Consider the following 72,089-nt stretch of genomic DNA (forward strand, 5'->3'; position numbering starts at 1 on the left):
TGACACCTCTCCATCATTATAACATTAGAGAGAGTAGTTTCGTTGCCCTAAAAATCCTCTGTGCTCTGGCTATGCATCATCTCCTTCCCTGCTCACCCCCACTCCTGCCAACCACTAATCCTTTTACATTTTTTATGTTTTTATTTTATTTTATTTTATTTTATTTTATTTTATTTTTTGAGAGAGAGAGAGAGCGAGAGCGAGAGCGAGCCAGGGAAAGGGGCAGAAGAAGAGAGAGAGAGAATCTTACGGCTTCATCCCACAACCCTGGGATCATGACCTGAGCCAAAATCTAGAGTTGGACACTCAACTGACTGAGCCACACAGGCACCCCTGATCCTTTTATTGACTCTAATTTTGCCTTTGCTTGAGTGTCATATAATTGGAACCATACAGTACATAGCTTTTCCACATTGACTTAGTAAATATCCATGTAAGTTTCCTCCATGTCTTTTCTTTTTTAAAAATTTTTTTTAATATATTTTTTTTAACGTTTATTTATTTTTGAGACAGAGAGAGACAGAGCATGAACGGGGGAGGGACAGAGAGAGAGGGAGACACAGAATCGGAAGCAGGCTCCAGGCTCTGAGCCATCAGCCCAGAGCCTGACGCGGGGCTCGAACTCACGGACCGCGAGATCGTGACCTGAGCTGAAGTCGGACGCTTAACCGACTGCGCCACCCAGGCACACCCCTCCATGTATTTTCATGGCACAATACTGCATTTCTTTTTAGCACTGACTACTATTTTATAGTCTGGACGTACTATTGTTTCTTTACCCCCTCACTTACTGAAGGACATCTTTAAGGGCTTCTGAGTTTGAGCACTTGTGAATAAAACCGCTATCCACATCAATGTGCGGACCTTTGTGTGGATATAAGTTTTCAACTCCTTTGTGTAAATACCAAGGAACCGATTGTTAGGTCGTATGGTAAGAGTATGTTTTGTTTTGTAAGAAGACGCTGAGCTGTCTTGCACAGTGGCTGCCGCATTTTGCATTCCCACCAGCAATAGATGAGAGTTCATGTTGTTCCACATCCTTACCAGCATTTGGTGTTATCAGTGTTCCCAAATTTTGGCCATTCTAGTAGGTATGCAGTGGTATCTCATTGTTGTTTTAATCTGAACTTCCCCAATGACATATGATGTGGACCATCTTTTCATATGCTTATTTTTCCTCTGGGCATCTTCTTCGGTGAGGTGTCTCTGAAAGAGTTTGGGCCACTTTTTAATGAGGTTGTTTGTTTTGTTATTGTTGTGTCTTAAGAGTTCTTTATATATTTTGGCTAACAGTTCTTTATCAGATGTGTCTTTTGCAATTTTCTCCCAGTCTATGGCTTGTCTTCTCAACTCTCTTGATATTGTCTTTTGCAGAGCAGAAGTTTTAATAAAACCCAGCTTATCAATTATTTCTTTCATCATTTGTATCTTTGGTGCTGTATCTGAAAAAGCAACACCACACCCAAGGTCATCTAGATTTTCTCCTATAGTATCTTCTAGAAGCTTTATGGTTCTTCATCTTACATTTAGATCCATCATTCATTTTGAGTTAATTTTTCAAAAGGGGTAAGTTCTCCCAAAAAACAAATAATCCAGTGAAGAAATGGGCAGAAGACATGAATAGACACGTTTCTAAAGAAGACATTCAGAGGGCCAACAGGCGCACGAAAAGATGCTCAAAATCATTCTTCATCAGGGAAATACAAATCAAAACCACACTGAGATATCACCTCACGCCCACCAGATTGGCTAAAATGAACAAATCAGGAGACTATAGGTGCTGGCGAGGATGTGGAGAAATGGGAACCCTCTTGCACTGTTGGTGGGGATGCAAACTGGTGCAGCCGCTCTGGAAAACAGTGTGAAGGTTCCTCAAAAAATGAAAAATAGAACTACCCTATGACCCAGAAATAGCACTGCTAGGAATTTACCCAAGGGATACAGGAGTACTGATGCAGAGGAGCACTTGTACCCCAATGTTTATAGCAGCATTTGCAACAATAGCCAAATTATGGAAAAAGCCTAAATGTCCATCAACTGATGAATGGATAAAGAAGATGTGGTTTATACATACAATATAATACTACTTGGCAATGAGAAAGAATGAAATCTGGCCATTTGCAGCAATGTGGATGGAGCTGGAGAGTGTTATGCTAAGTGAAATAAGAGAAAGACAGTTACCATATGTTTTCACTCATATGTGGATCATGAGAAACTCAATAGAAGACCAGGGGGGAGAGGAGGGGGAAAAAAAGTTACAGAGAGAGAAGGAGGCAAACCATAAGAGACTCTTAAATACTGAGAACTGAGAGTTGATGGGGGGTGGGGAGAGGGGAAAGTGGGTGATGGGCATTGAGGAGGGCACCTGTTGGGATGAGCCCTGAGTGTTGTATGGAAACCAATTTGACAATAAATTTCATATATATATATGTATATATATATATATATATACATATATATACAAAATTATATACATATATAATATGTATAAATATAAATATACATATATATGCATATATAAATATACAAATATATAAATAAATTATATGAAATAAATTTCATATATATATATATATATATATATATATATATATATAAAAGAAAGGGGTAAGGTCTGTATCTAAATGTATTAATTTGCATGTGGCTGTCCAACTGTTCCAGACCATTTGTTGAAAAAACTTTCTTTGCTCTATTGAACTATTTTTGCTCCTTTATCAAAGATCAGTTGCATATACTGTGTGGGTCTGTTTCTGGGCTCTCTGTTCTGTTCTATTGATTTGTCTATTATTTCATCAATGCCATACCGTCTCGATTATTGTGGCTGTCTAGTGAGACTTGAAGCTGGGTATTTATCGTCAGTCCTCCAACTTTGTTCTTCTCCTTCAATATTGTGTTGGCTATTCTGGCTTTCTTTCTTTTTTTGTAAGTTAAGATTATTTATTAAAAAAAATAATTACAAAACTTTTCATGCATATTATGATAAACTCCTATAAAGAGTCACATCAAATTTTTTGCAATATGATTATCCTTGGGGAGCTGAACTAGGATGGGTGATTTTTCATTTGACAATTTTATAGTCTTTGCTTTTATTGTATTTTAAATAGCTTTGTTGAGGTGTAATTTACTTACAAAAAAAAAAAAGACTGGATTCACCCAGTTCCCCCTGAAAGCATCCATAAATAAAATGTACGTCCTAGGTAATAGTCCCATAGCCCACTTAAATCAAGGTATAAATTTTTAGCAGTATCTGGAAGTAAGATCCTGGGGGAAATTTGTCCTTAATGGTAGTCAGAAGTGGACGGTGATATTTAGAGCATTGATATAAATAGGTCACCTTTCTAATCACATGAAAATAAATCCTGAATATCCTGACCAGCTCTGTAAATATTTGTGCCTGATTAAAACAGGGTCTGCTTTGGATGAAGCAACCAGTGACCAGTTATAGTTATGGATGTGCTCAGTCAATCTGGTCTCTACATCGTTCTATTGCATGGAGGGAAGGTACAGTATCCTTAATAAATACAAACTCCTTCATCTTTCCGTGATATTAGAAATTTCTCAATGTCTACTCTGACCGTGAGGTGTTCCCTAAAGGCTGGGTGGAGTTCTGGGCTTCTCCAGGGCTTGTAAGGAGGGGTTTGGCCAACTCTCAGAATGAACATGACATCTTATGGACCAAGGGTCCTCGAGCAACTGGTGGGCCATCCACATTGATGGTCTCTAGGGCTGCTAAGTGAGTAGATTAAGTCTTTGTATGTTTCATGCAACACGGACCCCAAATCTGTCGTTCTTTCTCACCATGTCGCTAGAGCATGTGCACTCAGCTAGGTTGTCTGAGTCCCTCCACCCCTTTCCCATCTGCAAGCCAGTGTTGCCATATCTGAATTTTACAACATGAACCCTGACACCCTAGCCTCTCTTCCTGAGGATTAGACATATGGAACTTGTGTAATGGCACGTCAAAATGAAGCAAGAGTAGGAAAAGTAGGTAGACATCCCTCCAAGTGCAGACTTTGCTGGAGTTTGCCAATGTAGCTCTAAAATGAGCAACCATCCTTCTTCAGGGGACACAGAGAGGAAGATTGTCCAATCTTATCTTAATGAAGACAATGTTTGTATTGGTTTTCTGGATATCTGGGACATGTCTACCTCCCAGTGCTAGGACACCAGTGTTAGGATAGATGGTCAAGGGGAAAAGGGTAGTATTGGCTTAAGCACTCAGAAAAAGTCATGTGCTCCTCAAAGAACACCCATGTCTCTGTTTCAAGGGTCCATGATAAGCTCCATCCATATGACAGAGAAGCCTGGGACATAGTGAGATTCAGTGAATACTAGTTTCCTTTCCCCTTAGTTATTGTCTTCTTTGAACTATAAAAACGAAACTGAATTCATGCTTGCAAAAATACAAATACAAAGAAGTTTCTACTCAGACTTCCTCCATGCCTATTGTGAACTGATTTATTTATTTCATTGCAATGGAATTACTTTTATTCCAGCTTAACTGTGAACTACAAGAGTTGGAATAATTGCTTTGTCATCAGTAATTCATTTTCATTCTTGGGCACTTAAAGTTTGAGCTAAAGTAGAACAGTTACACACACTGAAACCATGCTTTAGAAGGAGATAAATTCCACATATTCTAAAATTCACCAGGCGAAATAATGCACTACTTAATTCCTACAGCTCTTGAATGCCATTTCAGAGGAAAAGAGGAAAATAAATCAGAGAATATTACCCTTGATTTCAAAGACACCTGAAAAGACTCTGAGTTCGCCGCCTCTTGTAAGCCAGCGAATGGCAGGCACTGTAGAGAGAGGTGAAGGTGACAGGAGGGTAGGTTCCCACCACAGACTTGAAGTTGCCAATATTTCTCTTCCAGAACCACACCCGTTTCCTGACTAAGGAAACACTCCTGCTTGAACGCATCGTCTCCCAAAGTTAGTCTGGGACTGACCAGGTGGCTTTACTTCCAGCTAAAAAAGATTAATTGTTTATTTTAATCACTTTAGATAATTATTCCCCGTCACTCTTGACTTATTTTCCTCTTATCAAACCAAATCTCCATAATCTTTGCAGAAACTTTGTACTGACAATAAGTTCTATAATGACACACTTTATGCTTGTAGCTTTAATAATCTGACAGTAAAAGACAGGATCAAATTAATACCTGTAATGAGTCAGTTTACTGTGGGTGATTAATAAAGGGATTGGAAATCAAATATTCAAAACATGACATTTGAAATAACATCATTTTATTCTTTGGGAAAAATTAGCTGTCATAACTTAATATGTTTGTTATTAGGATAATCAGTCAATTATCTAGGTGAACGTAAGACCTCATACATTCTTCTGCTGCTTATATAGGTTGCGATGTGCGTTGGAAATCAGCATCGATACAGCTGGAAAGCTTTGGGCTTTAGGAACTTTGCACTCCCGTGGGGTGAGAGTGGCCCGACCTGTACGAAGGCTTCCCAGGGTACTTCTCCTCTATTTGAGAATTTTTAATTTGAATCTTCCATGATTCAGCTCCAGGTCTGCCATGGGGAAGGCTAGGGGTCGGAGGCTGTGGCCTGCGTTTTACTACTGACTCCATTTAGAATGACAGGTGCATGGTGACTAGAAACAGACTAACTTTTGGTTGGTTTTATGGTTGTTGCCGGATTCTCTACAGTCAAAGCACCCCTTCTTGCCCTCAGTAGGATGGGTAGTCCCCACCCCCCACCCATCCCACCAGGGATGCCATACTGTGTGCAAATCCCAACCCGCAAAGTGAGCCCACGTTTTAGGATGAAGGTAGTCATAACAAGGCACTTTCTGCCCCATTTCGAAGCATAATCTGAGTTTCCAGGCTCAACCAGGTTGTCTGTTTCCTGAACTAGGAGGAAAGCTGTCCTATATTTGTAACAACCAAGGGCAGATTTAAGGACAGCAATATCTCGTTTATCTGCAGAATGAATTTTTTCAGTATCACTTCCCTGCTTACAAATTTAAATGAAAAAACAATGTGTTCTTCTAACCATTAAAAGAACGTTGTTGTGAACAGTATTGTAGTCCTCATGCAACAAAAATGTTTCCATTTTAACATTTTGTTAAGATGCACTGACACTCGTCTGGGCAATATGGCAGTCATTCATAGAAGATGAATTTAATTTTTTTTTCAACGTTTATTTATTTTTGGGACAGAGAGAGACAGAGCATGAACGGGGGAGGGGCAGAGAGAGAGGGAGACACAGAATCGGAAACAGGCTCCAGGCTCCGAGCCATCAGCCCAGAGCCCGACGCGGGGCTCGAACTCACGGACCGCGAGATCGTGACTTGGCTGAAGTCGGACGCTTAACCGACTGCGCCACCCAGGCGCCCCAGAAGATGAATTTAAATGAGATAATGCATTTTTTTAAAGAACTATGTAAACTCTGAAATGTTATATAATGGAAAGTGCTGTGATTATATAAAGTGAACATCTAAGCACCTAATTTTACCCACAATGATAGCAGACCTTGGTAATTTGAGGGGAATTGGTTCTATTTTGTGAATGGGGAAATCCTGTGGATATTTAGACGTGAATGGAGAAGGAGGAGCTGCTGAGCTCCTGAGATTATATTCTTCTGTTTTCTCTTTTCTTTTAAACCTACTTTTAATATATCAATTCACGAATTAATTTACTTTTTCTGACAAACACAGTATAAGCCCTACTGTGTCCTTGGTACTGTAGATCAAGGAAAATGCTAACATTTGGTCAGATTGCCTTTGGGGACATCTGAGCAGACATTAATGGGGACATTTTGTTTTAGGAGGTTGGATATCACTGCTTTCCCCCTTCCTTAAGATGTCTCTACTCAAGAAGAATTTCTTCATGCTACACCTTGCTGTCCATAACCCCCAGAGCTTTTGAACTCAGTGCTTCAACACCCATTATCAATATTTCCATCATCGGCGCATATCAATATAATGGTATTCTCCAGTTCCATTGACTTTTACCGACAACGTGAAGATGAATTTACAATACAATTTTTGTTTTATTGCAGAAAAAAATGTGGAAGTTATCTTTGAGCAGTTGAAGTTAACTACATGTTCCACTTCAGACAGCGTATTCACATAAAAAAATAAAATAAAATGATATGCTAATGTTCTTCTTGTTACCGATTTCAAATGGCCAGGCACACAGACTTAGCCCAGGTAAAAACTGTGGAAAATGGGGATTGCAGCCCAAGCAAAATTACACCAGATAAAATCAGATCAGCATCAAAGTGCGGAGCAGAACAGAAAGTTCAGTAGATGCAATCACGGAAGGTGGCGTTTGGCTGAAAATCAGTCTATGTTTTTAGATCTGATGTGCCAGAATGTACAATGTCTTGAAGAGCTACAAGAAAGGATAAGGAGGTGAGGTGAGCATGCTCAGAATCATATCAAGACGACTGGAAAGATCATTAAAGACACAGTGACAGGGAGAAGCAAAAAGCAGAGAATCCTGACATTTGACAAGAAAGATGCTAAATGATGCTGTTGCAATAATCACAAAAATATTTATAATATAGTATTTTGCATGTGTGTCACATTAAGTGAATCGCTGGGTAGATTTCAAGCAGTTTGTTTACTCTCCGGTTCCCCGTACTTACCAAACTATAAAACGGATTATACACATGACAACCAAAGCGAAATAGGCAAGATTCAATAAAGAAACATAAAGACATGAGTTAAGTGGAAAGACAGAAGTCAAGTGTATTATAATGGGAATACATTATGTGGATAACCTTTTTCAAAGTGGCCCCATCTCATTGAATTCAGATCCATTTTTTCAGTTCTGGCATCCACATCTTTCTCCAGTGGATCAGAAACCATCCCAAGCATACTCTAGGTCCAGCTGGCCTTGACCCTCTTTACTCTGCTGAGGGAAATACAGCCAGTGCAGGCCTGAGATCAGGGATCCAGGACTATCAAAGCTCCGTGTTCTTACAGGCACTAGAAGATCGATCGGCAAGACTGTGGATAATTAACTTGTAATAAACCCAAGCAAGTGGCTTGCATTGTTATTGTTGAAAACCTGATTTTATTTACATAGGATGCTGTTGTTATCCAGTTAGACACGGAGCACTGGCCTTTCCCTATGGTGAAAGATGCCGCAGACCACAGGTCTACACTGAACAGTTTTGATACTTCTTTCTTATTATCGTTTTTTTCCCCATAATTCTGACAATGATCATTGCTACGAATGGCGTCAATGGCACAAAAGTAGCCTGACTACTTTTGTTGGATCTTCAAAAGCGCTGAAACACTTGTTGGTATTGTAGTCTCAGAATTGTCAATGAGCCAACCGCCACTGTTACTGCTTGTACGTTGTTCTAGAAGATGCCAAAAAAAAACAAAACAAAAAAAAGTGTGGCTCTTTGATCCAAGAGTCTGCAGTTTAATAAGACCGTCTTTAGTAATAAAAGTAATATTTACAATGTAAGATTTATAGCCTTGGATGCTCATATGGGTAGAGAATTTGACTTTGGAAGGGGCAACTATTTAGGGTTGAATTCAAAAGCAAACGCATGATGGACATTGGTGAGGATGTTCGTTTCTGTAATGCTATGAACATGGTGGCCATCATGTCTCCTTTCTAGCACCCAGCCTTGAAGTTGATTCCCCCTATGGAGGGATTAAATTCTGTATCTCTATACCTGTGTCCTGTTGAAAAAGCAGAAAGTTAGCCTGGTCAATGGCCCTGAAATCTGTTGAGAAAAGCTTTACGAGGCTAAGCTAGAAAAGTCACAGATGTCTGATATCAGTGAAGTTACCCATAGAGCCAAAAATCAGTTTAAAAATACCTGGGAGACTTTGATGGCAAAGATAGATAAAGAGCATCAGTTTTCGTCAGCTTTAGTTGTCATTATCCTATGTAGCAAAAAATCTGGAAATATTCAGGGTCTCGTTGCTTTTGAATGACATTCGTCTTTCTCGTAGAATCCCCTATGGAACCATGGCTACTCTGATGGAAAACAATGCCTCTCTTCTCTCAGGATTAGGCAGACCCTCCTTACCCACCCTGACCTTCAGTCTGGGGTGCTCATTCAACTTGTAAGAATAGGTTAGCCAGGGCCAAAGTGATTGGCACGTTTGATCTCTTTAGCTTAGATACTGCACTCAGAGGAAGGTGACTTCCAATATTGATACCCTACCTCCAAAAAATGTCCGAGTAGTTGGAAATACTAGCAGAGAGTAAGATTCCAATTACCAATGATAAAATTTCCATGTAAGCAAGGAAAATACCGGAACTGTAGTCCAGGAGCCTGATGGACACATCTGAGGAGAAGCAGAGGGTCAAGATGTCTTCCAAGAATAAGCTTGAACTGTGAGCATCCAACCAGAAGGCCACAGTGGGAAGATGTCTAAAGCAATGGACATATGGCCTCTGTCCTCTAAAGGTCAACCACTGAGTGGGGAACACAGACTAAACAAGAGACACTTAGAATAAAACAAGATGTGGTTCACTTGATTCTATCCTAAAAGGGGATCAAACACAGTGGAAGGTAATTTGGAATGATAGAGTCAAGGGTTGAGCTGGCTTGGAAAGAAGGAAACTGAGGTTTCTCCGTGAGGTACAGTATTAAGATGAGGGCAAAGAAGAGGGAAGGTAATTGCCATTAGAATTGGAATCTTCTTATCTTCCTTCTATTTTCTGATTCTTTGAACTAAGTTCTCAAGTAGTATTTGATATTTATATTTTTTCCTAAATTTTAACTAGACTGGAGTTTTATTGTATTTTTTTGCTAGAGTTTTATTCTATGCCAGTTTGTATATTGATGTTAACTATATATGCCTACAGTAATTATTTTCTTGATGAAATTGAATTTAGTGTAGAAAATGAAATATTTGACAAGTTCAACACGAAAAGACTAAGTAAGTAATAATGAATCTTTGTCAGGGACATATATGTCCTTGCCCTGAACACAACAATAGTTTTGACCTCTATCGGTTTAGGAACTTCTAGTATGGTAATAATCTGCTTTGTAAATATATGATTAAAGTTACAAGTATTGTAATATTGTATGATGCATTGTACATAGAGTCCCAATGGCTCAAAGGGTTTTATTTTAACATTAGCTTTTTAGGAGAGAGATTAAATGCAAATCCTCTTATGTCTCTATCTGAGAAAGGTTAAACCCATTTACCAAACGGCACATCCATTCACTTAGAAGATTGCTGTTAAGAACAAAGGAAGGGAAATTCAGCTCGGTCGTTAGTGGTGGGTAAACAATGCTTTCAATATGATTTTAATCCCCTTCATGTGCTAGTGATGTCTCTAGATGAGGCATAAAGATCACAACCTTTTCAGGCTGTTCTGTAATCCTCAGTCTATTCCACAGTCCACTGACAGTGATCTGTTGAAATGCATTTCCAGCCCTTGGCCAGTCGTGTTATGAATAAACTGACTTTTGAGCCCCAACTCTGAGTATCTGGATTTTAAAGAGTGAAGAATTTACTCAGCTCTGCATGTTGACGCCATCTTGGAGATGTCAGAGTGCAGTGGCAAAGTCTTCCAGGCTCTTTGGTTTTTGGCAGAATCATTCCCTTGCAGCAGCATGCACTGAGGTCCTTGTTCTCTTGCTGGTTGTCAACCGGGAACTGTGCTCCACTGTTAGAGGATGCCCATGGGTCCTTGCCACACAGCTCCCCCCTCTCACAACATGGATGTGAGCTTCCTTTCAAGGCCAGTAGGATAGCATCTTTCTGTCATCCTACAGTCCTTCAAAAGCTCACCTGATTAGGCTAGGCCCAACCGGAACAATCTCTCTTCTGATGAACTCAAAGTCAATTGGTTAACCTCCTGACCATGGGAGTGATATTCCATTGTGGTTATTTGCTCCGTCCATAAGGAGAGGTGATTCTATTGATATGTACACCAGGAGGTGGGAATCTTGAAGATCATCTTAGGATACTGGCTACCACAGGCTGATTTTTCCAAAGGTCTCTCTACAGCTCTGCATTTCTTAGATTCTGGGAAGAGCTTCGCAGCACAAAAGATTGGGCAATCTTACAGTCGGGCGGCTTTTTTCTGCTATGCCTGGAAGTCTGGTACTGACCTTTGCCCAAGATAAGCATGAGCAGGACAGGCTAGAGAATCTTAATGTGCTGCTTAAAGCCTGAAACCTCCCTGGAGGCACCCAAGGTTAGTGTCTCTACATTTTTCAGAAATGTATTGATTGAGGGTTTTACATCCGTGAACACCAGGTTATCCAGCCTGGTTTTGCTCTAAGACCAGTGGGATATATATATATAAGGCCTCAACTAGAAACTTTTGCCTGGGGTTTTCTAAAGGCAGGGGTCCTCACGCGTATCTGGATGGCTCATAATCTGAAGGGAAAGTTTGTAATTGCCAACAAGGATATCTGGACTTGAGAATTTCCTAGAGTTTCAAGTGTTAACACTGGGAAAGCCCCAGGAAAAGTAGACCCACTGGTTACCGGGAAGGGTGTCCTATGCATCTGAGAAAGGACCCTGGGGAGTGAAGAGGACACTTGTAATTCTACACCTTGCCTGCTTCACTGATTTTTCTCTCTAGCCTTTATCTCTACTTACCCATTACACGAGTTCTTTGTTTGAAGTCTTGTGAGGGCTTTCAGTGACCCTACTCTAGGAAACAGATGTGGAGTTAGAAGTTTTTAAACATCAATGCTCTAAGGAGGAGACAAAGGTAAGAATTGTGTTTTTTGGAGATTTAATCCCATGCCCCTGTGAAGACTACTGAGCAGAAATATCCCTCCTTCTTCCAGAACACTATAAATCTCAACATTAAGGATGACATGATAGGGCTGGGACCAAAAAATGAAGTGTGAGAGGCATGAATGTGACTTGCCATGCAGTCCCCTGAATACTTAATGCTGAATGTAGATCATGTGCCACACACTTATCTCAAAAAAATGTCCTCATGAATTGAAGTAGGGAAACCACTCAAGAAAAGAATCCTTTTTGACTGCCCGCCCACAGGCCAGCTTTTCAGCTGCACTCCCTACTTACGGCGTTATGAATATAACAGTATCATATTGGTATTACCATCAGGTAGTGTTCTTACGTTTGCTCATGGTTTACCAACGTTTGTCTTGCACATTTTCGAGTTTGATTTTCACAATGACCGTATGAGGTAAATGGGGGAGCCACCTCCTTTTTGCGGTGAGGAAATGGAGTTACAGGTGCGGGAAATGCATCCTACCATTGAGGGACAGGATGGAGTAGACTCCCGATTCAGACTTTGTTTGGTGGCCTTCTTATAAAACCCCTCGGTGTTCTGCACAGAAGTATGGTTCTGATATTACGTCATGGATCTTACCATGCGCTCCCAATTCATTATCCAAGTGGAACGTGATTCAAACTCCAACTTAGGCTGAGAGAAGAGGAAGGAAGTCACTAGCAGTATGTCTCAGGGCCAGTTTTTGTAAACCGTGCAGAGAATCTTACTTTAATGTCAGAAATTTGATAGAAGATGGAAAGATACAAATGTTATTGGCACATTTACCAGGGGTAGGGAAGTAAGCACCTTTTTCAGTTTGGTACAGCCTGTAAAGTTACTTCCCTTTGTTCTCAAAGACATGCTGTCTTTTTTTTTTTTAATGTTTATTCATTTTTGAGAGGAGAGAGAGAGAGAGAGAGAGAGAGAGAGAGAGAGAGAGAGAGAGAGAGAAAGCATGAGCAGGGGAGGGGCAGAGAGAGAGAGGGAGACACAGAATCTGAAGCAGGCTCCAGGTTCTGAGCTGTGAGCACAGAGTCCGATGTGGGGTTTGAACTCATGAGCTGAGCTGAAGTCGGATGCTTAACTGAATGAGCTACCCAGGCACCCCTCAAAGACGTGCTTTTGATGGAGGTGGTTTCCTAAGACCATAATATTGGGCAGTTTGAAAGGACTTTAAAATCTGGCTGATTAAAATTCCAACTATATTCATAATCTATTTGACACACGTGTTGGGAAGTATTTTTTTTTTCTTCTGTAACTTCTCTTCATGGGGGGGCACTTTATTTGTTCAAAGTTTGCCCTTTCAAATTGTCTCCCTTTAACCCATAGATTGACTGGAGTTCTAACCTGCATATTCCCCATATATCAATTCTAAACGCAAGTACATATAATCATTTTCAAAACCTGGGAAACGCCTTCCATGTGCCTTCAAGTCCTATCTTCTACAAGCTATCTATTCAAGTTCCTTTGACTTCCATTAAGACTCCATTTCTAGACTATTCCCCATTGGAGTTCCTCTGGATCCAATCCTTTGTGTCAGTGTATCTCCTCCCATGTGGTACACACACCTGTGTGCAGACTTCCTGACGGGACCTGGGAGGGAATGAGACAATCTTCTATGTGAACTTCAGTGTTTTGTAGTTTGAGAACCCACTGAATTGGAGTCTCTCAAGTACACAGTAAGTCTTTACCATATGGTGGTGTTGCTTGAAAATTAAAGTCGCCAACATTAGTTCATAGTTTTAGATAGATGGATAGATAGATGTAGATATAATTACGTATACTTAAGTATATTCAGGCAGATACAGGTATAGTGATGGACAGACAAAGATAGACTTTGTCTAGCTAGCTGGATAGATAACTTTGAATCAAGCTGGGACATTTTTCACACCAATTTTCCATCTTGATTTTTCCTTTAGTTCCAAATCCATGAAAGAAGAGCCTTGTAGGAAGAAGATACGCTAAGCTTCACTTACCGACACAAAGGGGGAAAAGTACCTCAATAGGCTTTAAGCTGACTAATTAAGAAAAGAACTCAGAAATTATAAAGGCAATCAGAAAAAAATTGCTTCATGAAATTTATGTGTTTTACAATTTTTTTTTTTGTTAAATTCTGCTTTACTATAAAAGCATTACCCAAACTGAAGGTCATGGTAAAAAAAAAAAAAAAAAAAGCGATTGGTTTTATAGTAAAACTTGCGAATGAATTCTTCTTACTGCTTCACAGACTTACCTTTGTGTGGCCAATCAGATAAAACATCTTTCCAATATTAAAACTAAAAGCAATTGTAGTTATTTTAGGTTTGCCTGTGTTTTAACTTATGGTCATCACGAATTGATACACAAAATTATCTTTCTTCCATACTGCTTGCTGGAAAGATTAGAAGGAAACATGGTACTCAGAGGTATTAAGTGTGTCAGTGAAGACGGCAGGTGTTTTTAGTGGTATTCATGGCTCTTTCCAATAGCTTCCTTCTTGTCTCCCTATTTGCATCTGACTCTCTCTTTAGTGAAGCTGAGTTTGTTAGCCACGTTGTGGTAGAGGCTTTTGGTGTTCCAGACAGTTCTTTTTTTTCTGGTGTGAGTACCCACATGGGATCTTCTGTGTTCTTAACTCTTAAGTGATTGAGTCTTCAGCCTTTCTCAGAGAACCATCCTTGGGCAATTGGAACTGGTCATCCCTAAGCCCTCAGGATCTCCCTCCATCTGAGATTTCACGCCTGTTTGGCTCGCTCCTCTGTTTCCTCTATGCCGCCTGGGAATGTATCCTTAATAACTGCCGTAAACACATTTTCTTAACTCAAGGTGTGTTTCTGGAGACCCTAACATAAGACATCATTTACAACATTACATACACATTTATCATATAAGTTTATGTATAATATATATGAATGTGAGTTTATACACAATGTTTTTATAATACATAATATACAATATTAATGAATTATAGATTGCTATATATTATAATATATAAATAATCCTTAAAGTAGATCATAATTTTTAGCTTGATCTTCAAAAATTGGAAATTCTGACAATAATTAGCAGAAAGGGAGAAGAAAATCGTCGACCAGAAAGAGTGTAAAAAGGATGGATGGAGGGTCATTTTTCTGAGTGTGTTTTCTTGAATAGTTGACTTTGGAAGCCTTGGTGAATGTTTCTTATTTTACACACACACATACACACACACGTGCGCACGCACACACACCACAGTTGACAAGGATGGGGAAAAAACTCCAACCCGAAACAGAAGCGAATGTACTTAAAACTATTTAAAATGAATACCATTGCCACACTGTGTGGAGAAGCATGATCTAACGCAAGTAACACTTGCACACAGTATGGGGTTGACATCATTGGTGTGGGGACAGATTGACATTCTCTGCCTTGTGATTTGAGGCCAGGAGAAGATCACAGCACCACTTCTGGGGTAATTTTGACAAAAAATGAATAAGGTGTACTCGATGGTAAGAAAATTCAGACAAATTCAAATTAAGGGACATTTTAGCAAATAATTTACCTGTATCCATGAAAAGCTCAAGGCCACTAAAGATGAAGCAAAATTAAAGAAATATTCTAGAGTAAAAAAAAATTGAAAGCATGAAGCTACCTGTACCTCATAACCTGGGGTATTCTTTCCTATAAAGAAAACTATTGGGATGATTATTAAAACTTAAATGGCGTATGTAAATTAACCAACAGTTTTATATCAGTGTTCATTTCCTCATTGTTATAGTTGTGCCATGAGTATGTAAGAAAATGTCCTTGTTATGGGAAGATGCACATTGAAGTATTTGTAGATTAAAGAATTCCCTCTCTGTAATTAATTCTCACAGGGTATGTGTATGTATAATATGTATATTCATCTTTATACTGGAAGGAATTAGGTTAAAACAAATATGGGAAAATATTACCATTTGGAGAATCCGTGCGAAGAACATACTGGAATTCTTTATACTAGTTTTCTAACTTTTAAGTATAAAGTTATGTAAAATGAGGAACATTAGCATAGTAACCCATTCTGTGTCACTTATACCGCAGTTTTCCAGTTTGTCGTTTGATTTTTAGTATTATTTTTTGCGATTCTTTATTCGGTGAAGTGTTTCTCTATACATTTGGCTCAGCTGTTATGCTTTAGAGTGACTTCCAAGTTGCTTAGAAATTCTTCTCCCACCCAAGATCAGATAAGTAATTTCCTTTTTTTTTAAAGGTCATTCTTTTTTGTTAATTTTTTAAATGTTTGTTTATTCTTGGGAGAGAGAGAGAGAGAGACAGAGACGGAGACAGAGACAGAGCATGAGACAGGAGGGGCAGAGAGAGAGGGAGATAGAATTGGGAGCAGGCTCCAGGCTCCAAGTTGTCAAATCAGAGCCCTACGTAGGGCTCAAACTCACGAACTGGGAGATTATGACTTGAGCTGAAGTTGGACACTCAACTAACTGAGCCATTCTTCATCAAAATCAGACATCTCAATTGTAAGATACGCAATTATTTTATGCACCATTAAAAATAATAAAACTATGATACAGCGTTCATTATAAAATGCATCACTATTCAGAGATAAAAACCATAAGAGACTGTTAATGCCAGGGAACAAACTGAGGGTTGCTGGAGGGGTGGGGGGTGGTGGGAGGATGGGCTAAATGGGTGATGGGCATTATGGAGGGCACTTGGCATGATGAGCACTGGGTGCTGTGTGAAAGGGATGAATCACTGAATTCTACTCCTGAAACAGATATTGCCAATTTTAACTAACTAAAATTAAAATGCATACACACACACACACACACACACACACACACACACACACACACAGAAAAACAGAAACAAAACAAAACAAACCCCCAAATACTAAAATGTTGATATGTACATACTAGAATTGACGAAATAAAGTAGTTCCTGAATTTCTTGTAAACATTCAACTACGCAACCTATCTAAAATTTACTTTGGCATACATAATTACAAATTAATCTAAGGCTCTTTTGTCATCTAATTATATATTTTCCAGCACCTTCTGTAGCCTTTCCATTCACTGAATCCACCTATGTCTTTTCATAGAGAAATGCAAACTGTTATTCTTGATAGCTGATTCAAATATTAATCTTTTGTGTTTGTGTTATGATTTATGTTTCAATATATACATTTTAACTTTACATTTTTGCTATACTTACTGTTTCTGTTTTGATTCTTTTTATTGTTTTAGTAAGTTCATATGATGCTTTTAATTTTAACTGTTCTCTTTTTATATATGTGTGTGTACATATTTTTATTTTATTTTATTTTATTAATTTTATTTTTTTTTCAACTTTTTTTTGGGGGGGACAGAGAGAGACAGAGCATGAACGGGGGAGGGGCAGAGAGAGAGGGAGACACAGAATCGGAAACAGGCTCCAGGCTCTGAGCCATCAGCCCAGAGCCCGATGCGGGGCTCGAACTCACGGACCGCGAGATCATGACCTGGCTGAAGTCGGACGTTTATCCGGCTGTGCCACCGAGGCGCCCCTAATTTTATTTTTTTAAGTAGGCTTCATGGCCAGTGTGGAGCCCAGCATGGGACTTGCACTCATGACCCTGAGATCAGGACCTGAGCTGAGATCAAGAGTCAGACACTTAACTGACTGAGCCACCCAGGCACCCCTCTCTCTCTATTTTTTAACAAATGCAACAAAGTCACGTTCGATGTAGACTTCTGATGAATGTACACCCATCATTCAGGGAGCCCAGGGCAAATGCACTTGCTGTTCTATTCCTAATGTGGTGCCATGTTCCCCTCAGAGTAAGGATTTGTTGGAGTGGTCAGAGAGATACATGGTCCCTGGTCAACTTGCCTTTCAATTACTAGTGTCATCAGATGGAATCTTGAGCCACTTGGACAAATCTTCATTTAGTACTGCATTCTCCTGACTTCACAGCAGTTTCCTGAAGAGTCATGACTCTCCCAAAGGAGTTGTTGAACCAAAAGAAACCTGGTGTATCCCTTTGGCAACTCTACCTCATGGTCAGACCATGTCAAGGAGGGAATGGGCAAGTTAAGTTCTGGGGGTGCAGGTTAGTCTTCAGAGAAACTCCTTGTTTTTGCTTTCAATTTTTTTGCATGTTTTATTTATTTTGAGAGAGTGAGAGAGAGCATGAGCAGAGGAGGGACAGAGAGAGAGAGAATCCCAAGCAGGCTATCCTGTCAACACAAAGTCTGAGGTGGGGCTCAAACTCACGAACTGTGAGGCCATGACCTGAGCCAAAACCAAGAGTCGGACGCTCAACCACCTGAGCCACCCAGGTGTCTTGCTTCTTGGATTTGAAGGAAGATTCTTTCTTCATGGGTTTCTACAAATATATAAAATATCAGGGAATAATACCGTCATTAATAACAGCAACAGAAAGTGACACTGACACTAAATAATGCTAATAATAGCGATTGAGTCATTGTCACATCTCGTGAGATGGATCCATGCCATGCTCACTTATCAATTTCAGTGTTTTTAATGAGTTAGGAGACAAGGTCATCTGGTGATGAATAAAAAGCAAGTGTTGGGTATGAGGAGTGTAATGAAGTTTTGAAAAGGCTGTAAAAAGACAAAATGAATTTTATCAGGGGTGGGTAAATGAACTGTAGAATAACATTAAGGTCACAATATTCAATTAAGAACGCAGTCAACATTCAATTAACATTCAATTAAGAACATACAGTGACACAAGCCATATCCTCCCTTCAGTACTCCTCGGCCCTGGTTTAGTCATTTACCAGACAGACTTTTGTTTCCCTCCACATGTGAAATCCATTCTATAATAGGTACCTACTTCCTTGATCCATTAAAAATGAAAGGAAATTAACTTTGTTCATACAAAACCCATTTGAACCATAGTTAAAACAGCTCTTATTTTAAAAACACCTGGGATGCCTGGGTGGCTCAGTCGGTTAAGCATCTGACTTCAGCTCAAGGCAGGAGCTCACGGTTCATGAGTTTGAGCCCTGCGTTGGGCTTTCTGCTGTCAGCATGGAACCCACTTGGATCCTCTGTCCCTCCACCCTTCCTCTTCTCTTCCCCTGCCTGTGCTCTCTCTCTCTTTCTAAAAAATAATCATTTAAAAAATACCAGATATTGAGGCACCTGGGTGGCTCAGTCAGTTAAGCCTCCAACTCTTGATTTTGGCTCAGGTCATAATCTCACAGTTTGTGGGTTTGAGCCCTGCCTCACGCGCTGTGCTGACAGCACAGGTCCTGCTTAGGACTTTTTCTCTGTCTCTCTCTCTCAAAAATAAACCCTAAAAAAATTAAAGTCCCATATATTGAGGCAAAATATTCATTTTCATTTTATCGGTTGCTTCTGGATCTGCTCTCTGGGGCCTTATCATTATTTTTTCAGTATGTATACATCAGCCACTCCTGATAAGGAGCTCTTGTCTACTTGTGACCCCCACCCCATTACTCCTGAGAGGCAGGGGACACAGCTGTAGTTTAAGACCTACAGTCTGTCCTGGGAGAGACAGGAAGCTCTGTTTGTTGCTGCCCCCTCCTCGGAAGAGTATTTAAGTGTGGAGTTTATTGCCATAAAGATCTATACATGCTTATCATTCAGTTGCTCATCTTGCCCAGTTTATTTAACGTTTATGATCATCTGATATAATACCAAATACTCAAGCTAAGTTTTAAAAGAATAGTGCTAATCGCTAAGTAGTATTCCACGGTTCCAAATCTTCTTCACCCATTCATCAGTCGATGGACGTTTGGGCTCTTTCCATACTTCGGCTATCGTTGATAGGGTTGCTATAAACATGGGGGTGCATGTGCCCCTTCGAACCAGAATTTACGTTCCCTTTGGATAAATATGTAGTAGTGCAATTAACCAACGCTACACTATTTGTTAACTAACTTGAATTTAAATAAATACATTTAAGGAAGGAAAGAAAAAAATAACACACAGAGGGGAAAGTGATTTTTATAATAAATTTTAGCAGCAAACAGGGGCGCCTGGGTGGCTCAGTCGGTTAGGCATCCGACTTTGGCTCAGGTCATGATCTCTCAATCCATGAGTTCAAGCCCCATGTCGGGCTCTGTGCTGACAGCTCAGAGCCTAGAGCCTGTTTCAGATTCTGTGTCTCCCTCTCTCTCTGACCCTCCCCTGTTCATGCTCTGTCTCTCTCTGTCTCAAAAATAAATAAACGTTAAAAAAAATAAAATAAATTTTAGCAGAAAACAAAGAAAGAGGAAGATGGCTGTAGGTATGGTCAGTGCCTACAGCTTTTTCTTCAGTTCTCATTCACATATTTTAAAATTAACTGAATCATAAAGAGAACCAATGTCCCGAGAGCAAATAAAAAAAAATAAGTTTCATCGGCCAACACCTGGAAAAGTTTTCTCGTAGTTTATATACTTGCAATCATGAGCCAAGCCCAGGGAGGAGTAAGAATGTAACATATAGAGGAAGCACCATGCATAAACAACGGTGTATAAATCAGCCAAAAAGCTCAAGGTCTGTATAGAAATTGTTTACCGTAATCTTGCCATAAACCCAACAGAAAAGAAACAGTTTAAATTTATAGTGCATTTAAGTTAATGCTGTTATACAGGGTCGTTTAACAAAGAGTTACGGCTTCAAGGTATAGTGTTAGTCTATACGATTTACTTATAATTTACTTGCAAGAAGTATAAAGCCTCCAGTGTGTTTGCAAGATCAACAGGATATATAGCACTGGGACACACGAGTCCAGAAAGTTGTAAAAGAAGCCTCTTTGCTACCTGAAGATGAGATTTAGAACACAGGCTGCAGTTACAGACATTTTTACCTTTCGAATTTGGCTGAACATACCAGAAATAATTGTACCGAGCCGAAGGAAGAGGACAGTGAAGTATTTCCCTGCAAATAAAAACCAGAAAGCAGCGTGCATTGAACCTAAATAATAAAAGCTTCTCCTCTTTGCCTACGTATGATATTTTAAAGTAGGCTTTACCTATTTCAATCAATCCACTGCCTCAGAAGGAGAGGCGGGAATGTTACCCTCTGTTTTCCTCACTGACTGAAACCAACAATTTCTTTAATTCAGCCTTCTGTGTCTATCGTGAATGGATTGTTGATTAAACCTTCCGCTATCATGGTTTTGTTTTCCTCACTGCTTGCCTCCACCCACCCAGTCTAGAGTCTAACTCAACGCACCTGCTTAAGACCCTACCAGTCCTTCCGCGTCTGCATTCACCTAAGTCAGGTAATGCCCCTCAAAACAATGGCACCCAACAGAAGGGGAAAACATCTCCGTATTTCACAACCTTTTTGGTATTATTACTAAAGTGACAGTAAAACCTTGGTTTGCGAGCATAATTGATGCTGGAAACATGCTTGTAATCCAAAGCACTCGTATATCAAAGCGGATTTCAAGAACCATTGCCTCAGTTGTGATCATGTGACATTCGGCATCATGTACTACCCATAGGGCGAGACATCGTTCATTTATCACGTTAAACTTGATTATAAATGTTTGCCTGGCTTGTGGAGGAGTCGCAGAACAAGTTACTCACAATCTAAGGTTTTACTGTATTTAGACTGAAGAGAAAACCAAACATGTCAAGCATCTCAGAAGCTTTAGGATAACATTTTAATATACTCTGTGTATGACATAGTTTTAGACCTAAATTTAAACACCTATGGCTCTCTCTCTCTCTCTTTCTCTACACACACACACACACACACACACACACACATCTAAATGTCCATTACTAGCTCTGTAAATTTCATATGTAAAATACTAGGCAGCCATTAAAATTGACAGTGTAGCAATATTTAAAATTTGTTTTTTCTGGAGTAAGATCACTTAAATAACAAAAATGTTTATCTCTGGCTACAGTTTTCAAAGGTACTTTATTTTAGAGGGATCAAATTCCCTGTTCTTTATATCATAATATAAAAGTTAACATTTATAATGTTAAAGTATGCAATTCTTCATATGTATTCACAGCATCGAAAATATACACATAGAAATGGGTTCCGATATAAATAGTTAGGATCAAAGTTTTGTTAATTTCCCTTGTCTTTTTTCGGGGTTGTGCTATTTTATTGACCCTCAGACATTTTCCCTATTCTGGATATTCTCATTTCCCGTGAGGAACACGTCGTATGTGATTTAAGCCAGCCGGACCCATCTCTAGTCACCAAGGGGGGGATCATGGATTGAGCCTGCAGGATCCTGACTGTGTGGATTGCTCTGGTGTAAGCGTGTGACCCAAGTTAGAGGAATCAGAGCTCTTCAGAGAACGTCTCAAGGGACTATCTTTCTGTATGCTGACTGTGAGTCTGGGATTCCAGCAGCCCACATTCTTGTCACGGGGACTGAGGTGGTTATTCACAGGCTAGACATGGAAAGGGAAAGATGAGTTGCAGGTACTGTCTTGAGCTGTTACACTGGCCACATTGGCTATGGCCAATGGAACCAGCTCCGGTCTCCTTCCCAGTAAGTAACTGTGTTTGTTATCTTTCAGTAAGTGTATCTGCGTTGAATTTGCGTAATTTGCAAGTCTTCCAATACTACCTTGTTTCCTGTGTGTCTCATGCACATTTAGGCCCAATCTGAAATTAAGGCTTTGATCCAGCCACAGGAATTACATAATAATAAATGAGGGTAAATATGCTCTTACTACTATCATGTTATTAGACATTCCGTTCTTTAAGCGCATCTGTGGTTTGCTCCCGCATGTCCGATTTTGTTCAAGTTTCCTGCGTGTTGATTTTTTATCTCCTTTTAATAAAAGCACAAATTTGAAAGCTCCAGCCATCTCTCAAGCTACTGAAATACGTCAAGTTTATTTTGTTCTGTTAGAAAGAATGCATGGCTGTTCCACTTCGTTCGTCCTTGTTTGCCTAAGTTTCTTTGTCCCCACACATAAATGGTGGCTTGGCTAAGGATAGGATATTTGCCTCCCAATATAAAATCCTTTGAAGCAATGGGTATTAGGATTTGTGGAAGTCTTAAAGCAAACATTTTTCTTTTGTAGAAACCTTCAGGGCTCTCGTAATTTGTTTCTTAATTACTTAATAGTCCTACATCTATTACAGACATTGAATTTGTCATAAATAAGTGCCTAAGAAGAAATTTCCAAACTCATCTGATTTCACCAGTGAATTATATTAAGTAGAAATCACAGCAAACATTGCCCTAGCCCTTCCAGAGAATATGAGATAAAGGTTCATTCCCTTCACACTTTCCTTTTAGAGCCCATCGTAAATATCATTGATATTAAAAACTCACAACCACTATATCTGACTCTGGCCATCATTAAGTCTCTAGTACTGGACTAGCCATTCTGCCTTCAAAAATCATGTGCCTGGAAAAATGATATGAAAGGCTCTCTAGATATTGGGTAATGTGGTGCTGGCAAGAGCGGTTATCAAGGTGGCTTTCTGCCCGGAAGCAATTTCCAGACCAGAAGCAAGGGAAGGAGGGGCCTCGCCAGAGAAAACAATGCTGCAGAGATGAGAAGGGAGAGCACAAGGTTCCGGAGGCTGGGGCAATGCACCTGTGTGTGCAGCAGGTAATGGCAAGGGGGCTGTGCAGAGTAATCTAGAGATGCCTGACATCTTGGGCCCTATATTTACTGCACGTAAGACGAAATGTTTCGCAGGATCTGGAAGGCGGACAGAAATCGGAGACTTCAGAAAAACAGAGGGGTGGGGATGAGCACTCCCAAACCCTGCTATTCAGCTGGGTCAGCCAAGACAGAAATAATAAACAAACAAACAAACAAATAAATAAATAAAGTATATAAGTACATAGGTAGATAAATCTCCCAGCCAAAGCCTAAAAGCAAGTTTTAGAACATTCTGTAGAAATGAGCTGACTTCCAAGAAACACTATGAAGAGCTTTTAAAGGCAGAAAACAAAAATGTAGGTTTTCACAAACATTGTACCCGAAACTTGGGGCCAATGCATTACATAGCCAGGAAAATAAGACTAAACGCAGGCTCAGAAATGAAGGTGTTATTGAAATTGGCAGGCAATTATTTCCAAACAGATATTCTATTCATACCTGTTGAAGTAAATCAAAAGACAGACATAATGAGTCAAGACAGCATGATATCAGCAGAAAAACAGAAAGTATAAGAATGAAATTGAAATTTGAGAACTGAAAAATAGAATATGTGGGGGAAAAATCAGTGAGTAGGCATAACAGAATATTGGAAACCGCAGATAAAAAGATTTGAGAACCTAAGATGGGGAAAAAGTGAACAAAAATGACTAAAATCTTGGCCACTTGGTGGCAATACCATTATCGAACATCTGTGCCATTTGAGAGCCAAAAGAGGAAAGAGAGAGAGACTGGGGTGGAAAAATATTAAAGTAATTTCCAAACTAGTGAAAAAAATATCACACAGGTCCAAGAGGCTTAATAAGTTCCAATGTGGATAAAGGCCACCAAAATCATACTAGGGAATTTCATAGTCATAAAAAAGACAGTTACACACAGGGAGCAGGAATTTAAACATCCACTAAGACTATTGAAACAATGCAAGTCAGAAAAAATGGAGGGATCTCATTATTTCAAGAAAAGTAAGAAAAAAAGCATCCTGGGACGCCTGGGTGGCTCAGTCAGTCGGTTGAGTGTCCGACTTCAGCTCAGGTCATGATCTCACAGTTCATGAGTTGAAGCCCCACTTTGGACTCTGTGCTGACAGCTCAGAGCCTGGAGCCTGTTTCAGATTCTGTGCCTCCCTCTCTCTCTGCCCCTCCCACTCTCATCCTCTGTCTGCCGCTCTCTTTCAAAAATAAATAAACATTTTAAAAAAAACCTTTATATAAGAAAGAATCCCATCCAACCAGAATTTCTCTATATACAGAAAATATCTCTTTAAAAATGATAATGAACTAAGATATTTTTAGATCTATCCAGTTTGAGATGATGCCTAACCAGCACATTTTTATGACAGAAAATTCTAAATGCAATTCTTTAGGTTGTAGAAAAATGGTAACAGATAAAAATATTGATCTAAGTGAACAAAAGGAGAACCCTGGGTATTATAAACATGCCGATACAAAACATGTCTAAGTTTCACATTTCTTAAATTCCCTGCAGGAAAATTCACTGCTTAAAGACAAATGAATTACTGTATTAAGGAGTTTTTAATATACGTAGAAGTAATATCTATACTGACCTTAGCACAGAACCCGGTAGTGGATAAGCAGGTGTCTCCTGTTGTAAGGATCTGCGTGAAGTGTCATCGTAATTCATGAAAAACGATCATAGATTAAGGATAACTAGTGTATAGGCAATAATATATTTAAAGTTTTTAAAGTTTATTTATTTTTGAGAAAGTTAGAGACAGCGCCAGTGGGGGAGAGGCAGAGAGAGGGAGACAAGGAATCTCAGGCAGACTCAGCCTGGTCAGCATGGAGCCTGATGTGGGGATCGAACTCACAAAACTATGAGATCGTGACCTGAGCCTAATCCAAGAGCCAGACGTTCAACTGCCCCCTGGCAATAATATATTTTTGAAAGAGAGGGATACCTACAAATCCCATAGATTTTGAAAGAGAATGTTTTAAACAGGAAGGAATCCAACAAACAAAAACAAATGAGACAATTTGAAAGCAAGATGGCCCATTTAAGCCTGACTATATCTATGATTACATTATATGTGATAAACTAAACACACAGCTTAAAATAGAGGCAATGTTCAGACTTGATAAAAAACTGCAAAAGACACAGTTTTATTATAAAGACAAAGATGGTTTCAAATTTGAGATGGGAAGGGGGCACCTTGAGGGCTCAGATGGTTAGGCGTCCGACTCTTGATTTCGGTTCAGGGTTGCTGAGTTCAAGCCCTGTGTCAGGCTTTGCACTGACAGCACGGAGACTCTTCAGGATCCTCTCTCCCTCTCTCTCTCTCTCCCTTTCCCCTGCTCATGCTCGCTCTCTCAAAATAAATAGAGTTAGAAAATAGTTTTAAAAATCTTTAAAAAATAGGGATGCCTGGGTGGCTCAGTCAGTTGAGCAACCGACTTTAGCTCAGGTCATGATCTCCAGTTGACAAGTTCGAGCCCCACATTGGGCTCTGTGCTGACAGCTCAGAGCCTGCAACCTGCTTCAGATTCTGTGTCTCCCTCTCTCTCTGCCCCTCCCCTGCTCAGGTTCTGTCTCTCTCTCTCTCTCTCTCTCTCTCTCTCAAAAATAAATAAAAACATTAAAAAAAATCTTTAAAAAATAATAAATAAAATAAAGTTTAAGATGGGAAAATATATATGAGGCATACACTAATCATAAGAAAACTACATTATATCAGAACATTTTGAGATGAGGAGTCTTAACACGGCATGTTTTTTCTTCACTGTCCTTGACACACAGACTACACTACCAGCAAGATTTAATGTCCTTGTTTCCTGGTGTCATTATCCTGTTCTTTCAGAACCTCCTTCTGTTGATTCTGTTGATTGGAGCATATTACCCTTGTTCTTTGCATGTCTGAAATATATATATATATATATATATATATATATATATATATATCAACCAGAACTTGTAATAAATTGAGAAATAGAAGACATTAAAAAACCCAAATAACTTCTAGAGATGAAAAAGAAACAGTCCACAAAAAAATATAAACTGGAAGATTAACAGCAACCTATTAGAGACGGAGAAGAAAAAGTCAGAAAATTTCAGACATGCCAAACGAAACTCTAAAAAACTATGACACAGAGAGAAATACAACTGGAAGCCATGGCCAGGGCATCAATTGCCTGTGGGAAAATATTAAGCAATTTAAAATATGTGAAATTGAAGTCCAAGAAGGAGGTCAAGGAGTTATACAAATATGTGATAAAATAATAGCTATAAGTTCACAAATAAATGAAAACAGTGGCCTCCCAGAACCCCTGAATCTCAATGAATTAACAGAAGGGGGATACCGTGAAGGTGTATAACAGTTACATCATGGCAAATCAATGATAACGAGAAAACTCATAAGAACATCCAACAAAAAACAAACACATCACCTACATCAAATCCCAATTAAGAAATGTGATAGATTTCCCATCAATGACCATGAAATCAAGAAGATAATGAAGAATCATCATTAAAGTCTTGGAGAAATTCGATTCTAAGTAGAATTCTATTCACAGCAAAAATGTTTACAAAAACAAAGGAAAATGATTAATTCAGGTGAAAAAAAGGTGAGAAAACACATTGCCAAGTAACCAGAACTAGAAGAAATGTCAGAAGAAAAAGAGTGACGCTGGATAGATATTTGCATCTACAAAAATCAGTGAAGAATATGGGAAACGGTAAAGAAGTATAACGCGTGATATTTTCTCACATTTATATCTCCTTTAAAGATAACTGATTCTCGGAGCACCTGGGTGGCTCAGTCGGTTGAGCCTCCAACTTCCGCTCAGGTCATGATCTCATGGTCTGTGAGTTCGAGCCCCGCATTGGGGTCTGTGCTGACAGCTCGGAGCCTGGAGCCTGCTTCCAATTCTGTGTCTCCCTCTCTCTCTCTGCCCCTCCCCTGCTCATGCTCTGTCTCTTTCTGTCTCTTAGAAAATGAAAAAAACAGAAAAAAAATTTAAAAAAAGATAACTGATTCTTTAAAGCTAATGGTACAATATTTTGACCTGTTTGTCACATACATGTAGGTATGTGTCGATGTATTTATTTGATAACAATAGTCTAGACAATAACAAGAAGAAGAGACGAATGTACTCTCGCATGGTCCTAACGTTATTAGATGTTTGAGTATTACAAGTTAGCGATGCATACCGTAGATCATAAGACAATGTCACACACACAATATGCACACAGCATACTCCCCCCACACCTCCCACCTCCATCTAGCACACACGACATATGCATACAGCACACCACACACAGCACCCAGAATAAACACCCCATACACACACCACACACCTTCACATACACATGTACCTTATACACCACACACATCACACACACACTACACATGTATGTATACACATATGTCATATACACCACACAAGCATGCTCAGACCGCACACACACGCACACATCTACCACTACACATATGCCTTATGCATCACATACTCCACACACACACACACACCACATACATATACACATATGCCATATACATATACACACTGCACACACACACACAAACTACACACATAGCATATAGGCACACACCATAAAGAACAAATAGGTACAGGGGCGCCTGGGTGCCTCCATTGGTTGAGCGTCCAACTCTTGATTTCGGCTCAGGTCCCGATCTCACAGTTCGTGAGTTCGAGCCCCGCATCTGGCCCTGAGCTGACAGTGCAGAGCCTGCTTGGGATTCTCTCTCGCCCTCTCTCTCCCTGCCCCTCTCCCGCTTGTGCTGTCTCCCTCTCTCAAAATAAATAAATGAACTTAAACAAAAACCAAATAGGTACAATTTATAAGTCAAAGTTGAGATGAGATAAAATGAAGTCATTTACTACCTCTCAACTCGAAGGAAGGTGAACAAAAGACAAAGTAGGAATAAACAGCTGATGAGACACATAAAAACACGTGAATGATGATAGGTGTAAACTCAGCTCTATTTACAAATGTTTGCACAACTATTACAATTTGAATGCAAAAGAGATACATTATGCAAAACTTATCAAAACAAAGCACGAGTGGTGGCATTCTTAGAACATGAGCTAGACTACAAAACAAGGGATATTTCCAGAGATAAAAAGTGACATTATATAATCATAAAAGTGTTAATTCATCAAAAAAATAATGGTACTAATTGTGCATATACTTAACAGAAGAACTATAAAAATGCATGAATCGAGGGGCACCTGGGTGGCTCAGTCGGTGAAGCGTCCGACTTTGGCTCAGGTCATGATCTCGTGGTTCGTGAGTTCAAGCCCCGCTTCAGGCTCTGTGCTGATGGCTCAGAGCCTGGAGCCTGTTTTGGATTCTGTGTCTCCCTCTCTTTGACCCCCCCCCCCCCGTTCATGCTCTGTCTCTCTCTGTCTCAAAAATAAACGTTAAAAACAATTTTTTAAAAAATGCATGAATCGAAATGAGTATAACTGATAGGGAATATAGACATATTTACAATTATAACTGGTTATTTCAAACTTCCTCACACTAATAGAACTAAGAAAGAGACAAGAACTTTAGGATACCAAAAATCTGAATGACACTCTCCTGATTAACATTTATGTAATGATCTGTCCAAGAATAATAGAATGAATATCTTTTCTTTTTTCATAAAATTGTTTTTAAAGTTTATTCATTTTTGAGAGACAGAAAGAGACAGAGCACAAGCAGGTGTGGGGCAGAGAGACAGGGAGACACAGAATCTGAAACAGGCTCCAGGCTCCGAGCTGTCAGCCCAGAGCCCGACGCGGGGTTCGAACTCACAAGCTTTGAGATCATGACCTGAGCTGAAGCGGGACCCTCAACCAACAGAACCACCCAGGTGCCCCTAGAATAGATATCTTCTCAAGTGCATATGGAACATATATGGTGGTAGAAGGCATGCTAGCCAGAAAACAACCACCCATAAATATAAAAGGAGTGAAATCACACAGTGTATGTTCTTGAACCCCAAGGAAAATAAGCACAGAGTGAAAAGACTCACAAAGGGAGCTGGACAACCCTCCACATACTAGGAGTTGAAATAGCACTCCTCTGAATAACGTATGGGGAAAATAAGAAATCACAGAGAATATTCTAACATTTTTAAATTTAAAAAGTAAGGTAAAACTTATTAACATCTATGAGATGCACTTAAAGTATGGCTTAGAGCAAAAATGATAGCATTAAATTCTGGTATTGGAGAAGGAAAGGTGTCCGCTCCATTACTTAGGGATGTACGCAGGGAAACTAGAAAATATAAAGAAAATAAAACAGACACACACACACACACACACACACACATACACCAGAAGAAATACATGCAGAAATCAATGACAGAAAAAGCTTAAAAAGAGAAAAATCATTGAAACCAAAACTAGTTCCTTGGAAAGATCAATAAAATTGACATAGATATAGATTCATCAGGGGGAAAAAGCGAGAATGCAAATAAATGGAATAAGGGAGGAGATAGGATTTTTCCATCTTGCAGACATCACCCAGGTGATAAAATGCAAACTCAAAATGTTCTACAAGACGCAACTCATATAGCGGACATCAGGCTCACAGTAAGAATATCTACCGAGAACTTCTAAAAGCTAGGAAGTAAAGTCAAAGAACCAAATGGAATGGTGAACAACACACCTGAACGACTGTTTCCCTAATTAGGACATCCAACTGTATTAATGACTGCAAAATATACCCGACTAGATTTCCAATCAGAGAAGGGAAATGAACACAGACAAGGGGCATCACTGTACAGTCCCCTATGGGACTACAACTTTTAAAACATTTGTCAAGGGGCGCCTGGGTGGCTCAGCCAGTCAAGCATCTGACTTCAGCTCAAGTGGTGATCTCACCATTTGTGAGTTCGAGCCCCGCGTCATGCTCTGTGCTGACAGCTCAGAGCCCGGAGCCTGCTTCGGATTCTGTGCCTCCCTCTCTCTCTGCCCCTCCCCAGCTCAGAGTCTGCTTGTCTGTCTCTCTCTCAAAAATAAATAAACATTAAAAAAAAACATTTGTCAAAATGTGGGTCCATAGGAACTCTCATTCACTGCCAGTGTGAATATACATGGGTAATATTGGTAATGCCACGTTAGAATAAGTTTGATAGCATTCATTTACTCTGAAAATGATGACCACGAATTTCTTCTCTTAGCTACATGCCCAAGAGAAAGGCACACTCTTGTTCCCAGGAATATGTGCAGGAACGTTCCAAACAACATTATTTATAGCATCACACAAAAGGGAAATAATACAAATTATACACATGTAAGAGCATGAACAAATAAATTTTAACTACAATATAGCAAATATTCAAATGACAGCTGTAGAGAAAGGCATAAGTGGATCCCAAATGAAATGCTGGCCAGAAAAGAGAGGCAAAAAAAATGACATTAACTTTGAGTCCATTTACACAATATTTTAGCCACAAGAATACATTTTATATGTGTGCTTATGTGGTAATATGATAAAGAAATGTAAAAAGAATATCTACCATAAATATTAGGATAGTGACTCATTTTAGGTGAGGGAGAAGACAGCGTTTGAGAGAAAACCTGAGTGTATTTCTTAGGCGTGCTGGTAATGATGCATTTCTTTATCTGAGCACTGTTCACATTTTGATAAATCACTGAGTCGTACATGATGGTTTTTACAATCAAAAGGCTGAATGAAAGAGTTCACCTTTAATTATTATTTTTAAAAATTTTTTAATGTTTATTTACTTTTGAGACAGACAGAGCATGAGTGGGGAAGGGGCAGCGAGATGGGGAGACACAGAATCCAAAGGAGTCTCCAGGCTCTGAGCTATCAGCACAGAGCCTGATGCGGGGCTCGAACTCACAGACCGTGAGATCATGACCGGAGCTGAAGTCGGACGCTTAACCGACTGAGCCACCCAGGTGCCCCTCACTGTTAATTATTATTAAGGAATTATCGCACAATGTAAATTATGGAATACACTTTCATAAATATATGAAGAAATACATGGAACAACATAAAAATCATAACTATTTATGTACAGAAGTATGAGCAATAATTTTAAGGAGTTTCAAGGCAGTAAATGGGGTGCCAATTCACTACAAAATAGTTGTAATTTTATGAAGTCTGAATCAAAATAGTAATGCTCTTTTTTCCTTAAATTTGAAAATAAGAAGGTTTCAACATTTATCTGAAATAATAGCTGCATTGAACTATCCCCTCAAATGATGAAAATAATGACAGGTTTTCACATTTTGGAATATTTTGCAGCTGTTAAAATAATTGTATGGAAACATAATAAAAATATTTTGATGAGAATTACACACAATTATATTAATGTGTTTCTCATATTATATACCAGTGGATTTATGTACATATATTTTAAATTTGGATGTATTTGGAATATTAGCAATGTTAACTGTTATATCATTATCTGTATTTTGTCAATGCAAATGGCAACATTTCATTCCTTTTTTTTTTAATTTTAATGTTTTTATTTATTTTTGAGACAGAGAGCATGAGCAGTAGAGAGGCAGAGACAGAGGGAGACACAGAATCCAAAGCAGACTCCAGGCTCTAACCCATCAGCACAGAGCCCGACACGGGGCTCAAACTCACGGACCATGAGATCATTACCTGAGCTGAAGTCGGACGCTTAACCGACTGAGCCCCCCAGGTGCCCCCACTTCGTTCCTTTCTATGGCTGAATAATATTCCATTATATATATATATATATATATATAACATTTTCTTTATTCATTTATCAATTGATGGACACTTGGGCTGCTCCCATATCTTGGCTATAATGCTGCTATAAATATAGAGGTACATTTCAGTTTGAATCCATTCTTTCCCCTTCTCCTCCCCACACTTTGGGTATACGGTATGGTATTTTATATCCTTTTTTTGTGATTTTCTTGACTGATTTTTTCCATAAATATTCATTTTTTTCTGCTTTTGCATTTCCTAATTGACACTTTTGGTCTTTCCTTTCCGCTCAACGAGTCCCCTTCAATATTTCTTCCAGGGCTGGTTTAGTGGCCATGAATTCCTCTAGGGTTTGCTTGTCTGGGAAACTCTCTCTCCTTCTATTCTGAATGACAGCCTTGATGGATCTATCCGTGGCTGCAGATTTTTCCCCTTCAGCACTTTAAATATGTCATACCACTCCCTGCTGGTTTGCAATGTTTCTGCTGAAAATTTTGCTGATAGCTGGGGTGTCTGGGTGCCTCAGTGGGTTAAGCATCTTACTCTTGATTTTAGCTCAGGTCATGATCTCACGATCATGAGACTGAGCCTCATGTCAGGCTCTGCATGGAATGTGGAGCCTGCTTCGGATTCTCTCTCCCTCGCTCTCCGCCCCTTCCTTGCTGGTGCACGTGTGCTCTGTCTCTCTGTCTCTCTCTCACACACATACACCACAATAAATAAATAAAACTCTTAAAAAATTTTTAAAAATTTGCTGATAGCCATTTGGGGGTTCCCTTGTATGTAACTGTCTTATTTTGCTGCTTTTTACTTTTTTACCATTACTTTTTGCCATTTTAATGAGTATGTGTCTCTGTGTCCTTGGTTGAATTTTTTAACCAAGGGGGGGAATCTCTGGGCCTCCTGGATCATATTCAGAGAAGTCCCCCAACATGCTCTGAAATCATTTAGCAGATCTGTTTCCTGCTTGCCCCTGGTGTTCTGTAAACTGGTTCTGCGTTGCCTGTCCGCGAAGGCTTGCTGTCTCTCTCTCTTTTTTTTAATTTTTTTTTAACATTTATTTATTTTTGAGACAGAGAGAGACAGAGCATGAACGGGGGAGGATCAGAGAGAGGGAGACATAGAATCTGAAACAGGCTCCAGGCTCTGAGCTGTCAGCACAGAGCCTGATGTGGGGCTTGAACTCACGAACCGCGAGATCATGACCTGAGCCGAAGTTGGCCGCTCAACCGACTGAGCCACCCAGGCGCCCCTTGCTGTCTCTCTTAAGGGCGATGACCCAGCGATCACTGACCCTCCCAGCTCACCTGGTGCTAAGTCAGCTGGCTTTTAAAAGCTCTAGGTTCCAGGTACCACTGGTTTCACAAACCCTCTGGTTTTTCAAGCCAGATGCTATGGGGAGTAGTCTTCCCTGGGTAAGGTCCCTGGGGTGAGGACTGGTTTCTCTGCCTTTCCCACATTTGCAGCTCCCCCACTCCCGTGAGCAGTCTCCCCCCACCTTTCTGACCTTCCTACGCTTTCAGATGCAGCTTCCTCTCTATTTTTAGGTGTGGGCTTTGTTCCGCCAGGCTTCGGACCGCTGTCCCTCTCTGGTTAGTTGACTTGGGATGTGGACGGTATCTCGTTGAACACATGGGAAGGGATGAGCTCAGGACCCTGCTACCCCGCCATTTTCCCCAGCTCCTCGTGTGTTTTATGGCTTAATTTTTTTTTTCAATAAATACGGCGTATTTTATAGCCAGAAAAAAAAATGAACAAAATCAAAAAGATAGCACCTAACAGCACTTTCCACAAATGTACCAATGTGTCAAGAGGACAATTTGTTAATATTCCCAAAGTGTAGAGCTCTTTGAATTCAGCGAGAATCATTAAGCCCACAGCTTAAAACTGAGTAAAGGATAAGAATCAACAAGTTACAGGTGAGAAAATAGAATGATATTTCAACGTGTAATGAAATGCGCATTCAAAATAGGGTATCTTTGGTGTATAAAATGAAATATAAATAAAAATAATAAATTATGAAAAGGCAGAATGACACCAGCTTCTGTATATCGATGATGGAACTGAGATACTTAAATATACATTATTTTATAAAATTTGACAGTGTGCGTCAAGACTCTTAAAGACATTCTTTCAGATTGACCTGATAATTCCACTTTAAGGATTTCATCCTAATAATTCAAAATACTAACACAATTTTATAGGCAGACATTTCTTACCATAGTCGTTAAATAGCAAAACTAATTTCCACTTAAATGCAACTCAAGTGTTGTTTTTGTTTAAATGCCATTTCCCAAAAACCTAGAAAATGAATTTTAATATGATTCTTACTATGCAATGATATAAAAAAAGGTATTTTGAAAATCACTTAAAACAAATTAAGATTTAAAAAAAACACTCACAATTATACAACACCATACACACAGAGGAAGAAAATTAAAAAATGTTATTATTTCTGATTGTGCGGTACAAATAAACATATTTTTCTGTGATTTTCTCAATTGTCCTATGAAGAATTTCCATTAAATTGAAAGTGCAATACTTCGATACGATTTACTGTTTAAATATATAACAAATAGCCTGTAAGGATTTCTCTTTAAGATGCATGCTATTTACTCATCTTGAACGAGTACTAAGATATAGACTGCATAATTAGAAACATAAAATGTTAGGCTTGTTTTGTCAATGTTTAATGAGATCATTGAAAGAAGACATTATTCTTGTCGGGAATAACTATGCCTTAGTAGACAAGTCGTCTAAAGAGATATGGAGGAACTCTGCATCCATATAGCAATGTCCTAAGAATGATTAGGCCATTACTAACTTCATTAAAACATAATGTTCCTTTGGGGCTCTACACCACTTCCTGTGAACCTCTAAGATTTCTGCTCTTGATTCTACATGACATTAAGCACACACGTTTAGAAGGAAGATCCCCTCTTGCTTGAACCTGGATGCACTTATAATGATATATTACTAGAAGTGAGGTGAAACCTATAATATGTTTAATGAAAAAATTAGCTAGAAAAAAAAGACCCGTCAATGAATTAAAAATCACATTGCATTGATAATATCCACATTTTCGAGCAGTTCGTAATTGGAAATGAGGTGTTTTATGTTGCTAGTTTGGTCACTGACTATGAAGTTTGTATAATTTTGCTCTCTTTCAAAATAGTAAGGTAAGAGACATCAAACAAAACCAAATGTGCTTTAGAAGATCCTTTGGATATTAAGACATATATTATGGTGTACTTTCTTCTAAAAGATACACCATGGTAACAGAAAATATTTGCCATATGAAATGCTAGAGTATTGACTATTGATTGCAGCCTCTGGGGAAGGGTCTGAAAGGTATTGTGAATTGAAAATTGAAATTTTTGAGTATCTTTGAAAACAATGACACCTACTTCTAGTGTTTTGGAAATATTTTTTTGCTGCAAAATATTTAAATCTTCCAACAAGAAAAAAAGAAAAGTCAAATTTGAACTTATCTTTCTCGGGGTGCCTGGTTGGCTCAGTCAGTTGAGCATCCAGCTTTTGATTTCGGCTCAGGTCATGATCTCAAGGTTAAGGAGATTGAGCCCCCCTCCTGGGCTCTATTCTGTCAGTGGGGAGCCTTCTTGGGATTCTCAGTCTCCCTCTCTGTCGCCCACCCCCCCACACATACACTCTCTCTCAAAATAAATAAATAAACAAAAAAAAATAAAGTTCTCTTTCTCACTAAATTCTATCAATTGCAAAGAAACATTAAGTGTTTCCTTAGAATAGAACTGCTTTTATCCAAAAACAACATTGTACCTTACAATGATACTAAAAATAGTATTTACATCCATAACAGAGAAGGCCGGTAACCTTTCTGTATCTAACGAATAATAATACACTTTAATGACTGGCAGAACTAACCTTCTCATCTGCCAGTTCCTACAAAAGTTGTTTTGTTTCTGGGGTATAAAAAGGCTTGGTCTAGTCCATGGAAGACTGAAAGAGACTTCATTTTTATTTACGCTAGGTTTGTTAAGGTAAAATTTGCATATGTTTATCCTTTACATATTTCCCCCTTCGCATGAATTCGACCTTTTTAATGCACAAAACTACGAATGTTGGTAAATGCATGTGGCGATGAAGTACCACAGTAATCAAGCTATACATTTCACATGATGCTGGAATATTCCTGCATTCTCTTTTGCAAACAGTCCCCTCTTCCAAGGTCTGCTTTCTGACTCTATTGTACTGCCTTTTCCAAATTGGAATACAAATGGAATTATTCAGTATGTAGCTTTTTGAGTGTGCCTTCTCTCCTTTTATCTTTTATTTTTATTTTTTTAACATTTATTTATTTTTGAGACAGAGAGAGACAGAGCATGAACGGGGGAGGGGCAGAGAGAGAGGGAGACACAGAATCGGAAGCAGGCTCCAGGCCCTGAGCCATCAGCCCAGAGCCCGACGCGGGGCTCAAACTCATGGACCGCGAGATCATGACCTGAGCTGAAGTCGGACGCTTAACCGACTGAGCCACCCAGGCACCCCGTCTCCTTTTATCTTAATAGGTTAAGATCCATCCATATTGCCACACATATCAGTGGACAATTATTTTTATTGCTGAATAGTATTCCATTGTACAGAAGATGTACCAGTTCCTTTGTCCAATCAGGTCTGTGGGCATTTTTCTTAATGTTTACCAGTTATGAGTAAGTTTACTATTAATATTTGTGTACTTTTTTGTGTGGATAAATGAGTTGTGAAATGGATGCTCTATTTCCAAATATTTGCATCTTTTCCATTTATACTGATTTCTGCATTAATTTCACCGTGGTCGGAAGAGTATGTTTTATGTAGATACAAAACTTTAAAACTCATAAAGTTTTCATTTCTTTTTTTTAATTTTTTTTTACCGTTTATTTATTTTTGAGACAGAGAGAGACAGAGCATGAAAGGGGGAGGGTCAGAGAGAGGGAGACACAGAATCGGAAACAGGCTCCAGGCTCAGAGCTGTCAGCACAGAGCCGACGCGGGGCTCGAACTCACAGACCTAGAGTTCATGACCTGAGCCGAAGTTGGACGCTTCACCGACTGAGCCACCCAGGAGCCCCTAAAGTTTTCATTTCTTAAGCTGAGATCTATATTGGTCAATACTCCACAAAAAGGGAGTGTCTCTTGTGCGTCACTCTTTTCATGACTCCGGGGAAAGAAAGCGCTGCTGTTGAGCAAAAGTGTTGATTCATTCTGTGATTCATGTTTTTTCATTCTTAAGAATTAGCTGTCAGCCGGCTCCACTGATTCCTGAGAGATTTTTGAAATCTCCGACGTTACTTGTGGACTTTATCTTTTTGCCTTATGCATTTTGAAGCTCTGCTGTTCCATGACACTCGCTTGGGATTGGTGGGTCTTCTTGACCAATAAGTCCCTTCATCGCAAGGTATAGTCCTCCCTTGTCGTCCCCGGCACATTCCTTGTTCTGAAGTCCAGCCACCCCAGGGCTCTTTTGGTTAATGTTAGCATACTGTACCTTTTTTTCCTGGTGTGCCTTCAAATTTTTTTTTCCACGTTTTTATTTATTTTTGGGACAGAGAGAGACAGAGCATGAACGGGGGAGGGGCAGAGAGAGAGGGAGACACAGAATCGGAAACAGGCTCCAGGCTCCGAGCCATCAGCCCAGAGCCTGACGCGGGGCTCGAACTCTCAGACCGCGAGATGGTGACCTGGCTGAAGTCGGACGCTTAACCGACTGCGCCACCCAGGCGCCCCATCAAACTTTTAACATTCGTATCAACAAACATAAGGAATCTTTATTGTCATTTATAGTTCAGTCTTGATTGTTAACTCCATACAAAAAAAATGGTCTTTTCACTGGTATATTTACCCCATTTATACTAAAGGTATTACTATGGTCACATTTAAACCTACCATCTTGCAAGCGTGTTTTTTTTTTTAATTTTATGTTGTTTCTATCGATTTTGTTTTCGTCTCTTTTGCTTTTTCTGCCTGCTTTTAGATCAATTGAATATTTATTCTTATGATCCCATTTTTGTCTCCATGAAGACTTAGGAGGTATAGCTTTTTTCTAATGTTTTTCGTGTTGCTCTAGGGTTTACAGCATAAATCTTTAATGTATCACCATCCCCCTGTAAGTCATTATACTGCTTTCTGTTCAGGGCAAGAACTCCAGAGTAGTGTGCTTCCTGCTGCTCTCCCTAAACTGGGTTAGGGTTGCCATACGTTAAATGCTATTTTGTAAATGACTCCGAACATTGCTGTTTCTTTACTCACTTTTAATTCTCTTAGATAACAAAAAACGAGAAATACGCAAGTTCAAGTCAGATTTCTGTTCACCTTTTCCTAACTTATCCACTTCTTCGTGCAGATTTAAGTTTACGCCTGGCGTCACATCCACCGACTGAAGACGCCCCTTCATTATTTCTTCTAGTTCAGATCTCCAGAGAATGAATAGTCTCAGTTGTTTTAAAAATTATTCTACTTCTACCTTATTATTTCTACCTCATGATCTAATGAAAAGATAATTCTGGGACTTCAGATTTTGATTTCAGTGACGTAACAGTGCTGCCCTATAGACGTTGGGTTTGCGTGGTTTCTGATTAGAAGAATACTACTGTAATGCTCATCTGTGTTTCTCTGTGTATGTGTCTTCTTTCTCTAGTTGCCTTTAAACACTTCATCTTTGTTTTGAAGCTCCTCGAATGTGCTGTCCATGGGCTTTTAATGTTTTTTTAAATGTATTTCCCTTGGGTGTCTCTGAAGTCCTTGGACCTCTGATTTGATATTTTTCATTATTTTCTTGAAACGCCTCAACCAATGTCCCCTTTCTTCTGTGACCTTCTCTCTTACCTCTGGTCACCCAAATATGGCAGACCATTTTGTATTGGCCACAGCTCTTGAATGCTTCTTAAAAAACAAAAACAAAAACAAAAACAAAAACAAAAACAAAAACAACTCATTATTCTGTGTGTGTCCATTTTGACCATTTCTGTTGTCCTATTTTCAAGTTCACTGACTTTTTCCCAGCTATTTTGAGTCTACTGATACTCTCATGGAAAAAAAAAATCTTCACCTATGGTAATGCATTTTTATTTCCAGAGTTTCTAGTAGATAATCAATTCTCCGAGGGGTCCAAGGAGAGTTGCTTTTCAGCTTGTTGAGCGTTTTCTTATGAAGATGAGAGTGATTATCTCCAAACACGAGGCATGCCAGGCTGTAAAGTAGAGCCTCCTGTTGCTTTTTAATGCTTACTTGACAGCCTGTTAGGGGAAGGCAGGGGGATGCTGGGAGGTCCTGGTCCCTCCACCAGGTTATGTTGGTGCTTATGTCTGCTCCTTAAAGGTGAGGTTTCTTCATTCCTTTCTTTCTGCCCAATGCTTGGTGTTGGGTTGGTCTTTTGTGGGAAACTCCTGCTTCCTCCTTGCTAGTAAGAGATCTTAAATGGTATTGGCATAGATACTGGGCCACAGGGCATTTCCTATTCTTTCTCTAGGTGCAGAGTGATTTACCTTTACTGTCCTGATCAACAGTGGGTCTTTGCCTTAGTCCCAGGCATGACAACATTCCTGCTTCTCCTCTGGATTCAGGATTTAACTGGTGTATGTGAGAGAAGGGAGCAGGAGGGAGGGTATGGGTGCCTTTCCTGCAGGGTGGCTGATCCTTGAAGGTGTGCCACACAGAAGGAGACATTGTCTGGTCCTCAGGTACGTCCCCTGTCTTTCTTCTGAACATCCAACAGAGGCCCATGGAAAAGAGGCTGTGAATGACATGAATTTTCCTGCATCTCAGTTTTGCAGAGTCTCTTTCTTACTGTGCTAGCAAACAGTCTTTAGCAACTCATTCAAATTGATTTATTTTCACCCGTATGTATGGTGGCCCCTCCTCACGCTGGTGCTTTGCCTCATGTTTTCCAATCTGCACATCCTGCCTTCCACGAGGGGACCCATCCTGTATTGGATTCCAGGCTCTTTCATTGCCTGTAACCTCAGCTCTCTGCTGGCTTCCGAATATGCTATAATTTTGTGGGTTTTCCAGCGTTTTGCCATTGCTATTATGGTAGCGACTCTCTTTCCAGATTCTTAGGCAGAAGTAGAATCAGAGGCTATTTTTTTTTTTAAGAATCTAAGTCATTCCACCAGGATTGTAGGATGTGTTCCGTAATCTCTCTGTGACTTATTAATTCCAACAGTATAATGAGGGTGCAGATGTATTATAGATGTTTATCTGGAAGTCGAATTTTGAAAAAAAAATAAAAGATAACGGTGTAACTTAGAGAAATGCCTAAAGTGTGCTATGAGGCTAAAAAATAGAGAGAAATCCATGTTAAAAAATAATAAGGTAAAGAATACCATAAAGTCCTAAATAACTGCTATAGAGAGAAGAACGAATAAAATGTGTCCTCAGGAGAAGAACAAACCATTTTCTCGGGACAGGAACACAGAGGTTCGAAAGGAAGTTACTCACTTGAGTCCTCCTAAAAGAGGCAAATTATGTGCATGTGTGATTCTTAGGTGTTCCTCTATGGAAGTTGAGGGCATAATGCCAAACCCCAATTCAGTAAGGCTAGCACATCAAGGAACAAGAACAACAACAACAAAAAAAAACAAACACCTTCAAAAGATTCCAGGTAAGTGTTTCTTTTTCTTGAGTTTTGAATAAGATCCAGAAGAGAGGCAGGAGTTAAGATTGCATAGACTATATGCTACTCAGGCAACTCTCAGTGGACGTTAGTTTCAAAATGAGACATTCGTCATTGTGAAGGAGGAATATATAATCCATGGATATATACATACCTTAGATATCAAGGACTAGGACAAGCATGCAGAGTTCTCCATCACGGCAACTGGGGAAAAAAATCTGCATTTACATAGGCTCTTGTGAAACAAAGCACTCTAAGTAGTTCTGAAGCCTACAGGTAGTCTTGGAAAATCCTCAAACAATTTGGTGCATCATTGCAATCCCCTGTAAAATAGGAAAATCAGCCGTAACTGACCTCATGGTAGCAGCTGTGGAGAGGAATAACTTAAGTACAGAAAAATACAATCACTTCATTGACTATGCTGAATATATTAATAGCATATCACCATGTGCTGTATAGACACGAGCTGTAACAATTCTCATGACTCAGAGCAAAAAAAAGTGAGGATTTCCTCGCGGAAGGAACGTGAAGGCAGGCTGGTATGTTTTTGAGTATTTGGGGACAGGGTGCCAAGAAAAACCCTGGGGCGAGCATGGCAACCAAAAGTTAGGGATCCAAGTTTAAGGCCAGTAAGACCACAGATGATTATGTACGTGATTGCTTTCTGTTCATTTCCACTTCTAGAGCTTTGCATCCAGATTGTCTTAATTCAGCAGGAGAACCCGTTCTCATTTCCTTTAGGACGAATCTGAAGGTCACAATTTTCTCATAGTTTGTGTGTCTGAACCTTCTTTCATCCTCACTCCAGAAATATCTGTGATGGGCTTGGATTCTAGGTGGGCAACTGTATTTTTCTACTTCCATTGTCTTCCCTTTTCCCATCTCCCTGGAGATGTCAGTCTCATTTCTGTCCCCTTAGAGGCCATTTGTCTTTGCTTTCTCTGATTGTCTTTGTCTGTCTCTTTCTTTCTCTCTGTCTCTTCTGTCTCTTTGTCTTTCTCTGTCTCTGTCACTCTATCTCTGTCTGTCTGTCTTGTTCTCCTCTTTACTTTTCACCAATCCTCGGTGTGGATTTACTTTTGTTGATCTTGCTTGGGGTTGTTGGACTGGCCTTCTGGAAACTGTGACTCAGGATCTTCCATTAGCTTCAGAAAATCTTCAGCATAATTTTACGAAGATTGCACCTTCCCCAATTTCATACCTCTCCCCTTTGGAGACTCTAAATACATTCATTTTGTTCCTCCTCCCCAAAGCTTCTATATTTCTTACCATCCACAGTATTTTTATTTTTTTTATTTTATTTTTTAAATGTCTTTTATTATTTATTTCTGAGAGAGAGAGACAGAGTGTGAGTGGGAGAGGGGCAGAGAGGGAGACACAGCATCTGAAGCAGCCTCCGGGCTCCGAGCTGTCAGCACAGAGCCCGACGCAGGGCTCAAACTCACAGACGGAGAGTTCATGACCTGAGCCAAAGTCGGACGCTTAACCAGGCGCCCCGTTGTTTTTAATTTCAATTACTTAAATCTTCAGTTCCATGGTTTCTATTTAGGTCATTGTTTAGATTCTAATTTTCTTCCGAATTTCTCAATATTGTCTTTAATGTTTCTTACCCCAAGCAAGCACAACTTATCTCTCTCATATCAGCCTTGGTTGGGTACTTTCTTTTGTTCTGTACTAAGACCGTTATTAAAGCTCTCCAGCATCATGTACTTCTGCTATCTCCAACCGGGTAAATTTGAATAATTAGTCATTATTATCAACAGAGCTTTTTCTGCTTCCCATGTGGTCTGCTGCTGCCTTAATTTCCTGTCCTGTATTTATATTGTTAGATCACTCAGCAGTGATGCCTTTGGGTCGCTATTAACCTCATCTTTTTATCTACGTTCTACATTTAATTATATACAATGCTCACCAAATATTTCCGTGGACACTTCCCTAACCGTCCAGGGGTTTTCTGAAGCACATCCTCTAATCGAGCCCTTAAATAGGACATTTAAAGTAAATACTTCCCAACTTCTCAACATGTCCGTACTTCTTCTTCCCTTATTTTTGAAAGACAATTTGGTTGGATATTAAATCCTTGGTTTACATTTTCCTTTCTTTGAATATCTTAACCATAGAAATCTACTGGCTTCTGGCATAAAGTACTATTGTAGAAACATCTGATGGATACCGAGTTCTTTCAATTATAAGAAATATTGGCTTTCTGCTTGCAGGCTGGGATGATTTTTTCCTTCTCTTGAAGTTTCAATAGTTTTATTAGAAATGTCTCAATTTTAGCTGTTTTGGATCAATTTTACCAATACAGAATACATCCTTTCATTCTTGTAGCGTTCCATACGACGCATCGTTTTGAATTTTTATATATTATTAGAATGAGATTCCTTAGAGAGAATGAGATGAGCTTGAAACTTTGTTAGACACACCGCCTCGGGGCTCCATTTTTTCCCGACCTTATTGAAAAACAATTGAAAAATATGACTGTATATATTTAAAGTGCGCCACACGATGCCGTGAAATACACGTGCATTGTGAAACGACTGCCAAGAACAAGATAATTAACATATCCATCACATCACCGTTAACATTTGTGTGTGTGTGTGGTGAGACTGCTTACCATCCCCACTCAGGGACTCTCAAGTCTGCAATACCACTTACTAACTATAATCACCATGCTGCACTTCGCATACTCAGAACTCGCTCTTAGAGCTGAATGTTTGTACTCTGACTACATCACCCCTTGTTCCCCTCCCCCAGCCCCTGGCAACCACCATTACTAGTCTCTGTCTTTTTTTCCCTTTTCTTTTGTCTCTCTTTTTTTAGATTTCACATGATCATACAGCATTTGTCTTTCTCTGCCTGACTCATTTCTTTTAACTCAATACCCTCAAGATGAATTCGTGGTGTTTCCACGGTCAGAGTTTCCTTATTTTCTTCCTTTTTTATAATAATAGTCAATTACAACATACCAATGAAATATACACACTTAGGTATGTAAGTACCTTTCATGTGTAAATGTAATGTAATAATAGAAATGTATATTTTATATCGATACAAATCTATAATGTAATTTGAAATAGAATGTATTTTTTATCAATAGTATAAATATATTTATAAATAGTATAAATATATAAATAGTATAATAGTTAATATATATTAATAACATATAAATACATGCTAATCAGAGAGAGAGAGAAACCACAAATGACTATAATTGAGGGCAAAATGCTAGATATCATTTACAGATCCTTCAGTTGTTAAAAATACTGAGTTTAACAAAAGATTATTGAAGCACCCAGGTGGGTCAGTCTGTTAAGCGTCCGACTTTGGCTCAGGTCATGATCTCACAGTTTGTGAGTTCAAGTCCCGTGTCAGGCTCTGTGCTGACAGCTCAGAGCCCGGAGCCCGCTTCAGATTCTGTCTCCTCTTTCTACCTCTCCCTACTCATGCTCTCTCTCTTTCTCTCTCAAAATGAACATTCAAAAAATAAAAACTAATAAAAGATTATGAAAACTACCCCATTACAGAAAACCTTGGTTTGTGAACATGCTTGTAATCCAAAGCACTTATATATCAAAGCAAATTTCCCCATAAGAAATAACGGAAACTCAGCTGATTCCTTCCACAACCCAAAAATGTGCATATTAAAATGATTACAATATTGTAATATAATACAAAACATAAAGAGAATACAAACTATAAAGAAAAATAAACAAATGAACCTGCACATTCCTTTGAAAACCTTCGTGGCTGGTGTTGGGGAGACCAGAGGGTTATTGGGTAGGACAACGTTCACTATCACTAATGGAATTACTGCTATCTATTGGCTCAATGGAATCTTTCTCTTTTTGTGCAACTTTAACAAGAAACCTATCCAATGACCTAGAATGATGTAAAGCATTCCTAAACTTACTCTTGTATGGAAACACAAAGAACTGTCCATAGGTACTTTGAAGCGACAAAAATACCCTAGTGCCAGTTGTGGGCACCTTCCAACGTTCTGAAAAATCACTCACTTCTGCCAGTCACTACGGCCTGAGACTGAGCATCCGAGCAGGGGAGATAATCACCCACAATCCTGCAGCGAGAGAGAGAAAGAGAGAGAGAGAGAGAGAAGAACCACTGGCTCAGCTGTGATCATGTGACATTCAGAATCATGTACTACTCATATTGTAAGACATCATTCGTTTATCAAGTTAAATGTTGAGAGCAATGTTTGCTCATCTTGAGGAACACTTGCAGAACAAGTTACTTGCAATCCAAGGTATTATTGTATTTAAATTTAAATATACGTCAAAATATGTATCTTTATCCATTCATTTGTTGAGCGACAGTTAGGATGTTTCCATCTCTTGCCCATTGTGAATAATGTTGCAATTAACATGGCAGTGCAGATGTCTCTTTGAGACATTGAATGATCTTCCTAAGAGCATTCTTTCATTACCTTGCATTTCTCAAGACCATGATGTCTCAATATGATCATCTCTCCAATATTTTCAGAGATATGTCCCTTCTTCTTCTCTCTTCCACCACTAACCAAATATCTCTCCTTTAATCTTAGGACTCCTGGTCTGTGGATTTCTCTTCTATGCACAGAAATTTCCTTCCGCTCAGTGTCAAACCTCACATTTCTCAGAATAGTTTTGAGAGCCTTCAGGCCTCAAGGGCTTCCTCCTACTCAGCCTTTGCTTGCCTGCCGGGCTATATGATCTAATATTGAAAACTTGAAAACTTGGGGGGTAGAGGAGAGGGGGAAATGGGTGGTGGGCATTGAGGAGGGCACTTGTTGGGATGAGTACGGAGTGTTGTATGTAAACCAATTAGACAATAAATTATATTCCTAAAAAAACAAAACAAAACAAAACAACAAAATTACATTTAAAAAAGAAAACTTGAAAGCTTGCCTCAGGTTCAACTGTTATCACAGATCTATCTGTCCAGTACTTCAATTAAAGTGTGGGACTTTCCTTTTGGGGGTAGAGAATAATACGTAATTATTTTATATTGTTTGGCCCCTTTACCTCATAACCTGGCATCTTTAGAAAAATATTATTGGAGCACCTGGGTGGCTCAGTCAGTTAAGCGTCTGACTTCGGCTCAGGTCATGATCTCACAGTCTGTGAGTTCGAGCCCCACGTCAGGCTCTGTGCTGACAGCTCAGAGTCTGGAGCCTGCTTCAGATTCTGTGTCTCCCTCTCTCTCTGCCCCTCCCCTGTCTCATGCCCTCTCTCTCTCTGTCTCAAAAATAAATAATAACATTAAAAAATTTAAAAAAAATATTGTCACATAATTTTGTTGAAGATGTTACATGGATTTTTGTTTGTTTCTTTTTTGCTACCCCACTTCATTTATTAGTCTGGGGAAAGGATTAGATGAATCTAGTCTTGTGCCAATGTCATCACCTTGCCCACAAGATTTAGCACTATGATTAATTAATACTTGTGTATGATAACTTCAGTATTGGGTCTTTCCATGGGTCTGTTTTTATTTTCTATTTCTTATGCTTGCTCTATTAATGTGATCTTGTGTCCATATGTGTTTGATTATTTTTGTTTGTGCACAAGGCATTGTCTTTACAACATCGTTTATAGAAATAATACAAAGTCTAAGGTTTTTTTTTTTTTTTAAACACAGAATACATTCATTTGCTTCTGCCTGGTGCCTTGATACTAGAAGTGTGAGGCTGACCCAATAAATTGCATTTTGGGATTTAAAATAATTCAAAATTCAGTCCCTATGGCAATATATTTACTTCTGGTAACGTTTCTTCTCTGGTATAATTCTTTAAGATCACAGTGCAAAGTGAGAAGCGTTCACCCAGATTCCTTCTACATAGGACTGTACTCCAATTCTTATTCTTTGAGCCCCATGAGGCTATCAAACTAACTCCTGTTCTCTGCCTTCCCTTCTTCTTCAGCTCTTCTAGCTAAGGAACGGACCTTCTTGAGTCGTTCCTCTTCACTCAGTAATTTGTCCCCATCCAGATTATCTCCGCAATCATATGTATTCATCTGTGCATATTTGTCTATTATATAAATATTTTGACAAAATTTTTCTTGTATGTTTGTTTCCTCAGCGGAAAAGTTGCTTTGGTTTATCTAGTGTATTACCAGCAAGGCAAATGTCCCCAGTAGTGGCTCGAACTACCTTTATGACTTTGACTATGTCCCTCACCTTTCAGAACAAAACAAAATGGAGGATATGTTTGGTTATTTGGAAGTCACGCTCTCTTTTTAACCTGGAACATGTAAGAAAACATGGGCTTACCAGAGAAACATAGGGTACCAAATTCACTCTTCTCTGAGTCTCAGCTTTGATCACTCTCCCCTTTCAAGCCATGTGACTCTTCTGGGCAGGGGCAGAGAGTGAATTGTGGATATGCGGTATCTCATAAAATAGTACATTTTATAAAGGTCAATATTTCTAAGAAATAGCATGATAATGAATTGTGAGGGGAAGAAGCCATGAATGGGAAAAGGCAACACATCTAGACTTTTTGCCATCTCAAGATAAAATCACAAAATAGGTTCACTTTTCCCTAGCAAAATAAAATGCTTCCATTATCTACAAGTGGTGAAGTTATTATCGTTTACTTCCCTGTTCTCTGAATTTTCTACATAGTGCTAATTTTATATTACAATAGAAAACTGGCTTCTTACACATTATTTTATAATGTAAAAAATATTACTTGTCAGAATAAAGCAAAGATAAAATATATTCTTTTTCCTAATATGCAATTTGAAATTTCTCCGCTTGCAAATTTCTTTAGACTTTTCCAATTGTAATGTAAAAGAAATATTCATTAAAGAAAACATATTTTTTTCCATTGGAGATAAAGTGTTCCAGGAAGTGCTCTCAAATGAACAGCTCCATTGGGTTAAAAGCCATTTGTAACACTGAACTGGTAACGCATGCAGCTTGACTATTTGACTTGGCGATCTTTCACTTTAAAGATCGACAGCTTTATGTTAGTTGTGCCATAGTAGTTAGGAGGTATTCACATCTGTGATGGCCATTCATTGATGGAGCATCTGTAGTGATTAACTTATTATTGACCTCACTAGCCATTAGTGCTTATGAAACTGTCAAGAATTGATGAAATTAAATGTTTGCACCATCTTAGGAGTCAAAATTCATTTGTTCATGATTTAATCATTTTGGCAATATTAAAAGACTATGATAATGATGTCACCTGTAGCTTCGTCATTGTTGGCTGCCCAGAATTTTTAGTAACACTTTTATCTTTTCTGGCAGAAGATTGCACTTGATCATTTTGGAAACTTTAGATTCATGTAAATGTTCAAGGTCCAGAATCTTATTCATTTTCTTAGTAAACTAGCTACTATTTTGTTGTTTTTGTTGTTGTTGTTGTTGTCGTTGTTGATTTCATAACCTTTGTATGCCTAGACAGACGTTTTTGAGTTGCTGGTTTGACATAGTTAACCCTAACGAATTTCCTTCTACATATTCCAGAACTTGTCATATTTGGAGACATAACCAGACATTCATATCTCTCTTTGACACATAATAAGGAGTCATTGGGAGTATGTCAGCAACCTGTATGTTCATGGGGATGAACATATAGTTCATCTACATGTGTAGACTGGTGTTAGGTCTATAATCTCTGATTAATTCATCCCGAGCTAGGCAACTTGTGGAAAAGATGGTAATCCTCATGGAGCCTTATTTCCAATAAACTACTAAGTAGCTGGTAAAAAAAAAAAAAAAAAATATATATATATATATATATATATATATATATATATATCTTATTTTCTTACTCTTTTTCTGCCTCTTGAATGTATTTATATGAGAAGTCATTAGCAAATTATCTTTAATATAGCAATCTGCTTTTGTGAACCAGAGACCTCATTGTCTAATGAATTCAAAGGATTTTTGAGGTATATACAATGATGGGATTTCAGAAGCTATAATCTCAAGCTTACCTTTCATATTCAGTCATTCTAGAACAAGGATATCATTAATCACCAGAATATGCATAAATGATTTCTTCATCATGACAATTTTGAAGATTACAAGCCAGTCATTTTGCAGAATGGTTCATGTTTTCCATTTCTCAGGTCATGATTTCACTCACTACCGAAATTTGGCAAGAATATCACATATGTGATACTGAGACCTTTGCAATGCGTTCTGTTTTAGTGACATAGAACTTTGATTCGTCTAGTAATTGGCAGTATTAATTTAATTGAAAGCTAAAATAGATGGTTGAAATGCTAAAGAAAGTGAAAGCCAAAAAGAGAGGCCCAGCATTTGGGGCTATATTTCCTCCAGAAAAAATCTGGAAGTTCTAGTGTTGGCTATTGGCTTCTGCTTCCAAAAGAGGTGCTAAGAAGGTGGCAGGCTGAGCAAGAATAGTTACCCACTCATGGGGCCAATGAGACAACAGGTGCTCTTAGAAATAAAGAAGAGATGCCCTATAATTATCATCTGTCATTAACTTGGACTACAAGGGGGTAGGATTGTTTGAAATAGGCTTCTCGCGAGGTCTGAAACTGACATCTAGGCAAATCAATCCCCAATTTAATGAATCTGGTTTTACTAATGATGTGCTTATGCACTTAAAACTTGAAAAAACCAAACTTCCCCATATAAATGATTAGAAGACATTGCTAGGTTGCCAAGTTTATTGGATAAAATGTTAACATGAATCAATTATTTGTGCACCGTTTGAAAAATATCTGTTCTTCTGATGAATGTGCAATAATGTAAAGAAGTCCGTTCCCCAGATTGAATTAAATTGACAAGTTGATCCTGCCTTCATATGGAAATAAGATGAGAAAGAGTGGCCAAGACATGTCATTGCCTATAAACGTTGGTTTTTCACTTCTCTTACGTAATCAGCTGGGCATGGGAATTGGGTTATGGAACAAGTAGGCGTGATTTTCTAAGAAACTGCCAAACTCTGTCCCAAAGCAGCTGTACCCTTTTGCGATCCCATTCGCGAGGTCTAAAAATTGTTCTACACCAACGCCATGGCTCAGTATGTTCAGTGTTGTTGTTTTTCTAAATCCATTTAATATATTAGTAGTGTGGTATCTCACTGTGCTCTTCTTTCCGTCACTGTGGTTTTAATTTGCATTTCCCTAATGCCAGGAAAGTACCTCCAAAAGTGCTTCCTGAAGAATCCAACGGGGACATGCTAAAAGCACCAAGAAATGACTGAGGACCTGTGGCCGGCAGTGACCACTGACGAAAGATTTCCTTTCATTGGAAATCTAAGATTTAAAAAAAAAAATCTATCTCTAGAATGGAAGAATGGTATAAAAACACTATATGATTTAGTGAAACAGGAATCAAAACTTAAAATTGGAGAAAAAGAATGATAGATACATGTTGTATGAGCATATTAATTTATGAGACAGTAAAACAGAGCCAAAGAATGCTTTTTAAAGATAATTAAACAAATAGCAGAAATCAAAATAAGTGAATTATCAGCGGTGCTTTTCAAATCTTCCACTTGGACAGAATCATGAATCTCTACATTCACCAAAAAAAAAAAATCAATAAATAAAAATATTTAAAAAAGCAAACCACCATAAAGGAAAAGTACAATAAATATAAAATACACAGTCATGCAAAGCAGAGACTACTAAAAAAAGATGTAACAAGTGGAAATCCGTGAGGTAGATCTTATGTGTGTGTCTATGTATCATGCATGTATGGACTTTTTATCCCAATAATAGTGAGTGCACTTTTTTTTCAAAACAACACTGCAGTATTTCCGTTAGAACACAAGAATTTCTGATCGCTAATTTTCACGCAGAAAACTTCATTAAATTATACGGTCTAGAAAAAAAATAAATATTCCGCGCAGTAACACCGCGGAGTAATAACGAACAACAGGTAAAATGTCGCATACTTCTGAAACTTTTATAACTCTATTAATCAACCCTCCGTTCTAAGCAGATAGAAAATTCAAATCTTCAGATTTCCTTAAAACTGCGGTGGTGAAACACTATAAATCAGAATCTATGGGCAAAAACGAAGCAGTTGCAGCTTAGACATTTATTGAAATACAACTGAAATAATGGAAATAAAGAAAGACAGGCCGAATTCAAAATCATGGGGAGCAAGAGAGAAAAGCTAAGTGAAGAAAGAAAGAAAGAAAAGAGGCAGGGGCGCCTGGGTGGCGCAGTCGGTTAAGCGTCCGACTTCAGCCAGGTCACGATCTCGCGGTCCGGGAGTTCGAGCCCCGCGTCAGGCTCTGGGCTGATGATGGCTCAGAGCCTGGAGCTTGTTTCCGATTCTGTGTCTCCCTCTCTCTCTGCCCCTCCCCCGTTCATGCTCTGTCTCTCTCTGTCCCAAAAATAAATAAACGTTGAAAAAAAAATAAAAAAAAAAAAAGAAATAAAAGAGGCAAAATCTTAAACTGCTGAGAAAGAGAAGAGAAAAATGGCGGAACTACAACAAAAAATCATAATGCTGATCCTTTAATTCTAAACAATATAGACAGACTATTGCATATGTAATGGAGAAAAAGGAAAACGAAAGTATGTAGATGCTGGTAGAAGTGAAAGTAATGATGTTGAATAGGCAACTGTTTTTAAAACATGAGATATTTGAGATATATGAGATTTGGGATAACTCTTTGGGAATCAATCTGTAATCCGAGGTGAAAGGGATAATTCCCTAGGAAATTCTATTGTGCTAAGGTTATCTCTGCCTAGAAAATGCAGCCTCTACAGAAAAACAAAAGCAACCAACAACTGAGAATCTTACCCAAGAGCTTCTACGAACAATCAGCAAGTGCAGGTTTTTTTGCACAAGAATTGTATAGATCCTTCCATGGCAGATGTTCTAATGAAGCTTAAATTGTTCCAGAAAGAAGAAGAAGGAAAAAAAAAAAAAACACGCTAAATTTCTTGCCATGAAAAAAGTGTGATGTTGACACTCCAGCCTGATGACAATAACAAAATAAAATTTTCTATCAACATGGTCATGTACAATCCCTGAATAAAATATTCGCAAGCGCAAGTCAACAGCATACTGCTTAAATGGGACACTGACATGATGAAGGATATATTTTAGGAATGTAACACTGGCTTACTATTAGAAAACCATTAACATCATATTAATTCACCTAAGAAAAAAAAAGTATAGGGTTTTCTCCACAGAAGTTAAACAGACCATCAAAACTTTAAGCACTTCTTCATGTTTAAAACAGTCAATAAAATGGAAGTTGATGATAGATCTTTAGCGTGATAAAATATGTATATCTACCTAGCTCAGAAGCTGGCTAAATTTACGTAACGGACAAACTGCCGGAGGCTTTTCTACTTAGTTTAAAAAAAAAAAAGGCAACAATGTCCAGTATGATGTTAACATTATTTTGGAGAGTATGGCACTTATACTCAGAAATGAAAAAAAAATAGGGTTATAAAAGTTAGAATGGAAGATTTATTTTTCTATTGGCTAATGATATAATAGTATAACTGGAAAAAAAAACTAAAAAAATAACAATTAAAATTACTTAAACAATTTTAAAATTGCAATAAAAAAGCAATAGGCTTTACATGTCAAAAAAAAAGCCAAGTAAACTGTAATAAAGTATGAAGAAATTCTTTATATTATGGAAACCAAAGAGTAAAATAATCAGGGGGCAGAAAGCATAACAAGATATGTGCTAAACCTATAAGTTTAAACATCAATACCTTTCTTAAAAGAAAGTAACAAACCTAAATGGAGGATAATGTATTTTGTGAATTGGATGACTCAATCTCATAAAGGTGTAAAATATTGAAAGAAAAAGATGTTAATTTTCAGGAGTCTAAATTTTCATCTGAAGAAGTTAAGAAGAAGAAATTAGTTTCAAAGTCATTAGAAGCAAAATAAACAAATTATTTTTAAAGTTTTTTTCATGTTTATTTTTGAGAGAGAGAGAGAGAGAGAGAGAGAGACAGAGAGAGAGAGAGACAGAGCGCGAACAGGGGAGAGGCAGAGAGAGAGGGAAACACAGAATCTGAAGCAGGATCCAGGCTCTGAACTGTCAGCACAGAGCCTGACGTGGGGCTCAAACTCGCAAACTGTGAGATCATGACCTGATCCGAAGTCAGATGCTTAACCCAGGTTCCCTTAACAAAACCTATTTTTTTAAAAGATCAATAAAGATAAAAACCCAGTAGTAATTCATTCATTAGTAGTGAAAGTGAGACTATCATCACCTATCCCAGACATTAAAAGATTAAACCTTTTATACACACACGAATAACCTGAACAAAACAGGCACATTTGCTGATGAACATAGCAGAAGAAATTGAATGAATATGGAAATGCTGAATTCCCATATTTTTATTAAAGAAATTAAATTAATAGTCGTCTTTCCATGATGAAAACACAGGGCCGAGGTGCTTCCAATAGAGAACCATAGAAATAGTTAAGCTAGAAGTTAAGGCCAATGCTACAGAGCCCTTCAGAAAACAGAAGAGGAGGAAATGTTTCCCCTCTTTTCTGACGTTGGCATAACTCTGACAGAAAAAAGCAGAGATGGTAGAAAGAATAGAAAATTATAGACCAATATGTTTCGTGAACACTGACATACAAAATCTTCAATAAAATATTTGCAATTCAAATCTAGTAAAACATAAAAAAAAAAAGGTAACACATCTTGAAAAAATGACCAGCAATGGAAGGATTTTTCAACATTTGAAAATCCGTGTAATTCAGTCATTGACAGAATAAAGGGTAAAAGTATTAGGCGTATCTCAAAGTATGGAGAAATCCGGCACTCATTGACCATAAAATTCCCCACTGCCTGTGGATGGAATGAAATTTCCTTAATTTGTGGTGAGCAGAATAATGGTGTCCCAAAGAGTTTTCACCCCCTAATCCCCAGGACCTGTCAATGTTACTTTATTTGGCCAAAAAGAATTTGCAGATGGCATTAAATTTAAGGACCTTGATACAGAAACTTACACTGGATTGTCTGGTGGGCATAATCTAATCAACATGTGCGCGCTCTCTCTCTCTCTCTCTCTCTCTCTCATATTAAATATAATTTATTTCCAGATTGGTTTCCATACAACACCCACTGCTCATCTCAATAGGTGCCCTACTCAGTGCTCATCACCCACTTTCCCCTCTCCCCCACTGCCCATCAACCCTCAGTTTGTTCTCAGTATTTACCTCTCTTATGGTTTGCCTCCCTCCCCCTCAGTAACTTCCTCCCCTTCCCCTCCCCCACTGTTCTCCATTTTCTCAGGATCCACATGTGAGTGAAAACATATGGTAACTGTCTTTCTCTGCCTGACTTATTTCACTCAGCATCATACCCTCCAGTTCCGTCCATTCAACATGTGCTCTTAAGAGAAGAGGGTCTCCTGTGGATGTAGCCAGAAGAATTTGCTGTGTGTCGAAAATTCCACCTACCTTCGCGATCCGATCTTAAAGATGAAGAAAGAAGGGCGCAAGCCAAGGGAGGTGGTGACTTACCCCCCTGGGGAAAGCCCGTGGCCTCTGAGGATGTTAGACCTGCAACTGCAAGGAACTGAGGTCTGCTGACAGTGAAGGAGTAAGGAAACAGATCTTCCCTAGTAACTCCAGAAGGGGGTGCGGCCATGCTGATACCTCCATTAGAACGCAGTGAGACCCGTTTCGCCCTTTTGACCTACCTAATTTAAATAATCATTTTAGTAAACCTGCTAAATTTATGGTAACTTGTCATTTGTTAATAGGACACTAATACAAATACCTACAAAGAGAATATAGCTAACGTTATACTTAAATGTGGCAAATTGAACATGTAGTCACCAAGGTTGGGAACCATGTCAGGATGTCTGCTCCCACCATTTTGTTACCTATGTTAGAAAATGACATTCAAAATGCTATTAGACAAGAAAAATAAATGGAAGTATCCATATTATTTTTGTATTCGTGGTCATGGTTTATTATGGTGAGGAAGTATCCATATTTGAAATAAAAAATAAAATTGCCTCCGTGCAGAGAGAACATAGTGTCTGTGTAGAAAACTCTAAGAAATATACCGAGAAAAGAAAAGAAACAACAGCAAATGTGTTTTTTATGCTAACATCCAATTACTGGAAAAATAAATTTTAAAAAGAATATCGTTTAGAAAATGAAAGACAAACCACTGGCTTGTGTTTGCAATACATACATATGACGCAAGACTTCTTTTTAGAATATATGTCTCCCTCTTTCTGCCCTTCCCCGCTCATGCTGCCTCTCTGTGTCTCTCAAAAATAAACATTAAGAAAATTAGAATATATAAAGAACTTTTACAATTCAATAACAAGAACAATAACCACCCAATGAGTTTTCATTATTTATTTAGTTGTTGACTTTGGGGCTGAAAATTTTAATAGATACTGTATACAATGAGATAGAGAAATTCCAATGGATGATGAAAAAGGAAATTGCAAATGAAAAGAAGAATAAGGCCCCATGACAGACCTATAAGAATGGCTAAAATTTAGGCTGGAATCCTCGTGTTAGAGAGGAGAGAGAACAACTAGAACTTTGTTGATGAAAATGTGAAATGACCCAACCACTTCGAAAAACAGTTGTATACAATTAAACATAAACTCACCTAATGACCCAGTTATTCTACTTATTATTTACCCCAGACAAACGTAAATTTATACTTTCAAAATCCAGCTGTATTGACAATAGCCATGTACTTAAAACAACCAAGTATTCATCAATAGATGAATGGATAAATACGTTGTGCTATCACTGGGCACCGGAACACTTCCCCACATTAAAACAGGAAGCAACATGGATGAGTCTCGGTGACCTTAAGCTGAGAAAAAGAGCTAGACATAAAACACTACTTGTCTCTCTTTGTTTCACGTGTTAGATTGCAGAGCTGGAACTTGCTCCAAGTAGCGTGGTGTGTGGTATCCTTGTGTCTCCTCTCCCACCCCACCTTTGCGTGCCAGTTCATCATAACTCAGGTAGTGTATTTGCGGATTGTGTTTCTCGGTCATTGCCAGCTTCCTTTTTGCAATGTAAGGTCACGTTCACAATTCCTGGGGATTAGTGCATTAGGTCATGGACATCTTTGGGATACCATTTGTATGAAACTCAAGACTGTGCAACTTAGTGATAGAGTGCACTTAGTGCCTGGAGCTGTGGGTGGGGAGACAGACTGCAAAGTGACTTAAGACGATTTTCTGGTTTGGTGGAAATATTCTATATCCGGTCATTGCAGAAAGGATGATGATCCTTAAACAGGGAATTACATTTGTCAAAGTGTATCAAAGTAGACAGTGCCCTTAAAATTTTTGCAGTGAGGGGCGCCTGGGTGGCTCAGCAGGTTGAGAGTCACCTGTTGATTTTGGCTCAGATCATGATCTCCTGGTTCCTGGGATTGAGCCCCATGTCTGGCTCTGCCCTGACAGTGCAGAACCTGTTTGGGGTTATCTCTCTCTCTCTCTCCCCCCTCCTCTCCACTCACTTTCTCAGAATAAATTAAGACATTTTTTTACAGTGATAACTCAATAAATTTAGTTTAAGATGAAATTATAAGAAATCGGCAAAATTTATATACGCAAACAATAAACAGTGTAAAGATAAAAAAGAGAAGAAAACACCTTTTTATTATGATAACAAAAATAAAAAATACCCAGGGAGGCAATATACTAAGAAATGTACAAAATATCTATGGAGAACATTTTTTTAAATATCCCTGGGAGACACAAAAATAGGCTTGAGCAAATGATAAAATATCTCTTGGTTTTGGATGGAATGATCCAGCTTTACGATGTCAGTTGTCTTTTTTGTGAATCTATACATTTTATGCAATTGTATAAAATCTGTAAATTTTTTTCTACACTTAGATAAATTTATTGTAAAGATGATATGGGTAAATAAACCTACCAAGTAGAATGCTGGAGAGGAAAATAAACACAACAAAACAAAACCACAGAAAAATCTTGAACTTTTCACAGGTGGTTTGTTGAAATTTTTGTAAGGTCATAATTCTGCAACTGTTTTTGTGTTTTTGTTGTTGTTGTTGTTGTTGTTTTATTTAAAAAATTTTTTTTTCAACGTTTTATTTTTGGGACAGAGAGAGACAGAGCATGAACGGGGGAGGGGCAGAGAGAGAGGGAGACACAGAATCGGAAACAGGCTCCAGGCTCCGAGCCATCAGCCCAGAGCCCGACGCGGGGCTCAAACTCCCAGACCGCGAGATCGTGACCTGGCTGAAGTCGGACGCTTAACCGACTGCGCCACCCAGGCGCCCCTCTGCAACTGTTTTTGTATGAAATGTAGGATACTGCAAGTGAGTGAAATTACTGATAGTTTTTGTAACCAGTGTTTTCACTAGGGGTGAAGGGAAAAGCAAACATAGAAATGGAAAATATGAAGAAGAATCTAATAGTTTGAGTTTGAAGGCATTAGAATGACATGACTTTTGAATATATTTCTCAGTCCCATCTACTAGAAGGGCTTAGAAGTATTCGTGGCCAATTAGTGCTGAGAAAAACCAGAGATTATAGTATAAGTACGTTTCCATATAAAAGGGACTGAGATTCCTTGGAGAAATGCATAATTACGGGTTTCAGCCAGAAAAAAAAAATAATAAAGCAAGCCTGAAGCATTTTGTTGTTTCAGAAAGCAAAAATATGGAAATCTTTTTTTTCATCACAGACTACTACCAGCCAATAAACGTAGAATTGTGTGAATCAGAAAAATAATTATTTCTCCAAATCCTGCATAATAATTGATTCAGGCAACTGTGATTAGTGAATAAATCTCTGGAAGAAACGAACAGTAGAATACCTGAAGATAAACATGGCCAATACCGGCGATGGAAAGGGAATAGCACCACATAGTGTAGATGTAAAGGGAATTAGAGAATATTATCATGCAAATAAAATTTAGATGAAATACCCAGCTGGTAGAAAAATCATTTATCAAAAACAAAACAAAAGAAAGAAAATCAAAGAAACTTTTATCAATTAAATAAATTGGATCTTAATGAAAAACCTTCCCCAAAGAAAATTCCCAGCCTAAATGACTCCTGTGATAAAGTCTAGGAAGTGTTTAAGGAAGAATAATGCTAAGATTTTACTAATTGTTCCAGAGAATAGGAAAAATGGAAGTACTCTCAATTAATTTAGAGAGTGCAGCAGGACTCTGACGGACAAGCATGACAAGGACATCATGAGAAATAAATATGAAAGACTAATCTCATTTATAAACATAGAAGCAAAAATCTTTAAAAGTTAACACAATAAGTCCAAAGATGTGTACAATAATGACATATAAAGGGCAAATTCATTTTATCCAAAAAAAGTAAGCTTCATTTAACACCTGTCATTTTATTAATGTGATTTGACACATGAAAATAAAGGGAAAACTATTATAAGTATGTCAATGGATTTGGAAATCCGTTTACCTGATTAGTTTTTCCTCTAGACCAAAAGTCCCAGGCATTATTGAGACATAGAAATAAGGAGGCATTTCTGGTAATCTTAAAATGTGCGTGCAATCGTACACATACCCGGGAATTTTACCCCTAGGTTTACAACAGGCAGAAAAATATGCACATATGTTCAACAACAGTGAAAGCAGGATTGTATGTTCTAGCCTTGAACTTCAGACAGCCCCAAACTCAAATTAACAGTCAAATGCAGAAATAGTCCTCAGGTAAAATTTATAACAGTTAAATCAAGGAATAAGAGAATAATCGCCCCTGTAGTTGAACCAAGACTTATGGGATATGGGTCAGATAGTTGCTTTCTCATTTTCTCTTGCTACAGAACATGTTGAAGCTTAAGTCCTCCAACATTTCCATTGCAACCTGCACTCACTGTGAAGCTATAGCCAAAGAAACACCCCACATTGCTTTGCTTGTGTCTTTTCTTTCCTCTCTTCCTGTTTGCTGAGCCTCCATAGCATCTTTATGTGAAGTGCTGACGTCTTAACCCCTCCGATTCTATATCTACAGAACTGAGGCCAAGACAGTGCATCTTCAAATTCCCAAGGTTCTGTCGAGAAATTTTCTGTTTGGATAGAATAATGTCACTCCCTGAGCCATGCACTTGAGCTCTGGTGACTCCACAGCCTTGACAACACTTATTATTGTCAACCATTTTGGCCTTAGCCATCTTGTGTTCCTACCCCGGTAGCTAATGGTAGTTGCTATTTGCATTTCCCTGACAACTAATAATGTTGAACAGCTTGTCATAGTTCTCACATGGTTATTGATCACTTCAAGAACCTCGGTGGTGAAGAGATCATTCAAGAGTTTAGCCCATGTTTTTAATGGCTTGTATTTCTGTGACTGATCTTTTTTTCATGGAAATATAGTTGACTCACCATGTTGCATTAGTTTCAGATGTACCTATAATGATTTGACAATTCTACAGGATGATAGGCTCACCTCAATATTTTCTTTTATATGCGTAAGGTATGAGTCTTGTATCAGATAGGTATGTTGCAATAATCATATCCCACTCTATAACTTGCCTTTTGCTATCTTAACGTCTTTTGACAGGGGAAATGCCTAACATTATTAAAATCTGTTCCTCTTTTCTTTATATTGAGCAGTGTTCGTTGTATCCTGGTTAAGAAGTCTTTTCCCAACTCAAGGTCATGAGCATGGTGTATGTTTTCTTCTAAAGGCCTCAGAGTTTCATGATTCTGTATCTAGAATCCATTGGAAATTGATTTTTTGTACGGTGTGACAATGGGGTCAAGACTCATTTTTTTTCTTTATGTGTATACAATGGAGCCGCTGTCCGTTACAAAGACCAGGTTTTCACTACTGCCCTACAAGTGTCACTGTTGTCAGAAGTTCAAAATCACCAACTGGGATAAACATGTAAAGGCTTCATAATCAAGCTACAGAAAAAAATATATATATACTATATATATTTTATATATAGTATATATATATATTTTGTGTGTGTGTATATATATATATATATATATATATATACACACACACAAAAACATACAGGGAGAAATGTTACAAATGATCAATTACTTCTTATCATAAACAATGGAGACCAGAAGACAGGAAAACAATATCTTTACAATGTCAAAAGATAAACAAAACTGCCAACCCAGGCCTCCATAGCCAGTGAAAATATCCTTTAAGAAGGAAGGTTAAGTAAACACATTTTCAGATAAGTGCATTTGTTGCCAGTGGACCACAAGAGCTCTAAGGAAGGTTATTTAGGCTGAGACAAAACAATATCAGATAATAACTTATATCCTCAGAAAGGAAGAGAGAGCATCAGAAATGGGTAAATGTAAAAGGTGATTTTTCTCTTAAGTTCTTTATGGCACATGGAGCTACTACATATGTTAACAGTTGCATGAGAAATGGTAGTCACCATGAACGTATTCTATATAATTTCAAGGTTTTTGCATCTTATGGGAAATGGTACATAATTAACTCTAAGTAAACTAAAAAGGTAAGAATGTAGACTATAATCCCTGGAGTGCCCAAAGCAAAGTAATACAAAGGGTTATCGCTAAAATGCCAAGATATAAATTAATGGGATTTTAAAGTACCTAAGAATACATGTCATAAACTGCACCCAAGACTTTGTGGCAAAATTATGCTGGGCAAAATTAAAGACCTATGGATGCTGAGAGGTATACAATGTTCTGTGGGATTGTAAGGCTGAATGTATCAAAGGCATCAATCATCTGAAAAATTGAATTGTAGATTTAACCCAACTTCAATCAAATTCTCCAACAGAGTATTTCATGAGAATTAACAAGCTTATTCTAAAATTTACATGGAAATGAAGAGAGCAAGGGGAGTTTAGACACACTTGATGAAAAAGAATAAAGCAGAAAGCCTTGCTCAATCAGCTAGTGAGAGTGAAAATAAAGCTAATATAATTAACACAGCATGATCGTAGTGCAGAGAGCGACAGAGACAGATGAGACAGGACACAAAGCCCATAAATAGCTCCCTGAGCTGACACTTGATGTGTGGCTGAGATGCCTCTATGGAGCCGGATGAGAAGAACGGTCATTTCAGTAAGTGTTGGTTGGACAATAAGCTGATAGACTTCTCAGATGTTAAAACAAAAAAACAAAACAAAAAACAAAACAAAACAAAACAAAAACCAAGAAACAAAAAAATAAGACTCCTACCCAGACACAACAATCAGATTCAGGAGATTAAAAACTTAATTAATTACTTAAGTCAAAATTATAATGATTGTAGAAGATAATATATTTTAGATCATGAGGACCTCAGCTTCCTTATGTATATGTGAAGGTTGCTTAATAAGAAACATTTTATTTATTTTTTTATTTTTTAAATGTTTATTTATTTTTAGAGAGAGAGAGAGAAAGAGAGAGACGAAAGGGCAGAAAAAGAGGGACGGATAGAATCCCAAGCAGGTCTACACTATCTGTGCAGAGCCCGACGCGGGGCTCGATCTCACGAATCGTGAGACCATGACCTGAGCTGAAATCAAGAGTGAGAGGCCGAGTCGACTGAGCCACCCAGCCACCCAATAAGAAACATTTTAGTATCAAGAAAAATGTTGTTTAAAACCCCAGCGAGAAGCAATTAGAAACAATCTGGTGGCCAAAAATTTCAAAGTCAGAACATAGCAAAAACAAAAACAAAAAAAAGACAAAATGAACAGAATTGCAGCAACAGAAACTTCCATATGTTTCAAAGGGGAAGGTTAATTGGCACCTGCCACTTGGAATACACTTTGGCAGCATTGGCGAGCATTGACTACAAAGTCCCTAGCATTCCATGCTTGGATAAATGTCCCCAAAGAGTCCACTCACGTGTGCCTCAGGTATAGGCACAGAATGGCACGGTAGTTAAAAAGAAGGAAGAAAATGAAAAATGTCTGTCAAAAAGTGGATTGATCAATACCTTGGGTAACATTCATGTAGCCGAATTTTCTATGGAAGTGACCGTGAGGAGGTTACCACCCTGTACACAGTCATCAATTGCGCGGCAGTGAGAATTTTGTGTGAAGGAGCAGGAGACGAAAGAACACATGAAGTGTGATACAAGTTGTAGGATGCAAGGAGCAATCATTAAATATGCTGGTCAAGGCCGCAGATGATAGGCTGCCTTAAAAAGGAAAGCGAGTAAGGGGCTCTCAGAAAGTTCAGGAAGGTGGTTCCCTGTGCTGCGATGTGGCTGTGGATGGAAAGTGATCCAATGGGAACTCCTAGGGTGTTGGAGGCTGTACTCATTTTATGTTTATTTCTAATCTAGTATGATTATATGTTACCCAGTTTCCTTTTTTTTAAAAATTGTTTTAGTGTGTATTTATTTTTGAGAGAGAGAGAGAGAAAGCATGTAGGAGCAGGGGAGGGGCAGAGAGCGAGGGAGACACAGAATCCCAAGCAGGCTCCAGGCTCTGAGCTGTCCTCCCAGAGCCCCATGTGGGGCTCGAATCCAGGAACTGTGAGATCATGACCTGAGCCGAAGTCGGATGCTTAACCGACTGAGCCACCCAGGCGCCCCTCCACTTTTTTTTTTTTTTTTGTGCATTGTATGTTACACTAAGACATACAGATGACAGACTGGTAACCCTCAGTTACCTGGTTCTAGAGGTGTCTTGCCTTCCACCCAGCTCAGGACCACGACATTGCTACGCAGCTCAGTTCTAGGCATGAATTCACAGGAAAGCAGGATTACCCCACCACTGAAACCGGCTCCCTTTCCTTCCCCTAGAACATCAGACTAGGCTGCAAGATGTCATATGATTTTAACTGGAGACAAGTTACAAAAATAAACTGTTCACAGAGCTGACGTTCCTTCTCAAAATGTGGTCTTTTCACCATGCACTTAATATTAATATCACTCCTCTATGGCAAGCTCAAGTCTATAAATATTTTCTCCCCAGTCTGATGGTGGGAAGGAAACAGACGAGAGAAAGCTGTGTATCTCTGTCCTGTAGGGGCCATTCCTGGGATAATAAAATACCTAGTGGAAGGTATTTTTTTGGCAGACTGTCTTCCAAGATAACAAGTCTATCCTTAACAACTCGTAATCACGAGGATAGCAGCCACACAGCAAGATAATGACAATGATGGTGATGATGTCCGGCATTTACTGAAATCTCATGTGACCTACCTCGTGACCTATGCAAACATTCACCTTGGGAGGCACACGAGTGTGCCTCTTCTGTGTTACACGGAAGCACATGAAAGCACAGGTGAAATCCTGTGGAAGCAGATAAATGGAGAGCCCATCACGGTCGGTGCATCCCATAGCTAAGCCTCAAGTCAGATTTTGTCTGGCTGGCTCACAGATGCTAGTGAGTGTGTGTGTGTGTGTGTGTGTGTGTGTGTGTGTGTGTGCATATGCACCGGCAACGAATTTAAAAACATGCAAATATATGCATTATGACATGTTTTATGCACACTATTTTTAAAATGTTGTGCAAAAGAGGGGCGCCTGGGGGGCTCAGCTGGTTAAGCGTCCGACTTTGACTCAGGTCATGATCGCATGGTTTATGGGTTCGAGCCCCATGTCAGGCTCTGTGCTGACAGCTCGGAGCCCGGAGCCTGCTTCGGATTCTGTGTCTCCCTCTCTCTCTGCCACTTCCCTTCTTGCACTCTCTGTGTCTCTGTCTCTTCTCAAAAATAAATATTTTAAAAAAACTACTTTAAAATGCTGTACAAAACTATTTTCAAGTTAGGTAAGCTTTCTTTTTTTTTAATTTTATTCATTTATTTTGAGAGAGAGAGAGAGCACGAGTGGGGTAGGGGCAGAGAGAGAGGGAGAGAATCCCAAGCAGGCTCCACACTGTCAGTGCAGAGCCCAAAGCAGGGTTCGAACTCACAAACCATTGAGATCATGACCTGAGCCAAGATCAAGAGTCAGATGCTCAACTGACTGAGCCCCCCAGGCCCCCGTAGGTCAGCTTTCATATCGAGAATCACTTATTTATTACAAGTTTTGTTATGATTTTTAGCTTTTGGCATTGTTTGATTTTGATCGTTTGATAAGACTGATGTCAAAGTTACACCAGTTTGGGAGTGGCTTTATTCCAAGACAATGCTTTGCATTTTCAGCTACTCACTAACTATCCATTTAAGTATGTTTTTCGAAGGTATTTTATCTCCGGGACATATGACAGAACAACATCCAGTACAGAGGATTTTTAGAAGTTTGAGAACAAGCTAGTGAGTTCGGGCTTCTTTTTTCTTCCTTCTCTCTTCATAAAACACAGTGATTGCTGTGTGCATAAATAAATAAAGTGTGTAATTAATTGAAATGCATTTTTACTGGAGCATAGATTTCAGGCTGACTCGGCAGGCAATTAAAGAAGAGAGTGTGACCGGCGGTCTCTTTGTCAATGTGGTGTTACGTAAGATTATGACCACATTTGAATGCCAACGCTTAGCACAACAAGGTCTACTCTGATTAAATCCTTCTAAATATCTCATATGATTTACATGAAAAAAATGCCACGATTTTATCACTAAAAGCATATGTTCTTGTTGAGTTTACCTGGTTGCATTTCGCCAGTAATTTTCTTCATGGGAGTCGTTTCCTTTATATAATGTCTTTACAGCAAATATAAAAATGTATAGTTAGCTTGTCCTAGCGACGACGAGCATATCAAATCTTAGGTTTACAACACTGTGCTGCAAGCTAGGTTAGCGCTTAGCATTTTCTAACAGAATTTGTTGCGGAGCTGGAATTTTCCTTTGACGTCAGGTGCTTTACTTTTCTTGATACGGAAACAAGATGTTTTGAAAAGTGTATGTAACAATTCTTTGTCATCAAAATCTTTTGGCCGTGTCGCTGTGCCTTAGAACCTCGAAAAAGGCACACATGCCCATCTCTGCACACCCCGCAGGAGCAGCCATATCTTCTAAACCTTATACACAGGCACACTTCACTTCCTCTCACCTCCTCTATTCAATGTTTAATTATATTAGCAAGCACAATTTAAAGAATTTTCTTACGTGATATTATTATTCCTGTGAGGAAAATTTGTTGTTAAAAATAAAGGGCAGGGAGGCAAGGAAAAGAATGGAAATTACATTTTCTTTCTCTTTTCTTCCTTCCTTCCTTCCTTCCTCCCTTCTTCCTTCCTTCCTCCCTTCTTCCTTCCTTCCTTCCTTCCTTCCTTCCTTCCTTCCTTCCTTCCTTCCTTCCCTCCTTGCCTCCCTGCCTCCCTTCTTCCTTCCTTCCTCCTTCCTTCCTTCCTTCCTTCCTTCCTCCCTTTCCTTCCTGCCTTCCTTCCTTCCTTCCTTCCTCCCTTCCTTCCTTCCTTCTTCTTGCTTTCTCTATCTCTCCTTCTGCACTGAATTATCTCCTTCCTAAAAACATTTGCGCACATACCTCCTTACTTTCATAAACAATGCCTCTGTAGTAGGTACTCACAGGAAAAAAAAATGTGACAGCACATTCGCTGTTTATCTGTGACTGTTTCAGTGGAAGTATAGTATTTTAAAACTTAGAACTATCAGGTCGCTAATATTACTGGATTAGTGTAGTAACTCCATCAAGCTCTAAATGACAGGATACCCCCTGGAACCTTGACTTTGACCACTGGTTACATCCACTTCCTCACTGAGTGAAACCACAATGGGCTGCCACTACTCCCAGAAGAGATAAAATTCCAAGTACTACACATTCTCATGTTGGTGAAGACAGATAGCAATAGGGATTCTTATACACCAGCCAGGGTAGTACAGACCACTGGAGTCGCCTTGGAAAATTATATATATATTCTATATTCCAGATTAGATACAAAAAAAGTTCATAGACATATCCACCAAGACGTGTACAAAATCATTTTGTAGCAGCATTATCTGTAATAGCACAAAGCAAATATTCACCAACAGTAGAACGGATAAACAGGTTAGGATACACTCACGTGATTCAGGAAATTAAAAGCAACGTAAATGAGTGTATCACAACCACACGCACCATGATTTGGAGCAAGAGAAGCCAAGGAGGATACGAACGTTATGATTATATTTAAATAATTATCAGATAGAAAAGCGCCTGGGTGGCTCAGTCGGTTAAACGTCCGACTTCGGCTCAGGTCACGATCTCGCGGTTCGTGAGCTCAAGCCCCGCCTCGGGCTCTGTGCCGACAACTCGGAGCCTAGAGCCTGTTTCAGATTCTGTGTCTCCCTCTCTCTCTGCGCCGCCCCTACTCTCTCTCTCTCTCAAAAATAAACATTAAAAAATTTAAAAAAATAATTATCAAATAGAGACAAAACTAACTTCTGGTGTTACAAGTAGAATATAAGCTACAATTCAGAGAAAAGAGAAGAAACAGTGATTTTGCGGAGGGACATGAGGCTTTAATATCATTTCTTGCAATATTCAGTGTCTTGGTATGGGTCCAACCTGTGATAATTCCCTTCAGCATCAATGCTAAGAGAAAATAGAAGATAGTACAATGGCATCTAGATGGCAGTCCTCAACCTTCTGTCTCTTGAGTCCTACTACTCTGGGGATGCAACGGCCATCATGCCACCCACTGATACAGTCCCCACAGAGACACCCATGCCCTTCTCCTGTATTGGACATCTGTTTGCTGGTCCCCTATCTGCCTGCCCGCATTTAATCTTTCGTTTTGTCAGCACAGACTTCTAGTCCCTCTTCAGCAACAGTGCAAGGGGAGTCAATATTTTGAGACTTTAAATATCTGAAAATATTTTTATTCTACCATCATACTCTTTAGTAACTTGGCTGGTGATATAATACTAGGTTGGATATTGTGTTTCTTCAGAATTTTCAAGAAGTAGTTCTAGCTTCTTGCTTCCAGTGTTGCTATTTACACAAACTCTCTCTCTCTCTTTCTCTCTGGAATCTTGTAGAATCTTCTCTTGGTTGTAACTGCTCTGGAATTTCCTAATGATCTTTCTTTCTTTCTTTCTTTCTTTCTTTCTTTCTTTCTTTCGGATCTATTTCTTTTAATTTACGTGTGCTTAGGAACTTGTTAAAAAAATTCCTCCAATTATTTCATTAATGATATCCTTATTTATTTCATTTTGTCTCTTGTCCCAAATTGTCTATTTTTCAAAAGTTCTACCTCTTGGGAAATTATTTTATTATATTTCTTATCTTTTTTTTTCTGCTTCAATTCTTGGAGACACAGAGGAAGTCCTCTACTAAGGTTTTTATTTCTGCTGTCATGCTTTTGATTTCCAGAGGCTCTTCTATATTCTCTAAATGTTTTGTGGATGTAATATCATTTATATTTATGAAGATGTTGATGTTCATATTTATGAAAATGAAGATGTTGCTGGACTTTAGGTGTTTTTCTCCCAGCCAAGTATGCTCCAACTTAGTCTTTGTCTATTTCTTCCACATTAGCTACTTTTTCTCCAATGCCCAGACATTGATGGCTGGCTGTTCAAATTTAACTTGGGAGAAAAAAAAATATATAGTCAACTCAGATTATGAGGGGCATATTGTATTTGGCTTCAACTTTAAGATGATTTGTCGGGGAACTCTCAATCCCATGCTTCTGTCTTTGCCCCCTGGCTGATTGGAGTACTCAGAGGAAAATTGTTACATTCATGCTTGGTAGAGTGCATGAATGGTCTAGGGGATCTCTAGATTAAGGACTCGTTCTAGGAAAATTCCTGCAAACTATCCTTTTGTTATAGTATCAACACTCTTAACTGTACCAGCTTTTAACCTGCTCAGAGCCCACCAGGTCTCCTGAGGAATAAAAAGCTCAGGGTCAGCCAGGGGCTTTAGCTACTTAGCTCCACGGACTTGGAGGGGGTTCTTGGCATGTAAAATTTCCCCACGTTTGCTTTTACATCTCCACCCATCAATACTAATCCCACAGGCAAGCAGTACTGCTAATTCCCATGTCTGTGTGGGCTCCACACTGTAAATCAATCAACAGATGTCCCTATTGGGATGTTGGGAAACCATATGCTCATGTCTATGTAGCAGTCAGAGATTCTGAAAAAACAGAACAAAACAAAACCAGACATTACATTCAGACTGGGAGATTTGAGAAGAGTTTAGCAGATGGGGAAAGAGGTATGCAAAATATAAAGAAACCAGTGCTCCAGGCCCAACAGGAAGGGACACAGAAAGCCTATACCAGAGACTGTCATGGCAGAGGTGTGTGCAGAAGGCTGCCCAACAGGAACTTTGACCCTTGACTGCGGGGTGAAGCCAGACAGAGTAACACTATGTGAAGAAACCCTGGGAGTCTATACCTCTTCCTCCCTCTCTGATCTCCTGCTGAACTTCCTATTGGCTACACTTAATGAGAAACCAGAATAGACAAGAGACCCAATGGCATTGTTTATATAAGCCAGCTTTCTGGAGCAAAGGGCAGCGTGAGAAGGGTGAGGTGTGACTGGATTTGGGTGTATTGAAGATTTCTAGCAGGGACCACCCATTTTGCTTCCAGAATCCATGTGAAGTCCTTTCAGCCATGCAGTCATCTGGGGGAGATGTCAATTCAACCATACGCCCCCTGAAAATCAAAATTCTTAGCCACTGTCTGTGCACTTCATATAACTTATTGGGGGATAAGTCTTTATAAGACACATATGCTACAAGTCACTTATTAAATTATGCATCTTCTGTTCTGCTTCCTTTGACAGTGCTTGGCTGGAAATGGTTCTTTATTTTTCTTTACCTTCTTTGGTGTCTAGCTGCCATAGTGTCCCATTGATCAGGGCTGTTGGAAAGAGGAGTGCTGGAAGGCATCTCAGAAACACTCTGGGGCTCGTGTAATTCTTCCCTGCAACGTTTGGCATAAACCCAATTTCCACGCTGCAGCCTGGGTCAGCCCCTCTTGGCAATACGGTGACTCCCTCCCCTGCCAGTTGCATTCCTGGTTTGAAGAACCTGATGGTCAGGGGCTGACCTAGAATCCACTCCACCAGTATCATGACTGTGTTCCCATTTGGAAACACGTCTCATCTGGGCATCAGTAAATCTTTATTTGCAAGGTTTCAGGGACACCTTCTACATATATCTTTAACTGTGTTTTTACAAGGTTTATTATGTCAATAGATACAACGAAAATACTTGATGAGATTCAACATCTATTCATGATAAAAAAAAAACTCAACAAAATGCGGTTAGAGGGAACATACCTCAACATCATAAAGGCTTTATATGAAAATATGAAAGACCTCATCCTCAATGGTGAAAAAGTGAGGGCTTTTCCCAAAGGTAAGGAACAAGACGAGGATGTCCACTCTTACCACGTTTATTCACCACAGTACTGGAAGTCCTAGCCACAGTCGTCAGACAACAGAAAGAAATAAGTCACCCATATCGGTAAAGAAGTTAAACCATTTATAGATACATAGAAAATCCTGAAGACTTCATCACAAAACCACTAGAAGTGATATATGAATTCAGTTATTTGGTATAATACAAAATTAATACCCAGAACTCAGTAGTGTTTCTATACACTAACAATCAAGCTGCAGAAAAAGAAATTAAAACAACAACAACAACACCATTTACAATTGCACCCAGAAGAATAAAATACTGAGGAATAAACTTAACCAAAGAAGTGAAAGAACTGTACTCTGAAAATGATAAGACACTGATGAAAGAAATTGAAAACAACACAAAAAAATGGAAATATATTTCATGCTCATGGATTGGAAAAGAATATTGTCAAAATTTCCTTATTACCTGAAGCGATCTACAGATTGAATGCAATCCCTATCAAAATACCAACAGCATTTTTAGCAAAACTAAAAAAACTAGCAAAACTACTGTTATCTAACAAATAACACTAAAATGTGTATGGAACCACAGAAGACCCCAATTAGGCAAACCAATCCAGAGAAATAAAAACAAACCTGGAGGTATAAAAATTCTAGATTTCAAGATATACTACAAAGCTATAGTATTCAAAACAGTATGGTACTGGCACAAAAATAGAGACATGTATCAAAGAACAAGGTAGAAGATGAGGCTTCTGGGTGGCTCAGTTGGTTGAGCCTCTGACTTCAACTCAGGTCATGATCTTACAGTTTATGAATTTGAGTCCCACATCAGGCTCTGTGCTGACAGCTTGGAGCCTGGAGCCTGCTTTGGGTTCTGTGTCTCCCTCTTTCTGCCCTTCCCCCACTTGCACTCAGTATCTCTCTCTTTCTCTCTATCGCTCTCTCTCTCTCAAAAATAAATAAACATTAAAAATTTTTTTAAAAAGAACAAGAAATAGAAGCTTCAGAAATAAACCCACATGTATATGGTCAATTAATCTTGACGAAGGAGGCAAGAAGATACAATGAGGAAAAGAATCTTTTCAATAAATGGTGTTGGGAAAACTGGAAGACAACATGCAAAAAAAAAAAAAAAAAGAAAAGAAAAGAAAGAAAAAAGAAAAGAAACTGGACTATTTCCTACACCATACACAAAAGTAAATGCAAAATGTGTTAAAGACCTAAATGTGAGATCTGAAACCATAAAAATCCTAGAAGAAAACACAGGCAGTAATTTCTCTGACATCAGCTATAGCAACATTTTTTTTAGATATATCTCCTAAGGCAAGGAAGACAAAAGCAAAAATCCTTATAGTTATAGGGATTACATCAAAATAAAAAGCTTTTGCACAGCAAAGGAAATCATCAACAAAACAAAAGACAACACTGAATACAAGAATGAATTTGCGAATGATAGATCTGATAAGGGGTTATTATCCAAAGTACATAAGAACTCATACAATTAACACCAACCACCAAATAATTCAATTCATAAGTGGGCAGGGTATCTAAACAGACAGTTATCTAAAGAAGAGGTGCTCAACATCACTAATAATTAGGGAAATGCAAATCAAAACTACATTAATATATCACCTGGTGCCTTTTAGAATGGCTAAAATCAATGCAAGACGGAACAGGTGTTGGTGAGGATATGGAGAAAGGGGACCCTCATGTACTGTTGGTGATAATGCAAACTGGGGCAGCCATTGTGGAAAACTGTATGGAAGTTCCTCAAAAAATTAAAAACAGAAGTACCACATGGTCCAATAATTTCATTATGGGGTATTTACCCAGGGAAAATGTAAGCACTAACTTGAAAAGATATATACACCCCTATGTCTATTGCAGCATTATTTGCAATAGCCAAGACGTGGAAGCAATTTAAGTGTCCATCAGTAGAAGAACGAATGAAGAAAAGGTGGTATCCATACACAATCAATAATACATAGCCATTAAAAAAAAAGGATGGGATCATGCCATTTGAGACACCATGGATGGACCTAGCAGGTATTATGCTAAGTGAAATAAGTCAGACTGAGAAAGACAAGTGCCACATGATCTCATTTATAAGTGGAATCATTCAAAAAAAGAACAAACAGACCAAAAGCAGAATGAGTAGTACAGATACAGAGAACAAAGTGATGGTTGCTAAGTAGGGGAGGAGGCTGGACAAAATGGGTGAAGGGGAAAAGGAGATACAGGTCTCCAGTTATGCAGTGAGTGAGTCACGGAAATAAAGAGCAGAGCATAGGGATACAGTCACGACGTAATGGGAAGACGGTAGCTACATTTGTGATGAACACAGCATAATGTATGAACTTGTGAAATCACTGAATTGTACACCTGGAACTAATGTAACAATGTATGCCAACTATACTCAAATAAATGCGTGTGTGTGTGTGTGTGTGTGTGTGTCATCATTTAAACAGAGACACCTTTGAGATTGAGGGTACTTGATATTTTGTCAGACAGCAGCCACACATTGGGACTGTCCAGGCAAACCAGGATGCATGGTCCACCAGAGCTGGCTGGAGAAAGGCTGATGACGTCACAGGTCCACATGCATTGTCGCTAATTTTCCATCTGCCATTCTCTCATTCCCTCTTTTTTGGGGGACAGAAGTGCAAAGTGCAGCACTACATTTCTCCTTTTAACGTTAAAAAATTTTTTTTTCAGAGAGAGAGAGAGAGAGAGAGAGAGCACGAGCTGGGGAAAGGGGCAGAGGGAGAGAGGGAGACAGAGAATCTTTAGCAGGCTCTCCAGTCAGTGCAGAGCCCAACCACGGGGCTTGATCCCACGACCCTGGGATCATGACCTGTACCAAAATCAAGAGTTGGATGCCCAGCTGACAGAGCCACCCAGGCTCCCCCACATTTCTCCTTTGAGAAAGGATATCCTGGCATGACCAACCACTCGCTCTCTGGGAACATCATCAATGTGGCTGACCTGAACTTGAGCTGGTTTACCTCTGGTTTATCTGCGGTTTATGTGGCTTACTTCACCATACTCGCCTTTCACAACAGCCAAAAAGGCAAGTTCTTTGGTGGCATGTGTCTTGCATCCTTTTATTGGAATTGGATGACACCTGTAATCTCTGTGATCCCAGGAATGCAGTGTTGTTTTTGGTTCACAATCCGGAGGTGATGGGATGAGACCATAGAAGAGGGTTTCGGGGGGATGCTACTTGGTACCACAGTAACCAACAAATTTCTTCCCACCACATGACCTGAAACTCTGGGGAGGGCGCCATGGACAGCTGTGAGGTGGCTCGGCCGAGACTCCGTGTACAACTAGGCCTCCACACACCTGCTTTCTCCACAAGGGCACTTCG

Source organism: Felis catus, chromosome A2 (genome assembly GCF_018350175.1).
Source record: "Felis catus isolate Fca126 chromosome A2, F.catus_Fca126_mat1.0, whole genome shotgun sequence".
NCBI classification, from domain to species: Eukaryota; Metazoa; Chordata; class Mammalia; order Carnivora; family Felidae; genus Felis; species Felis catus.